General features: G+C 43.2%; 1 protein-coding gene and 1 pseudogene across 2 annotated transcripts; one reads left to right on the forward strand and one right to left on the reverse strand.

Moving 5' to 3' along the window:
• Positions 1 to 10,655: 10,655 nt before the first annotated feature.
• On the reverse strand, positions 10,656 to 50,229 carry SLC35F2 (solute carrier family 35 member F2). The gene is made up of 8 exons (XM_084895153.1): positions 49,834 to 50,229; positions 27,830 to 28,005; positions 25,581 to 25,708; positions 20,470 to 20,629; positions 19,489 to 19,645; positions 18,347 to 18,399; positions 17,505 to 17,659; positions 10,656 to 11,650 (listed from the first exon to the last, which is right to left on the reverse strand). Exons 1-8 carry the CDS (start codon positions 49,959 to 49,961, stop codon positions 11,465 to 11,467), a joined length of 1,143 nt encoding a protein of 380 aa, XP_084751279.1. The 5' UTR covers positions 49,962 to 50,229; the 3' UTR covers positions 10,656 to 11,464.
• A 17,815-nt stretch (positions 50,230 to 68,044) lies between these two features.
• Positions 68,045 to 69,059, forward strand: LOC311627614 (zinc transporter ZIP1-like; annotated as a pseudogene). The gene is made up of 2 exons: positions 68,045 to 68,222; positions 68,331 to 69,059. The product of its transcript is annotated as a zinc transporter ZIP1-like (transcript).
• The last annotated feature ends 3,030 nt before the right edge of the window (positions 69,060 to 72,089 follow it).

The following is a 72,089-nucleotide window of genomic DNA, read 5'->3' on the forward strand; positions in this document are numbered from 1 at the left end:
TTTAATTTTTTTAGGTCCCTCCACACTTTTTCTTAGTATTGTAGCTATACCAATCTGCATTCCCACCAGCAGTGAACAAGGGTTCTCTTTTTTCTACATTCTTGCCAACATTTGTTGTTTGTGAATTTGATGATAGCCATTCTGACAAGTGTGAGGTGACATCTCATTGTGGTTATAATTTGCATTTCTCTTATGAGCATCTTTTCATATGTCTATTGGCCACTGTTCCTTGGAGAAGTGTCTATTCAGGTCTTCTGCCCATTTTTTAATTGGATTGTTTGTTTGATTTTTTTTTGGGGGGGGAGGGCATTGAGTTGTCTGAATACTTTATAAATGTTGGATATTAACCCCTTCTCAGATGTATCATTGGTGAATATCTTCTTGCATGCAGTAGGTTATCTTTTTGTTTTGTTGGTGGTTTCTATTGCTGTGCAAAGACCTTTTAGCTTGATGTAGTCCCATTTGTTTATTTTTTCTTTTGTTTCCCTTGCCTGAAAAAAATATATTATTGCTAAGAGAAATGTCAGAGATTTTACTGCCTATGTTTTCTCTATGACCTTCACTCCCCCCATCAAAAATTCTACCCATCCCTCAAAACTCTGCTCAAATCCTTCCTTTAGCAGTCTTTCTTTTTCCTTTTAATTGGCACTGAAACATCACTCTTTATCTCTTTGTAAGTACAATAGTTTCCATGTTCTGCCTGGCCTGGATAATACATATATTCATATATAATAATATGTAATCACATGTATATTCATCCGAAAACAATAATTAGCTTCTACTATAGCACAGGGCAATACTAAGTCTCTGAGCTTACTGAGCTACCAGAGAGAAGAGACTTGAGTATATGTTTGTCTTTTCTAGATTATACCTCCTAAAGGCAGGGACGAAGTCAGTTTCACTTCATCTTTTACCTGTTCTAGCCACCGTAGGCACACAAAAGCTGTTAATTGAATTGAAATATATTTGAAGTCAATAAAATGTTATCAAACTGATAATGCTTCTTTTGGGTTACTAGTTCAATTCTCACTTTGGTTGCTCATGACCAGGAAAAGGGCTAGATTGCCTTTAAATCTTCAATAATGGCCTTTCCCAAATCATTTCTCCAAGCTTTTCCTATTTGGGCTCTGAATTAAGACATATTTTCTTCAGTAAAAGCCAGGAAGTTCAGTGTGCAGAGCAAGTGCCTCTTGTGGCTTTCCACAGAGTCTGTGTGAACAAAATCACTTCTCATCAGACGGAATTTGTGTCCATCGCTATAACAGACCCACGGGGTTACTGCAAGTGAGTGTGACACAGCTGAGCTCTGACTCTGAAAACACCCTCATGTCCTGAATCACAGAGCATTTTGACGGTGGTAAGCCTTAGAGTAGTTTAGGAAATCAGTGCAGTGAAAGATAAAAACAAAGTCATAAGATAAATGTAAAGAAACTCATAAAGTTCTGATTTTTCCCAAGTCAGCTGTTTTAAAAAATAGGAATTACCAAATTCAGAATATTTTTCTCATTTTTATGGGTGTAGCTGGGAAAGACCTAAGCACATATACAGTCTACATATAAAACGCCCCAGAATGGGCTCAGTTGTAGTTATTACTCATATGTAACAAAACTGAGATGGTTAGGGATTTAGCCAAGATCAGAAGGTCAATTAGTAGCAGAGCCAAAATTTCAGACATGCATCTTACACTTTTTCGAACAGAGCATTAAGCACAAATACCAAGCCAAATTCCAAAGAATGTATGCGTATGTCTGCATGCATTCATATATATGTGTGCATGTATATGCATGTGTGTGCATGCATGTGTGAGGAGTATGTCTTTGAATCAGAATTAAAAAGTATTTACAAAAAACACTGCCACAGCCAAAGACCTTGTATGCATGTATGCATAACGCATGGACTCAGACAATAGGGTAGTAAAGGCCTGGAGCGGAAAACACCGTGCCCTAACTGGTTTGGCTCAGTGGATAGAGCACCAGCCTGAAGACTGAAGGGCCCCGGCTTCAGTTCTAGTTGGGTAGGGTTGGGTTGCAGGCTGGATCCCAGTAGGGGGTGTCCTGGAGGCAGCCGATCAATGATTCTCTCATCATTCATGTTTCTATCTCTCTATCCTTTCCCTTCCTCTCTGAAATCAATAAAGATCTATAATAATAAAAGCATAATATGCTAATTAGATTGGACATCCTTCTATACGACTTTCTGGGGCTAAGGCAGAGGCAGCTGCTGCAGTGGGCAAGGGCCGAACCCCTTGCACGAATTTTGTGCATCAGTCTTCTAGTATATATGTATTTAATAAATTTAATGAATAAAAACAAAAACACCCTGAAGCCTGGGATTCTGAAGGTCTGGGTTGACCTGCTATCTCTCCGTGCATGCAGTTGCTATAGGGAGTATTAATTCTCAGGAGATATGGAACAGAGTGAAGCACCACCCTGAGACTGTGAGCCAGACAGAGAACCAGTTCTAACTGGCTTCTCCTGCTGCCTTGGATGGTGTGTGTTGTTGTTGTTGTTGTTTTTGGTGGAGGGGGGTGGGGGCGGGCTGGGGGGGAGAGCAGCAAGGGCGTCAGTCCATCTGCTGTATCTGGTATGGGAGCTGAGGAGAGAATGTGAAAGAGATGGCAAGTAATTATTCCTTCCGTAGAGGGCAAATTTTCACTTTCACAGATGGATGATGAAACAAATCTGAGTGCAGCCTTACATATCTTTGTCTTAGGAGCTTGAGGTTTGCAGCCCAAGCTAGGGGGATATGGAGCCTCCAAAGTGATAGAATCTTAATCAGATAAATGCCTTTTCACCAGTTATTAATGATCAGAATGCCAATAATAGGATTCAGCTGGGGGGGGGGGGGGAGGGGAAGGGCCCAGAGGGCTCTTGTTTCTGTGTAAATTCCATTACTATTTATTTTCCAAATTTTTTTATTTCAACACTGCCATCTAGTGTCCAGTTCTGTGATTTAATATGTCTCAGGTTATCCATTCAAGAAAAGCTGTTAAGCTCTTAAACAGGAAGATGAATATTCTCTGCTTTGGAAAGATATCTAAGACACTTTGTTGAATGAAAAAAAGAACATTTAAAAATAGTATGTACTATGTAGTTCCATGCATGTAGATTTTGTGTATATGTATGTGTGCAAACTTTATATGTGCATACATAAAAATCTGGAAAAATATTTTCTAAATTATTGATGGTATCTCTGGTTGGTAGAATTTGAGGTAATTCTTGCTACTTCGTTATTCTTATCTGTAGTTCTTCCATTTTTCATAACAATAATTGAACATTTGTATAAATAGAAAGAATGCACAATTTTTTTTATTTTTTTTAATAAATATATTTATTGATTTTTTTACAGAGAGGAAGGGAGAGAGATAGAGAGCTAGAAACATCGATGAGAGAGAAACATCAACCAGCTGCCTCTTGCACACCCCCTACTGGGGATGTGCCCGCAGCCAAGGTACATGCCCTTGACCGGAATCGAACCCGGGACCCTTCAGTCCCCAGACCGACGCTCTACCACTGAGCCAAACCAGTTTCGGCAGAATGCACAATTTTTAAAAAGACCAAATGAGCCCGGCTGGCATGATTCAGTGGTTGAGTGTCAATCTATGAACCAGAAGGTCACAGTTCAATTCCCAGTCATGGCATATGCCCAGGTTGTGGGTTCAATCTCCAGTGTGGGGCATGCAGGAGGCAGCCGATCAATGATTCTCTTTCAATTATATTCCTCTCTCTCTTTCTCTCTCTCTCTCTCTCTCTCTCTCTCTCTCTCTCTCTCTCTCTCTCTCTCTTTCCCTTCCTCCCTGAAATTAATAAAAATCTGTATATATAATAGACTAATGTGGAAAGTGTCCCCTAAGGGAGTTGGACCAACTGGGAGTTCAATTGCTCGTTATGAAATGTGCTGACCACCTGGGGGCGACATGGAATGAAGTAAAGCTCTGGTTGGCATCGGGCAGCTGCTAGGGACCCTACCCATGCACAAAGTTCATGCACTGGGCCTCTAGTGTATTTATAAATAAACAAACAAAAACAAGTTGGGTGAAGATCAAAATGGTAGCATAGGTAAATGCAGTATCACCTCCCCCCACAACTACCTCGGAATTACAACTAAAGGATGACCATCATTTAGAAATCTGGCTGAATCTAGTTAAGTTCCATAACTAGAGATTTAAAGAAGAAGCCACATTCAGACTAGTAGGAGGGGTGGTGGCACAGAATGGGCTGTTCTGACACCCACATGGGATTTTTTTTTTATTTTTTTATTTGGAGGGATATATTCACTGTAGAGATTTGTCCATGAGGAGAAAAGGGTTCCATATCCTCCACCCAGGGTTCCACTGCCAGGAAGAGAAGTCCCCATAACTTTGGGCTATAGAAACTAGGGGAAATTGTGGCTGAGTGACAGAGGTTTACTGGAGTCCCAGACAGTTCCTCCTAAAGGGCCAGTGCATGGATTTATTCAGACTCACTCCCTTTGAGCTCCAGAACTGGATCAGCAGCTTGAAAGAATCCAGGAACATATGGAATGAACTAACTTTTCTGGCATCAGGGCAAGAACTGGGGTGCAGCTTTCTCCCAGACAAAAGTGTTCTCAGAGGTCATTGTTCCTTTTCTGAGCCCTCCCCACCATAGTGCCTATAGACAGTTACTATATCTGAGTCTCCATCAAACTGTCCCACACTGTTCACCCTGCTCTGGTGATTCCCTGAGGCCCTGCTCCACCCCACTTGCAGGCTCATCTAAGCCATTACCAGTTACTTTCCCATATAAATGGAGTGTCCTAGCTCATGCTTCAGACTTTCCTAAAATCTCTCAAACAAGCAGCAGCTGGCTTCAGTGTGTCCCATTCCTCTCAATAAGTGGACCTAGGCCCAGCACCAGCATCAGCCTGCCTTGGTTCACAGCTTAGCCTCTCCAGGGCAACTCTGAGCACAACACAAGTAGCTTCCACATACAACTGTCATACACATTCTGAATAGTATAATAGTTGCTAGATCGTTCCCTAGTGTTGTGCAGAGGTAGTAAATTGTATAATTGGACTGCAGTAACACTAAGAAGAGAGGGTTTTGCTGCTACCATTTTCACTACTTGCATTTTGAAGCTAGGCTCTCTTTTGTGGGCAGGTAGCTCACATTTCTCACCGTTCCAGATACCAGCAAATCAGAGAATTGGTATGTATCATCAGTGGTGTTTCCAGCAGGTTGCATATTCTGAGGAAAGCAGTATGTTCATGCTACAGGATGACAGATGTATCAACGAGTAGAAGAAAAGAGGAAGTGTAATGGGAACTCTGAAGAGAGAAGGGATCTTGTGGACTCCATCAATGGGAAGGTGGGGATGGACTTGAGCTGAACCTTGGAGAGTGAAGTAAAAGCATTGGGTATACAAAGGCGAAGTGGAAGGAGGAGTTGTCGCTAAGGAGAACTGCCTGTAAAGCATGTGGAGGCAGAACCCACAGGCTGTGAGCTGATCGGGGAGGGTGCTTGTTGGCTGAATTCATGTGAACAAACAGTAACAGGTAACCATATTAGGATTGGTGAAAACAGAGTGAGTTGGGTTCAGCTTGGACTTTATTCTAAGAAAAATCAGGAGCCATTGAAGGTTTCTGAGGCAACTGAGGATATTTTAGAAAGGTTCCACGGGCAGGAGCTTGCTGGATTGCAACAACTTTCGGAATATTTAGAGAATAAAAGAAACCATTGACAGAGACTTGAGATTGTTAGGTGGCTATAGGGCTGGTCCAAGCAAAAGTAACAAGACTTTATTTAAGCTGATGTGAAAACAAAACAAAACAAAAAAATGTGAGAGACAGACAGACATCCATGAGAGAAGTCACCAAAAATCTAGCAGACAGCTGAAGCCGGTTTGGCTCAGCGGTAGAGCATCGGACTGCGGACTGAAAGGTCCCAGGTTCGATTCCAGTCAAGGGCATGTACATTGGTTGCGGGTACATCCCCGGTAGGGGGTGTGCAAGAGGCAGCTGGTCAATGTTTCTTTCTCATCGATGTTTTTTACTCCATGCCTCTCTCTTCCTCTCTGTAAAAAAATCAATAAAATATATATATATTTTTTAAAATCTAGCAGATATTTGTGCCCTGCTGGATGTGAAGGGTGAGGAATAAACCCCCTATAACATTCAGTGTTTGTACTGAGCAGCACAACAACAATGTCACTAATAAAATATGAAAATCAGAAATGAAAAGATCTCCAGTGTGGGGCATGCAGGAGGCAGCTGATCATTGATTCCCCTTTCTGTCATATGGGATGTGCCATTTTGACTCAGAGGTGAGAGCAGATGATGAAGGCCATGAAGGGGAGAGAAACCATGACGGGCTTCAGTTCAGCTTACTGAACTTGAGGCAATGGAGGGACAGAGTTGGAGAAATGTCCACTTTAGGTTAAAGAACATTCAGAGGGTTCAGGCATCTTGTTGGAGGCTAAATGGAGTTCTTTCTTTGGTGCTCCTAGTTACCTTTCTTGAGCTCATCGCAGTACCAAGGGCCTAGGACTCTCACCTTCCCTTTTCTTCTCCCTGCCCCATGCATCCCCATCTAGAAGATCTATTTGAGTGTCCTCCCTCACAGACTTCCTCCTAGATTAGCATGAAGTCACTGAGCTCCAGGCAATTAGAGTGCCCTGCTGTCTATCATCTCCCAGTGTCTCCTGGTCTGGCCTTGAATCCTCCGCCCTGCTCCCCACAATGAGATAGGGCAGGAGCCATATCCCTACATCATGACTGAACAGTTCTCAAGACAGTACACCGTGCTGACCAGCCAAGTTTGGCTCCCAACTGAGCCACATGTCCCTGCTCTGGAATGTCTCACACTAGTTAGCAGATCAGGGATTAAGCCTTGGCCCTCCCACTGCTATCTAACCCTCCAAATTGACAGGAGAGAGAATCAAATAAATGTTGTACATCAATTATGTCCGACTAAAGGTATCACATACACCAACCCAGTGGATGCACTGGGGAAATGAAGTTCTGCAGGAATGCTTCTAGTTTTTCGTCAGGGCTGGGGGCAGATTTCCTGACACTGCTGCCATCAGTCTTATCAACAACAGCAGTTTCTGGAGAAATAAGATGTTGGGGGCAGAGAGGAGGGAATGATGGTGACAATGGTGTGTGTGTGTGAGTGAGTGTGTGTGTCCGTGTAAAGGTACAAGCACTGAACTGGAAGGCTTTTCATGACAACTGAGGTGGATAAGGACCCACATGGGATCACAAGACTAGAGTCAGAACAGGAATATGAAAGAATGTGAAACACTCGGGCAAAAATGGGAAAACATAGTCACCAGCTGGAAAGAAACATCTAAGATCAGGGAAGGTGGGATTCCACATGGAAACTCTAGCTACCAGCACTGCGAGTTCTGTACATTGCGCCTTGTGTGTGCAATCTGGCCTCCCACTGAGCAGGCCTTGAACACAAACAGTTGAATGAATGGTGATGAAATGGCACCATCTGAAGGCTTGTCGTGCTCAGCTGAAGCCAAGAATTGCTCACATGGTTTATGGTTCTTATTGACATCACTGCTCTCCCCTTTTCAATCTAAATTTCCTTCTCCAAAGGTATTTACACTTTAAATTACAACTGCTAGAAGAGGGCGATATTTAAACCAAGGAATGAAGTGCATGATGAAAGCATTGGGAGAACAAATTTGGGGGCATTCAATCCTAAAAGTAAACTTGTGGTGTTCTGAAAAGGCTTCATCTCCCTGGATATACCACGTATCCGTCACCAGGCTTCTCAAGACTCCCTGTCTCAGACTGTGGGAGAGCTGCATGTTCAGCATTACCTAATTTCCTCATCAATCTCCTGCCTTTTAATCAGCTAAGTGGCTATCTGCCGCATTTCCCTGATTTACTGACATCTTATGAGGGCTGAGGATATGTCCAGATACTAAGTGATTAAATGTGGATGAAAACGGCACATCCCATAATGACGGAACGGGGAATCGTGACTTGGCATATATAAGACCTCACAGAGATGGATGTGGGCAGCTTCTTAAAAGGGCAGGCTCCAGAGCTGCAGAGAAAACGGCACCATCAAGCCAGTTTTTACACGAAAATCTACCCAATTCCTCTCACGAAAGATGCACTCACATTCGCGGGCTCAGCAGTCCCACAAGAACCACCGTTTCCGAGAAGCAGGGGTGTGCTGCTAGCCACGCTGAGAGGAACCCTGGATTCCGTTTTCACCTTACCCAGCAGCCATGCGGCCCGCAAGGATGTTTCTACTTCTCTGGAGATTTCCTTCTTCATTGTTCATCAAGGGTGATCCCTGCCCAGGGCAGTCATCCGAACACCCTCCTTTAAACCGGAACCCTTTGGTTTAACAGGACATTATGTTGGCTCCATAAAATGGGTCTTTGATATATTTGTTAAAGGGCAACCTGCTGAGAACACCACGGATAAGACACCAAATTCTGTGAGATGCTGGTATCCGAAAGGTGAGAAATGTGAGCTACCTGCCCACTAAAGAGAACCTAGCTTCAAAATGTGAGTAGTGAGAATGGCAGCAGCAAAGCCCTCCCTTCTTAGTGTTCCTGCAGTCCAATTATACAATTTACCACCTCTATACAGCACTAGGGAGCAATCTACCGTGTTTCCCTGAAAATAAGACATCCTCCGAAAATAAGACCTAGCGCATGGAAAGATAAGACATCCCCTGAAAATAAGACCTAGCGCAACTTTGGGAGAAAAAATTAATATAAGACACTGTCTTATTTTTGGGGAAACAGGGTAGCAACCATTCTACTATTCAGCAGGCTTCTTTAATGGCATAAATAGCTACAAAATTATTAAAAGCTGAATACTGTTCTAATGGGCTGAAAAAGAACGTACAGGCCCTAAACAGTTTGGCTCAGTGGATAGAGCACATGTGTCAAACACAAGGCCCGCGGGCCAAATCCAGCCCGCCAGGCCTTGCAATGTGGCCCGCACCGCGCTGTCATCACTGCACTCCGCTGTCAGTTTATGACATTGTCAGTTTATGACTGTTCAGTAAACCATTCGGCCCGCGATTTCGGCTGGATTTTAGATTTTGGCCCCTTCTCTGATTGAGTTCGACACCCCTAGGATAGAGCATCAGCCTGTGAATTGAAGGTCCCAGGTTCGATTCCAGTCAAGGACATGTACCTTGGTTGTGGGCAGGAGGCAGCTGATCAATATTTCTCCCTCATCGATGTTTCTAACTCTCTATCCCTCTCCCCTCCTCTCTGTAAAAAATCAATAAAATGCATTAAAAAAAAAAAAAAAAAAAAAAAAAAAAAAAAAAAGGAACGTATAGGAGGTTCTCCACTTAAAAATGTGCTGAGTTTCAAAAACTTGTGTATAAGCCCAGATGTTGAAGACCACGTTGCCCAGGCTGGCTCGGCCAACCCCGAGTCGCTACACACTTATGTAAACAGGATGCCCAGGCTTGCAGTCCTTGTAGTTTAGCTGCTGGATGTGATTTGCAGTGTTGCTGCTCTGGTACACGCAGTTCTGAGTTTTAACTCAGGACGCAGGAGTGGAACTACTTTGCTCACCTCCGGAGGGAGCGGGCGAGGGGCGACACTAGAATGAAGGGGGAGGATGGAAAGAGCAGAGCGGGGTAGAATAACTTACTACCGACATGTACCTGCGCATAAGGCCTTACGTTAGGTCCGTTTCCCTTGAAGTGTTCTGTACTGGGACCAGAGACAAAGTTCATTTCATAAACACAGAACAAATGAGGCAACCGTAGGACCAGAAAGATGAAAAAAGTCTGTTGTTGACCTGGAAGAGCTCAACCTGTGGTGAGGAGGGGCAGGTACCCAGCATGCACTTCAACAGGAGCCACAAGGAGGATCTGAACAAGCGCCCAGGTGCCCCCACCCGGCTGGCCTGGGAGAGGCTCCATAGAAGAGATGACATTTGAGCTCAGCCTGGCAGACCGCTGGGATGCTGTCACCTGAGAGGCCCTGAGTCATCACCATCCCTTTATATACACAGGTTTATTCTTAAGGAAGGCATTTTAAGAGATAATCAGTGTGTACGAACTGAAAGTGTTCCCCAAAATGCCAAACATTTTAACATAACTTTTTTTCTCCCCACTTTTTGACAGTTGTGATTGGTAGGAGGTGAAAACCAGACATCAGTGTTAACAGGCTTCAGAGAATGAGGGGGATTTCACTCTAAAAGGGAAATTAAAATAATTTTAAAGTATGTATTCCAGCAAATCATCTGTGAGCTCACTCTGAATTCCCTTTCATCCCAGCAGAGCCACAAAGAGATAGGTTTATTTTACCTTACAGAAGACATGATTCTGAAAAGTTGGATGTGAAGAAATCTGAGTATATTAAGTCATTTAAAATCAACGATGGAGCTCGGCCGGTGTGGCTCAGTGGTTGAGCATCAACCAGGAACCAAGAGGTCACGGTTCGATGAGGTCAGGGCACATGCCCGGGTTGTGGGCTCAATCCCCAGTGTGGGATGTGCAGGAGGCAACCGATCAATGATTCTCCCTCATCATTGATGTTTCTATCTCTCCCTTCCTCTCTGAAATCAATAAAAATATATTTTAAAAAATAAAATAAACCAACAAGGGAAACTGGTTAACCAAAAAAACCACAGTGGGTGTATTTCCATAAAATCAGAAATCGTTTAATAATGTGAACACTTACTCTCAGGTTCTTTTATTATATTTTTATTTGAGAAAAAAAAAAAAAAAGCTTACATGCAGTTTTTGTAAAGTTGCACACTGGTCGCAGGTATCATAATGATGCTGCCTATGAACACATTCATTGAAGGAGTATCGTAAAAATCTCACGGAGCGTAGGTGGTTGTAAGAAATGGGGCGGCATCCTCTTTAACCATGAAGAGAGGATTCCTAGGTTTGCAGCACTCCCCTTCAAAGTTCTACGGCGCTCACGATTGTGTCTCAATCGTGATCACGGTTCCCCGGCTCTGTCCCCCCCACCCCCCACCCCACCCCCACGTTCCTGCTGTGTGCCATCAGTCCCCAGGCCTCAGCTGTGGCTTGTGGCAACGGCTGCCTCAGAAGGACAAAACCGAGAAGCCCCCAGCAGAGGAAACCTACTCTAAAACTGCCCTGGACTGCCCCTCCTCCTGACCACAGCCCCTCCTAGCCAGCCCTGTGCTGAGGCTGGCTCAGTGGTGGGCTCTGCCCCATCCTGCTCGCCCACCTGTGCCTCCGAGGCCCCAGAATGGGGCCCACCCCCTGTCTCCTGACACTCACAGTACTGGTCCTCACACACCCAGAAGCCCAGTCCTCCTCGCCGTGGCTTCTGCTTCATCTCGGCATTTCCACTGGGGAGACAGCCCTTTGTAGCATCTCACCGATGGGCCCCATTTGATGCCACGAGTGTTTGCTCTCAGTCGGGTAACTCTCCGGGTTTCCACCCAGCAGGCAGACGCTCTGCTTGGTCCCTGCGGCAGCTCCCCGCTTCCCAGGAGGCCCCAGGAGGGCGGGCCCCTTCTTCTCCAGCTACAGGAACGCGGAGTGGGCCTCCGGGAGGCTCTCCTCCAGCTTCAGGCCCAGGTTGTCGATGCCAATGCTGGGGGCCGGGGGCACGCTGCTCTCCGCCGGCTCCGCCGTGCGCGTGGGGGTGGAGCAGTACAGAATGAAGCCCACCATGATGACGGTGAAGGACAGGATGTAGAGCCCCGAAAACTAGGAGGAGAGAAGGACAGCTGAGGAGGATGCGCCCACACGCACACACAGCTTTGCAGCTGCCTCTTGCCAAAACCCTCCTGTGTACGTGTAAACGCCTGGTCTCCGGCCACGTGCCCCGCACATCAGCCGACTGGCTACCTTCAGCTCCAGGAAATGGAACTTGCCTTTTTCTGTGACAACCTAGCGGCACCCCACCACACAACCAGCCCCACTTAATTAAGAGAATGAAAGGTGAGTGGATTCCAAGTAGAGATCCCAATTCAGACCCAAGGCACAGCTTCCAAGATTGGTGTGAAACAGGAGCACAGAATCTAAGATAAAATGTGGGTGCACAGCCCTGGCCAGGTGACTAAGGTGGTTGAAGCATCATCCTGTACACCCAAAAAGGTCGTGGGTTCGATTCTCGGTCACGGGCACGTACCTAGGTTGCAGGTTCGATCCCTGGTCCTGGTGGGGCGCATGTGGGAGGCAACGAATTGATGTGTCTCTCGCACATCGATGTTTCTCTCTCTCCTTCTCTTTCTCTCTCTCCCCACCTCCCTACCTCCTTTCCACTCTCTCTAAAAATTAAATGGGAAAATTATCCTTGGGTGAGGATGAATAAAATTAAGTAAATTAATAATAAGTACTCTGCATATTTGAATTAAGGGTCCATACAAAAGTTCAAATTTAAGGAAATTAGTATTTGTTTTTAACAAATAAAACACAGAAAAATATGAAAAATAAAACACAGAAAGAGAATAAGGAAAGACTGACCAAGAAGGATGTAATAAAACTTAGGGAAACTATGCAGCATAATGAGTGTGTAATTAAATACCCAGAATCATGTAGGTTTTTTTCTTTGGAACAAACAAGCACAATTTATAAGTGGCCCTGATAACCTGATTGCAAATTAAAAATAGGGGGGGTGCTACTTAATTCAAGCCAATAAATATTTTTAATTAGCTTAGATTTCATAGCATGCCCAATAAAAACAGTTCTAATCAGGGGATAACAAAGAAAAACAATAACAAAACAGAATGGGTTGGGAAAAGAGAGAGAAGGATGAGAGACACAGAGAGAGAAGAAAAAGCAAGATACACTCTCCATGGTAAAAGAAAAAGCTAAGTAGGTTTTAGAATGAGTATTGGGTAGATTTCTATATATATATATATCTTTTATTATTGTTGATTTTTTACAGAGAGGAAGGGAGAGGGATAGAGAGTTAGAAACATCGATGAGAGAGAAACATCAATCAGCTGCCTCCTGCACAGCTCCTACTGGGGACGTGCCCACATACAAGATACATGCCCTTCACCAAAATCGAACCTGGTACCTTTCAGTCTGCAGGCCAATGCTCTAACCACTGAGCCAAACCAGTTAGGGCATTAGGTAGATTTCTGGTCATCTCCAGCTGGGGGCTTCTGCGGGTCACCATTGGCTCAAGGGTGACGCTCAATTACTTCTTACCCTTGAGCCTTTAGAGCTGCTTAAGTATGGGAAGGGCCACAGCCCTCCCCAAGGCAGAGAAGCCTTCACTGGATCCAGTGGTGACACAAAGCCAGTGTAAATGTCAAGTTACCATTGCCTTTAATTCTTGGATCTAATATGCTGCACGGTACCCTATGCATAGCTGGTGTTTAATAATGTTTATTGGGGTAGTGGCGGGGGGGGGGGGGGGGGATTCAGAGAATATTAGAGGTAGAAAAAGTTAAAGCTATTTAGAGTAGGTACCCTGAACTTTTTAGGTTGGTATTATGAAAGTTAACCATGCTCTCTTATAAAATATTCAGTAATTGAGGGAGAACCTACGTAACTTATTCAAACATGTCCTGTTTGGTTTGATGGTTCTAAATATTTAGAAGAAAAAGCATCCTGTCCCTCTTAAGAAGACAGGTGATTAAATCGAGGCACCTGTATTAGAAGAGAGAGACGGATAGGGAGTGCGGTAAATCTCCTAAATTAGACACTCTAACTTTTTTCCTCTTTTTAAAATTCTGCCCTTGTGTCTGGATCTATACAGGAAGCTTCTGTGGATACTCTGTTCAATGGGTATTTACTCAAGATCAGTTCCAAAGGAGGCAGACTCTGACACAGATGAGTGTAGAAAATTTTAATTCTCTTTTTCAACTGTGTTTCAAAAAATCAGAGCCAGTTTGTTTAGATACTACAATTTTAATAATTGGAGGTACACTGGGCTTATGATTCTGTCTTTTAAAACTATTTTTACCAGAGAGGGTCGAACCTGCATTGCCACCATCTGTCCATCATCCAGATATCATTGATGACATGTATACATAAGGAACTATTTGACATTGAAACTGGGTCTCAGAACTGTTGGACATTGAAATTGGGACTCAAACGGTTTTTGTTATTATATGTTTATTTCTAGTCTGCAGTTGCAAGATTTTTCAAAGAAAAGAAATAGGGAAAATATAGTTATAGAGATAAAGAACCATTAAACAGACTATCAAACTATAGCGGGAAGGCAAGGGAGGCTGGGGGTGGGGGGCTGTAAGAGATCAATCGAAGGACTTGTACGCATGCATATAAACATAACCAATGGATACAAGACACAGGGGGGGGGGCAGGTGAGGGCATATGTGGGGGGGTAGAGGAGGCTGGGGGGAGGTCAAGGGGGAGAAAAAAGGAGACATATATACTACTATTTGTAATGCTTCAAACAATAAAAGAAAAAAGAAAAAAAATGCTAGGTATCTTCTTTATTCTTCTTTATGCTTCATATTTGGTTTCCCACGTCTGTAACTGACTCTGAAAATCACAGAAGACCCGCTCTTTGCTCTGTCTTGAAATGACCTTTGACCAAGAGCAGCGAAATCTGATCTGATACAAGAGTGAACTGCTAGGCATGCAGAGTCAAGGAAACAAAAATCAAAACAGCTAGAAAGGAATTTACAGTTTGTAGTCTCCAATTTGGAGAATAATTTAAAGTCATGTGGCCGGGAAAACGGCACACAGAAGGGTGTTCACATAGTACAGTTAGAGCAGTTAAGGAGCAAATATTTACATTAAGGGAGCTTCCAGCAGTTTGGTAGTGACAAGGGTACTTTTACCTCTAAGCTTTTATTTCTTTAACCTTACTTCCTCCTGGGACATTACTTTACTTATGAGGGACAGTTAAAGTTAAACTACTAAAGCTAAATCAGTAGGTTCAGTTAAAAAAAAAAAAAAAAAAAAAAAAGCACAGGTGAGCAGGGCCATTAGTCACACTGTTGGACTCGGGCTTTCTTTGGGCTCTGGTAGCTATCAACTGGCCTTGAACTGCAGAATAGAAACACCATCATCTTCTAGTGGTGGCTCTGTGAAATGCAAGCTCAGCACCACAGAACAACTCACTCTCATAGGAAAAGAAATCTAAGCCTGTCAGGGTCACTCTGATTCACTTTGACAATTTTTTACTGTTTAATGCTGCTAAAAAAATAAAAAATAAAAAAATGGGCAGTTAGGGGCAACCAGGATGGCAGGGGAGGGCAGTTGTGGGCAATCTTAGTTCAGGAATTACTACATGTAACAAGAGCAATTCCAGCAGTTAGGGGTGACCAGGCCTGCAGGGGAAGGCAGTTGGGGGCAACCAGGCCTGCAGGGGAGGGCAGTTGGGGGCAATCAGCCCAGCAGGGGAGGGCAGCTGTGGGCAATCTTAGTTCAGGAATACCTTAACCAGCAAGTTTGCAAAGATAACTAACAGCTGATTCTTGTCACGTGTACCTGGCAAGGCAAAATAGTTTCCACTCCTTACGTAGAAATGTCTGAGAATCCACTGAACGAGGCAGTGTGAGTTCATAGCCAATTCCTGGGCACAGTGTAAAACCAGTGCCAAAGATTTCTGCCTGGATACAAAATTGTTCAAAAACCAAGAAATATGGTTGCTATTCCCTGCTGAAACTAAAATTACCAAGTGACAGCCACCATCCCAACTATGTGTTCACCCTAACTATTTGTTGCAAAGAGAGCAAACAGGTCCAGAAGCATTCACTGCAGGTATGCTAAGGAAAGACGAATCTCTAAGGCAGCAGTTCTCAAAATGTGGCCTAAAGACTCTTGAAGGTCAAAGTTTGTAAGGTCAAAACTCTTTTTATAATTACACCAACATGCAATTTGCCTTTTTCACCTTCATTCTCGTAGAAGCGCACAATGGAAGATTCCAGAGACTACATGATGTGTGATATCACAAAGCAGAATGAAGAACCAGATGCGGAATTTCAGCTATTTTCCATTAAGCCAAACATTAAAGAGATTTTTTTTTAATTGTGAATCAATACCATTTTTACTATGTTTTTTTTTAATTTTTGGAAATATATGTTTTTTTAAAAAAATGTTTTATGCTAACATATGTTTTTCATTTTCTTTATGAGTTAATAAATATTGTTTAAGTATCTCAGTTTTAAATTCTGATATGATAAATCATAGAAATAAGTGAACTGCATTTAAATTTTTAATTTTTAAGCATTTAAAGGGGTCCTGATATCAAAAAGTATGAGAACTGCTGTCCAAAGAGTTTTTAAATTAGCTGTGAAGTATAGAAGAAAAAAAAAATCTCCCTATTTGGTTCTTTCTAATGCATGAGACTTTACCTTGATAAATAAGCTTGAGATTCACATCTTATTCATGACAACAAGAAAAAACATGCAGTGCATAGAAGACTACACTGTAAGACTGATAAGCCTTTGTTTCCTCACTTCTAAAATGAGATCATTCATTCTGTAATTTTCGAGGGAAGGTGAAGCAGACTCTCTGGAGACACTATCTTTGCTCTCCTGTTTCCCTTGAAGACACTGATCCATTCCCTCCCACCCACTCTCCTTGAGAATTACTACATGTAACAAGAGCAGTTCCTAATGGGAGCAGGCTATTCTTTGGAATGCTGTGAGGTTTCGGAGACAGAAAAAGTCTGAAAAACCACTAGATTGAATTACCTTTAAGGTCCCTTCTAGATATAAAATTACCATCACTACATGCATGATAATACAATGATCTCCTTCCTTTCCACCGGGTACCACAGACTCTATCTGTGTAGTAGGATTCGCAGCATGCAAGTGTATCAAACCAACATGTTGTAAACCTTAAATTTATACACTTCTCAATTATCCTATATAATAAAGAGGTAATATGCAAATTGACCCTCTTGTCCTCACACAAGATAGAGTCCCCCTGGGGGCAAAGATGGTCACCACAAGATGGCCAGAAGGGGAGGGATAGTTGTAGGTGATCAGGCCAGCAGGGAAGGGCAGTTGGGGGCAACCAGGCCTGCAGGGGAGGGCAGTTGGGGGCAAATGGGCTGGAAAGGGAGTAGTTAGGCACTGATCAGGCTAGCAGGGGAGTAGTTTGGAGGTGATCAGGCTGGCAGGCAAAAGAGCGGTTGGGAGCCAGCAGTCCCAGATTGTGAGAGGGATGTCCGAGGGTCCCAGATTAAAGAGGGTGCAGGCTGGGCTGAGGGACACCACCCAGTGCACAAATTTTGTGCACTGGGCCTCTAGTATCTCAATAAATCTGGAGGGGGGAAAGCTCAGGATGCCCAACCTGAGATGGTCTCTCAAAGTCAACAGTAGCTCTGGGGTTTCTTGTTTATCACCAGGCAGCATGCATTAGCATTTCCAATGCAATGGTGTTATGGGCCATACCAAAGAGGAAATCCACTGCATTTCACCTTTTAGAAAAACCTAGAAAAACAAGTCTTATTTGGGCCAATTTTCCAACTTGGAAGCAATAACAAAGGGAATGAGGACTGTGCAATAAAATTTTTGCCAAGAGGATAAGAAGGTTTTACTTTTGGGTCTAAAGTCTTAAAGAAACCTACTCCTTCTTTTGGACGAACCAAAGTGTTCTTATTTGAACATGGATTCTATTTACTTACCTGATAGCCAAAGAGAAAGAGTCCAAAGAAAAGACTGTAGAGATCAGCTGTCAGGATGCCCAGGTTCACTGAGGTGGCACTGGTAACTTTAATCACCAGTGGCATGAAGCTGTACAGACAGAACATACAGAGGGCAAATGCCACGAACAGCAGGGCTGTGAAAACATGGAAGAAATCAGAAGGCAACGTGCTAAAAAAAAAAAAAAAAAAAAAAAAAAAAATGCTGCCATTTAAAACTGCTGGTCCTTTAACATACAATCTACAAAGCCCCTTGTTAGTATCAGCATTGCAAATGATACACACCACACCCACACAGAAAGAGAAAAAAATAGAAGAAGAAGAAGAAGAAGGAGAACAACAACAACAACAACAACAACAACAACAGCAAGATGTGATGTAGGTAAAAGACTTCAAAAATTCAACAGGGTGTTGAATAATCAAGCAAACAACCTTCACAAAAAGTCTGCACACTGAAGATACAGTTCTAGTAATTGAAAGCTAATGTGACAAAGGTCTTTCTTGTTCAGAATTCCTGGTAAAGAAAGGCTATTCCTGAAGGCAAAGATTAAAAATTAACTTCTATGGAGGTTCATTTACAAGTTCTCGGAAAAAACGCAATGCAAACCACTATAGTGTGTCTTGAATTACTCTGTGATTTTACAAAAATGCCTAAGTATGAATTACTCTGTGATTTTACAAAAATGCCTAAGTATGAATTACTCTGTGATTTTATAAAAATGCCTATTATTAAAATGAAGTATTTATCTCTTGATGTGTGTCTTAGTCATAGGAAAGGATACTGACTAAAACTGTCTAAAAAGAATGATCATTCATGTACATACCAATTTTCCAGTTCCAATGAATGCTGGCAATATCCGTATATTCCACAAGCAATCTAAGGTTAAAGCAAGAGGTCACAGAGAGGCCCGCACACCAGTTTTCACCATTGTATAAGCACTTAGTTGCTATACTTCAAATAAGGTAAGGAATTATGTTGACTTTTGAATTTTTCTTAGAGTATAAAAATAACTATTTTTTTAAAAAAATGACAAAGAAGAGCCCAGCTTGTCTGGCTCTGTGGTTGAGCGAGGATTCGACCTATGAACCTGAGGACATGGTCTGATTCCCGGTCAGGGCATGTGTCCTAGTTGCAGGCTTGATCCCCAGTGTGAGGCGTGCAGGAGACAGCTGATCAATATTTCTCTCTCATTATAGATGTATCTCCCCCCCCCCTCTCTCTCTCTCTCTCTCTCTCTCTCTCTCTCTCCTTCTCCCTCTCCCTCTCCCTCTCCCTCTACCTTTCTCTCTGAAATCAATAAAAATATTATTTTAAATGACAAAGAATAAAACCAAAAAGACCCATAAACATATTTGACTGTCTTAAAGCACATATTTTACTGTCTTAAAGCACTCTTCAATAGCAGTCAGCTATAGGAGAAAAATATGATATTGTGTTTTCCCTTTGGATAGGAAGTTAATATTTTTTGGAAATAATTGATAGACTCTTTACTGGTACTGCCTCTACCACAGGTATAAGAAAATGAGACATAATTCTTAACATTTCAAAAATCCTCTAATATACAGGTAGCAAGTTACTGATTTTTTTTTTTTTTTCAATTTAAATTCTTTATTATCTAAAGTATTACATGAGTCTCCCTTTTCCTCCCATTGACCTCTCCCTGGCTGCTCCCATCCCCAAGCACATGCCCCGTACTGCCTGTGTCCATTGGTTATGCTCCTATGCATGCATACAAGCCTTTGGTTGATCTCCTACCCCCTCAGCCCCCACCTTCCCTCATAGGTTGTACAGTCTGCTTGATGTCTCTGGTTCTATTTTTGTTCATATGTTTACGTTGTTCATTAGAGCAAGTTACTGATTTTAAATGTGAGTCTGGGCTAAATAAATAAGGAATATTAGTAGTTGGAGAGTAATAACCTATGACATACTTGCTAATTTTGTTTTTAAGGAAAAATTTAGACTTACAGCTGTATGCCACTGATGATTGTTCCGAAGAAGCCCAGCATTCCTAAAAACTCCCGTCTGCTCAGCTTCTTCACAATGTACTCTTCACACACATTAGAAATGGCATAGAGGGAAGCCCCGACAAGAACCAAGACGTCACCAATCAGAACATTACTGCCTACAAGAAGACAAGCCACAAAAAGGAACAATCATCAATAGGAAAACCTCTTTAGCTTGCTCCGAGGAGTTTATGTGGCTAGTGTTCACTTAAGATTAAGATTTTAAGGAAGAAGAAACCCTGATTTCTAGAAGTTTAAAGACTCTTGATCTTCTTACTTTCTGGCACAATTCTGCTGTGATTTTTCATATTTTGACGGTTCAAGAGACTAATAGACTGTGGTATATGCCTTAATATGAGGTCTCAGAAAATTATTCTATGGCATGAGAAATAATGGAATTTATTGAAGGGAATTAATTTATAATGATAAGGAAGGTAGGTAAGCAAGGTCATTTCTCTCTTAATGGAGATATTTAAGTCACTGGTAGATTAGGTGAACTCATAGACCTTATTGAGATTTACACCATCAATTGCCTGAACCTTGACCCAAAGAATATCAAAGTATTTTCATCAATAGAGTCGACACAAAGTCTCTATTTGATTTAAAAAGAAAAAAAGAAAAAGAATCTACATTATATTTTCTAATAACTAATCCAAATGTATGGACCAGAAGAAGATTGCAAATATATAAAGAAATTTATTTCGTGAAAAGAAACAAAACCAGTGTGAAAAAAGGAACAAGAATTGTGGGCAGGTAGAACATAAAGAGTGCTTTGTGGAAATGGTTACTATACCCAGAAGCAAGTAAATCTGAAAATAAAATTGAAAAGATAGTTAACCAGGACATGTTTCCTGCATTGTACTGTATATTTAAAAAATAAAAGTGAAAACCTAAGCAACATTTTTCTCTGGGACTGAACCAGAAAGAAGTCACACAGTCTTACCTGAATTGTCTTCCCTCCCTGATAATATGTCTGCACCAACCATAGTTCCGACGCCCAGCAGACAGACAGCCACGGCAACAAAATGGATCACTCTGTACCTCGCATAAAGAATGAACCAGGAGAGAGCCATCAACACAGGAATTCCAAAGCAATCCAAAAGCTGCATGGAAGGAGAAACAGACAGCTTAGAACACCTCTCATTAGCTAAAGATAAGTGATTAAGTAATAATAAAAGTTAGCAATTATGCCTGGCCAGCATGGCTCAGTGGTTGAGCATTGACTATGAACCAGGAGATCATGGTTTGGTTCCCAGTCAGGGCACATACCCATGTTGCATGTTCAATCCCCAGTGTGGAGTGTGCAGGAGGCTGCCAATCGATGATTTTTTCTCATCTTTGATGTCTCCATCTCTCTCTCTCTCTCTCTTCCTCTCTGAAATCAATAAAAATATATTTACAAAAAAAAAAAGAGAGAAAAAGCAAAATATAGTGCCCTTTGAGTGCTGCCTGTCATAATACCATTAAAATAATAATAATAATAATCCTATATAATGAAGAGGAAATATGCAAATTGACCATCACTCCAACACACAAGATGGCCGCCCCTATATGGTCAAAGATGGCAACCCCCATGTGGACACAAGATGGCCACCACAAGATGGCTGGCAGGAGAGAGCAGTTGGAAGGGATCAGGCCTGCAGGGAAGGGCAGTTGGGGGCGACCAGGCTGGTACAGGTGACCAGATCGTCCCACTTTTGGCGGGACAGTCCCGATTTTTAACAATTTTTCCCACGTCCCATGGCATTTTGAAAAAGTCCCGATTTTTGGGAAGAGTCTTTCCAATCTTTCTAAAAAATCAGGACTTTTTTAAAATGCCGTGGGACGTGGGAAAAATTGTTGAAAATCGGGACTGTCCCGCCAAAAGCGGGATGATCTGGTCACCTTAAGTTAGGGACAACAAGGCTGGCAAGGGAAGGAAGTTAGGGTGACCAGGCCAGGAGGGGAGGGCAGTTGGGGGTGACCAGGCCGGCAAGGAAGGGCAGTTAGGGGCAATCAGGCCAGCAGGGGAGCAGTTAGGTGTCTATCAGGCTGGCAGGGGAGTGGTTAGGGGATGATCAGGCTGGCAGGCAGATGAGTGGTTGGGAGCCAGCAATTCCTCTAGGCGTCCCAGATTGGAGAGGGTGCAGGCTGGGCTAAGGGAAACCCCACCCCATGCATGCACGAATTTTGTGCACCGGGCCTCTAGTAATAAATAAAATAAAAATCAAAGAGATATAGCCCTGGCCAGCTCTGTGATTACAGTGTCGGCCTACGGACCATAGGGTTGCAGGTTCAATTCCCAGCCTGTGTTGAGGGTTCAATCCTTGGTCCCTGGTGGGTTGGTTGGGGCACATATGGGAGGCAACCAATCAATGTGTTTCTCTCAGATTGATGTTTTTCTGTATTTATATCTCCCCTCCCTCCTTTTCCTCCCCTCTACTCGCTCTAAAAACCAATGGAAAAAACACCCTCATTCGAGGATTAACAAACAAACAAAAGTCTGAGAGATAGTTGCTCAACCCAGGAATTCTGCCCAAGGGCCTATGCAAATAATCTCCACGTTCCCTCCTGTGTGTTATCCTTAAGCTCAATAAGCAAACTTTCCTTCCTGCTTGTACCCATTCCCTCGGACAACAAATATTTCAGAATGGAAAACACGGAAAGAAGCTGGAATGTAGAGAAAAAGAGCCCCCAGCCCTGTCCTCAGTAGCTCACACAGGGCTAGACAGACGTGGCATACATAATCACACAGCCAGATATTTAGCTGCCATTGGGGTAAGAGCTACAAAAAAAAAAACAACTCCTGGTTATTATGAGAAAGCAAGAAGACACCATCTCCCTGCCAGAGTCCAACCTCACTTTATCAGACAAACACCTGCTCAGAGCAAATACTCTGGCTTGTCATCACCTGTAGATCCTGGGTCCAGAAAATATTTGCTACACCCTACTATTGCCAGTCTGAAAAGCAGGGGGATTAAGAGTGACAAAATTATAGCAAATCCAAAATCACTTGTAAGATAAAGGAAAAACAGAGATTTCATTAGCTCAGTTCCTCACAAATTTTGAAAATTCAAGGATAAAAGATAGTCCTTATAATATTCTTCAATCTGCTGATTTGGTTTTTGTTTGTTTGTTTGTTTTTGTTTTTTGCATATCTTCTTGTTTTTAACCTTGTCCTGGATTCTCTCTATGTCTGTCTAATCTTGGACAGGGCAGGCCCCTGAATCTCCAGCGGCAGCCTGTTAGATCCTGCCCACTGCTGCTGGCTAACCGTCTTTCACTGCAGTCATTCCTGGAGTCAGATGCCTGTGAAAGAATGGGCACCTTGCCTTGTTATTTATTGCAGCTGCAGAACTCTAATCTCCTAAATGCTTCATCCAGCCTGCCTGGATAACAAAGCCTTGAACGATGCAAATGATAATAGCCTGTCCCAGGAGACACGCAGAATCTGGCCCTAATGACTTAAAGTCTCAACTACATTCCTTAAGCAAAAAGGAAAGAGTCTCTTGAAAACTCTCACGGGAGACTCCTTGTCCTTGAATTGTATCTTAAAATCAAACTTAAATTTGCTCTACTTTTAACAATTTTAGTGGGCAGTGAGTGGCCATATAAAGGAAACTGCCTAGACCAGTGGTTGGCAAACTCATTAAGCAACAGAGCCAAATAGCAACAGGATAATGATTGAAATTTCTTTTGAGAGCCAAATTTTTTAAACTTAAACTTCTTCTAATGCCACTTCTTCAAAATAGACTCACCCAGGCTGTGGAATTTTGTGGAAGAGCCACACTCAAGGGACCAAAGAGCTGCATGTGGCTCATGAGCCACCGTTTGCTGACCACTGGCCTAGGTCATGGTAAGAGTTCCAGACTCCCCCGGCCCCCCACCAACTGTGTGAGTTACCACCAGTCACCCTCTAAGCCAAAATACGACATCAAGAGGTCAAACCAAATTATCTCCTCACACGTCTCTTCCAACTCCCAAACTCCAGGACTTCTTATCTTATATCTAGCACATCCAGCCATTTATCTACATGGAACCTCCTTTTCAAAATGTATTGTTTGTGACTCTGATGCTTTCAGTTCCAGGAGTCCCCCTATTTTAATTTGATCTTTATAAATTATTGTGCAGGCATAGAAAGCACGGTACTAAGTAAGACCCTGAGGGGACAGGGAAAGCATAAGTATAGCATTGAGTTAGCCCAGCCAGTGTGGTTCAGTGGTTGATCATCAGTCTATGAACCAGAAGGTCACGGTTCAATTCCCAGTCAGGGCACATGCGGGGGTTGCAGGCTCAATCCCCAGTCGGGAGCATGCAGGAGGCAGCCAATCAATGATTCTCTTTCATCATTGATGTTTCTATCTCTCCTTTTCCCTTCCTCTCTGAAATCAATAAAGATATTTTTAAATAAAAATAAATAAATGGTGATGGGGGGGGAAATAAATTAAAAAAATAAAAATATACCCCTTGCTAGAGCCCTAAGAACATAACTTTTGACAACCAAATGCTTAGGTTTTTCTAAGAGGCTACAAGACATTTTGGGTAGTATAAGGCATGAACTTCAGTCACAAAAATCCCAGTCCAAGTGTTTTAACACACCTTTGTGTTTAGACCTTGCACCAATTCAAATCTTCTAATTATTATTAGTCAGAGATCAAAGTTTCTGGAAATTATAGTCAAGTAATTGAATTATGTGTGAGGTTATGAGGGTAGATGTGACTAGAAAATGCTATTTGTTTAAAGTACAGTGAATACTATCTGTGATGAACTTCATCCTCTAAGAAACTAACTTCTGGTTTTAATTTTTATGAAGTTCTGGGTTTTTCCATGTCCCTCCTATAATGTCTGACAACAAATAGTTTCTATCAGGGATTTGAAACTCATGCCAGTCAAAACCCAAAAGGTCTGCTATGGACCATGCTTAGCACCATGTGACAGAAAAGAAGGCATTTAATAAAATGCATTCTGGTAATACCAGCACTTAATGTATATGCACACTGGGAAAATACTGAGTTTCCAATCTATCCTTATGTTTTCCAAATGAAGTAAGTCTCATCTCACTTCAATTTTTTCTACATTCCTAAAATTTGGAGATCAAATAAAACATCTCTGTTTTACATAATGAGAAAAGCAAAGCATCCGAAAGTTATAAATTCATTAAACAGTGAAGTCTAAACCTGGCAATGGCATCTATCTCACTTTCACCTCCATTTATAAAACATCTTGTTGTTAGTACTGGTGACTCAGCGTTGCGATACATCCCACAGTTTCCTAACGTTACAACTGCATCACGCACCCATCACCCAAAGCAAAGTCCCTTTCCATCCCCATGTATGCCCCCTTTGCTCACCTCTACGGCCCCACCCCCTTCCCATATGTTCTTTGCTTAATCTCTTCACCTTCTTTCATCCAGCCCCCCATCCTCCTCCTCTCGGACAGCAGTCAGTCTGTTCCATGCATCCATGTCTCCTTTGTTTATTAGATTCACACACACCCAACAAATTCCATTTTAAAAAGGCAACTGAATGGGTCTAACTCAACTCCACCGGCTAAAAAATCCTGTTGCATAGGAACAGATGTCTTTCAATCAAGCAAAAACTAATAAACAAATAAGGATACAAGCTTTGCCTTTGGCTACCATCTCTACCCAAGAGATCTAGCAGGTTCCGTCCAATCGCTCCTGTTTGAATACCCACTTGCAAACCTCCCACTTTTCTGTAGCACAAATGTGCAGCCACTTTCTATGCCATGTCTGAGCAACGTATAAAGCAGAGCTCTCGTCAACATCGCAGCATCGGTTGCCAACTAAATATTTATGCTTATTTGGGAAGACACGGTTCTAATATGCTACAGCATTTGCAGTTTGGGAACTCATTAACTCGTGTGCAAGTTCCCTAATCCCCAGGTGCTTACTCATCAGCGCATATGCTCCTCTGAAAACAGATAGCATCCACCTGTGCTTGGGTTTTCTTTGAGCGAACAGGTTTGCCACAAAATTAGGTTAGCACATGTGGGTTCGGATTCTTCTCTTAAAACTATATACTAATCCAAACTGGTCAAGGGACTCCCTCGCACCTGGACGCTGGTGAGAGTCGTGTACTGGTACGCTCTGACAATCAGGTAATTTGCTTCCACGTCTGCTAGGCCCAGCAGAATGTACTTCCACCATTTTCTTTTCAAGATGTGGAAAAGGCTGTCGGGGCCTGGTGGAAAGAAATCTGGGTTAGTACATGTGACTTGGAAAATGAAGCTGTGCATGTTTATTTATATTTACTGTGTATTTTGGAAGTGGCCCCTCCTAATGCGTACAATAGCTTCTACAAATTCCTACAACAGGTCAGCAGAATCAAATTTTTCTAGTATGAGACCCAGCTAAGGTGTCATCACAGACCAATTGTTCAATGGAAACACCAGAGAGAAAGTAAGTAGAGAAACGTGGTTAAATTCCCTTCTTCCTTGTGACAGAAATATAGCATCTAAAACAGGTTTGGATGTTGCCATTCCTGACAAGCTACCAATTATCCTAAGAAATGCGACGTTTTCTTATTAATTCACTAGAGGCCCAGTGCACGAAATCCATGCATGGGCAGGGTCCCTAGCAACTGCTGGCTGCTGGCCAGGGCCTCCCTTCCCCAGCTTCCAGCTGCCGGCCCAGGGCCTTCCTTCATTCCATGCCACCCCTTGATGGTGAGCGCACACATCATAGCAAGAGACTGAACTCCCAGTCAGTCGATCTCCCAAAGGGGCACTTTGCATATTAGGCTTTTATATATGTAACCTCCATTCATGGGCTTCTTCAAAGGAAACTCTGCAATGATCATTACTTTAAAAGAGATGTGCTTTCAAAAAAATAAAATTTAAAAAAGAGATGTTCTTTCAAGAGAAAAGTACATCAGTTATAAATTTGGAAAAAAGACTTAGTAGCACCATTGAAGAAACACCTTTTATTCACCAAATTCTATTTATTCAAGTTAACTACGATTCACTTCTTTAGAGAATCTAGCATCACAGGACAGAAGAGTTTGAACATAGATTGGAATGCTTATTGTAAGATAACCTACAAGGAAATAAAGGTAGTGAGAACCACAGGCCATTCCCCCCTCAAACCATTCCCACCTTCCCAGTATCAGTGTCCATTGGGTATGCTCGTATGCATGCATACAAGTCCTTTGGTTGCTCTCTAATCACCCCTCCCCTGCCATTTGTCTCTGGATTTATTCTTGTTCATCAAATTATGTTGATCATTATATCTCACATATGAGTGAGATCATGTGATATTTATCTTTCTCCGATTGGCTTATTTCACTTAGCATAATGCTCTCCAGTTCCATCTATGCTATTGAAAATGGTAAAAGTTCCTTCTTTTTTTTTTTTTTTTAATATATATATTGTATTGATTTTTTTACAGAAAGGAAGGGAGAGAGATAGAGAGTTAGAAAGATTAATAAGAGAGAATCATTGATCAGCTGCCTCTTGCACACACCCTACTAGAGGCCCAGTGCACGAAATCCATGCATGGGCAAGGTACATGCCCTTGACCGGAATCAAACCTGGGACCCTTGAGTCCACAGGCCGATGCTCTATCCACTGAGCTAAACCAGTTAGGGCAGTTCCTTCTTTTTTATAGTGGTATAGTATTCCATTGTGTAGATGTACCACAGTTTTTAATCCACTCACCTACTGATGGGCACTTAGGTTGTTTCCAAATATTACCTAATGTAAATTGTGCTGCTATGAACATAGAGATGTATATATCCTTTCTGATTGGTATTTCTGATTTCTTGGGATATAGTACTAGAAGTGGAATTATTGGGTCAAATGAGAGTTCCATTTTTAACTTTTTGAGGAAACTCCATACTGTCTTCCACCAAGGCTGCACCAGTCTGCATTCCCACCAGCAGTGCACGAGGGTTCCTTTTTCTCCACTTCCTCACCAGCACTTATAGTTTATTGATTTATTGATGATAGCCATTCTGACAGGTATGAGATGATGTCTCATTGTTGAAGTGCTTTTAATATTGTCTCTTAATCTTATCAACCTAACTTGTAATAGCATTTACACTTTTAATTTTTCTGACAACTTCTACTGTTCCAGTTTGGTGCTACTTATTTTAATCAACAATGCTAGGGTTTATGCATGAATCTCTAATCCGTACTTTCACAGAATTCAGAGGTGTCATACTTTTCTAATGGCATTTATAAAGGCAGCAATAGTTTTTCCTGTTCTTACTTTTGCCTCATGTTTCATTTTTTAAATGCCTAAAAACCACATTTTTAAATGAAGATAGGTCATTGAAAAAAGTTAATTCCCAGACTCAGCATACCTGATTGAAATGCCAGCATCACTGTATAAATGAGAAACAGCAAGCAATAGTTGATAAAGCTCTGAAGCATGGGAGTGTTCACTTTGTATTTTTCTGCCAAATACTGGCTGGTAATGGCTGTTCCACATATACACAAAGACAATATCTGACCCAGGGCAATTGTTTTCAAAATATTCCTAGAAAACAAAGAAGGAAATCTGAAAAACATGCAAGTAAGTTATACCTCTGACACAAACACAAACATGCACAACACACACATACAACATACACTTGAGTGCTCAACGAAAAGGGAAATGCCAGTTATTCCTGTTTTGTCATTATTCCATTTTTTTGCTTACTTCTTATGTTCAAAAATTAAAGTGTTGGATTATTTCCTCATCACCATTTATCCCCTCTATGCCCTTTTCTATCTCTACCGACTCCTCTCCCCCACCGCACTGTTGTCCACGGCCATGAGTAAAAGTGTTGCATTTTGAGATTTTATTCTCTTTTACATTTGATCACAAAAATACGTATTTCTCCATTTTACTGTCCACCCATTTAGAAATCATTTTGACTACTTAGCTATGTGATACACTATTTGAAGTGGGTTTGTGTGATTTTTAAAAACTCAGTTTTAACTTGTTTTAAGGCCTTTCTGTTTATTAAATGTTTAGCAGAGTCTCGTCCTTTCCTTCTCCTCGTCTTGATTTCTTCAACTAGAAGTAGGGGTTTTCAATGTTACCTACATGTTAGATTCACAGCGCCTTTTTTGTTTGTTTTTTATCTCTATTGTTGAAAGTATTGCATAGGTCCTCCTTTTTCCCCCTCACCCCCACCCCCCTACCCAACCCCGACTCAGGAAGAGGAGATCCCTAGGAACAACAACACGAGGAAGCACAGATTCACTGGGCAGGCCTTAGAGGCCACCTGTCCCAAGCCTCACATTGTCCCCCACCCTTCCCGAAAGGTCCCAGGCACCTCAATTTCTACTGCTCTCAAATGGAACTCACTACTCGCCCCTTGCCCCAAACCTGTTTCTCATCCTGTCTTCCTGTCCTGCTCAGTAGCCTCACAGCCATCCATGTAGTCTAGAAACCCAGACATCATGTCAGCACCTCCTCCCGAGAGCTAACGGGTGTGCTGGGCTTTGTGGAGTCTTTCATGTCATTCTCTACTTCCCGTTCACGCTGACATGGCTTTCAGCCAGGTCTCACTTTGGTCGGGGCCATTGTATTGGTTTTCTAACTGCTTCTCTGCCTTGTTCCCTTCTCATCAATCCTTCTTTTCCTAACCACCAGAGTCACTGTCAAAAATCCCTCTGGGTAAGTTTTTGCAAACTGGTGCAAATGGGTCACTGATGTGCTAAGGTAAAGAGTCGTGAGGACTCAGGATGGCCTGCTGGGGACTACCAGAGGCATCTATCCTCTGCAAGCAGTGTACTTGGAGCACCTACAATTATAATGACTTTCTATTTGTGCCACGAAGCCTAAAGGGACTGTTTGCTTTGAAGATACATCAAAGAGTGGAATTGTTAGTCTTAGGGCATAAGCATCTTCAAATTTCCTTATTTTGCCAGATAGCTCTTCAAAAGTTATATTCCTTCATGTTGTTTGCTCTTTGATCTCAAAAAGAAGGAGCTGAAAAGCCCCACCCTTCCCGGGGAGGAACAATAGCAGGAACTGGCCAGGGGCAGACATTTTATTAGGCTAGGGAAGCACATTTTATGCCCAGGTGAAGAAAAGGTTGAGATCTTGGTCCCACAGAGGCAGTAGTGTTCTCAGAGATGCTCTACCTATCCCTGGCAGGGTCCTCTGTGCTCACTTCCTCCTGAACGAGGCCCTGGTTCTGGATTTTAGGCTGCCCTATCCTAGACAAAAGAAAGTCTCCACATGGTCTTGTGGGGCCAAAGCCAGGAGTGGAAAAGTACATTTTGGGAGACAAGTGTCATGGTCCCCAGTCACATACTTCCCCAAGAAACCTGTGGTGAAGGGAACCTTGCCAAGGACATGGTTCCGGTTTTCCTGTATTTCATGGTTCAGTTGGCATCATCAGAGCACACATTCCCAACCTAATTCTCATCACCACCCTGAGGACAGTAGTCTTCCTCCACTCCTATTACCGAGGGGAGCGTGAGGCTCAGAGTGGCTCCAAACTCACCCACAGTCCCACAGATAGGGAAAGGCAGAGGAAGTCAGGACCCTTTGCTGTTAAAGGACTAGATGAGGGAGTTCAAAATTATTTCAAGAATCAGATCTAGGGAAATATCTCCTCTCCTGAAAGCAAGTCTCAGAACTGCAGAACTTCGGTGCTGTGGCCCATTTTTTTAGGTGAAGATACTGTGGCCCAGAAGAGGGAAGCGTTTTGCCTAAGATCACACAGGAGCAGAGCTGATGCCCAAATTTTCTGATTATTAAACATCTGCTGCCCCCACTACAGCTCATGGTCTTAGGATAAGTGAGGTCATCCCTTAGAGTTGACATCTTCTTACCTTCTGTATCACTTTCTCCTTCCCCCAATACCCTTCTTATATTATATTCAATACAGAGCTTATATTAGTAAACTCTTTCTTCAAGAGATCTTGCATCGCTCCTCGCTTTTGGGAAAGGAGTCTGGGCTGATTTCTCTCCCACCAGTTTTACACTGCTTCCGGGGACATCAGGGGATGAGTTGGCTGTCCAAAGTACAGGTCGTTGAAAAGCCTATCAAGAATCAAACTTAGACCGTTATTCATATCCCATAATGGACGTGGAAACCATTATAAATTTGAAATAAGTGAGAATAATAAGTGTGTCCTGTTCACAAATGGACAAAATTCCTCCAGCAAGCTCATATTTGCATTCTAAAACAGCCCAATTAAGCAAGCTGTCCTCCAACTATAAAGTATAGCCAACTATAAAGCATAGCCAAAGAGAGTCACAAATTGAGTATGGCGATTTAAGGTTACAGAATGCACTTCTCTTGGCTCCAAATCATAATGACCTCATCCATAATGGAAGAGCGGGAGCAAGAGGGAGGGGGAAGGCAGACAGAAGGGGTGGAGAGGGTGGAGGCCGAACAAAAGGAGAAAGAAGAGAAAAACACTCTGGTAGAGAGATATACCAAAGGCTTCAAAACAATTTTTATTACTTATAGCTTCACATTTAAGCATTCCACCACGAAGTCCCATTCATATGAACTGGGAACTGAACCCAGGGGCTCTTTATACCTTAACAAAACCAGTCCCTCTCTAAAGGAGGCTGCCAGAAACAATGTGCATCTAACCATGGGATATATCCTGTCCCAGGGCTTCAAACGAACCTCCACTGACGTGAACTTCAAAGGCAGGATATGGTCCGACTCCAGGACATGTTTCCCAAGGCGACTTCACACTGGGGGAGACCAGCCAGCAGAAAGCAGAGCAAACAGGAGCTATGGATCATTTGGGGCAGAGGTAGGCACACAGGTAGAAGGTAACCTCAGCAAGGTCCCTTCTGACTACATTACTATTTGGAGATATTGTATGAATTTAAGGATTGAAAAAAAGAAAAAAATGAAGGCATTTTATTTTCCCTCTGCCTTTCTTACAGAAAACCTAAGAACCCCTGATCACAGGCCAGAATTGTGAAAACAATTTCCAGATAGATTCAGCAATGAAGGAAGGCTGTAACACCGGTTTCTGCCTCATTCAAACACATCGGTTTACATAAAATGATGGGATTGATGCATTTCGTTAGCTCTTGTTCATTTGCAATGTCAGGTTAGACCAGGAGCCCTTCAGCTGGGTGTGCATTAAATCATCATTGAAGGCTTAAAAAGAAAAACTGGTGCCATTAAGACTAGCCCAAACCAACTGAATCAGGTTCTCAGGAAATGAGGTCCAAATATCAGCCTATTTTTTTTTTAATATTTTATTGATTTTTCACAGAGAGGAAGGGAGAGGGATAGAGAGTTAGAAACATCGATGAGAGAGAAATGATGACCAGCTGCCTCTTGCACACCCCCCACTGGGGATGTGCCCACAACCAAGATACATACCCTTGACTGGAATCGAACCTGGGACTTCTCAATCCACAGGCCAATGCTCTAAACATTGAGCCAAACCAGTCAGGGCTATCAGCCTATTTTTAAAAGCCCTTTCAACAAGTCTACTAGGCAATAGGATGGCAAACCACTGAATTATTCTCTCCCTTTTATTTGAAGAAAGAGTTCCAAGTGACTGATAAAATGAATTGTTTGAATGCAAATCATATTATTTTTCTTCACGTTATGTCTCCATAAATCTGTGCTGCTAGATTGCACCTTGTCCGCTAGAGGCAGGATCAAGTAGTAGACTTCCACAGAGCATAGCTTCTTTGGGGAGATTTTTAAATGCATTACATCTGCCACCTGTAAACACTGGGAACAGAATAACTTCCAGCACTTCTATAAAAATCCTAGTACAAGTCTGAAAATAAATATTCATTTAGAGAAAAATCCTCATATTTAGCACATAGATTACCTAGTGTCTATTCCTGGAGCATTTTAAATCATATTAGAAGCAAGCTGGAAACCTCGAAAGCAAATGGTAGCTTTTCTTCACACAGTGAGTAGCAGCCTGGCTGACCTTTATATTCTTTCCATATCTACATTTCTGTGGTTCAAAAATTTAGCCATCAGTGTATCGCCTAATTCTAACGGCTAGCAGTTTTGAAGAACGCACATTCTGATGTATTGGGACATTTTCAAAACTCAAAGTGGCCAAGAAAGCCAAATTTCAAACGGTAGAAAATGTAGGTATGTGTAAATATTACCTTAAAAGGAAGGCATCTAAGGAAAGAAAATTTGTGTTTTCTTTTTTCCCCACTGCATTATATCTTATGCACAGTAGGTGCTCAGTAAATGTTTACTGAATTAATGAATAAGCGCTGCGGTCAATTATTGAGATGCCATAATGTTAAAATGCAAGATAGGGGACCCTTAGCGAGGACACCATAAGATGTGAACTCAAGGCATTTAGAGCAAAACGAATATGAGCTTGGGAGTTAGATAAAAATGAGAGTCTAAATTTAAGATGGAAGCATGAGAGAGAGAAGAGAAACAGGTGCAGGCAAGTGGAAACAGGGGTTTGCATTACTTCTGGTTTGTTTTGTAAAAGGCGGGTGGAGATTGCACCCCAGAGGTAGCCTTTGGGAAAGGAGTGTTCCTTCCAAACACAGTGGGAAGTGCATTAAACTTTGAACCAGAATAACTTCATCTCTTATTAAAGTTAGGAAGTTGAATACATTAGTCAACTCCTCAGAAACTCTGTTTTGTTTTGTTTTGTTTTGTTTTGTTTTGTTTTAATGGGCTTAAGGGACCACCTTAAGCAGCCAACGAATCTTCCCTCCCTTCCGTTTCACCCCGCCTTTTGGGAAGACCAGAGCTGTCCAATGGAACCTGCCGCGATGGTGGGAATGCTCAATATGGGCACCAACACAGTAGCTTCTAGTTATGTAGCAAATAAGCACTGAAATAGGGCTAATAGGAATCAAAATGTTAATTTTTAGTGTTTTCAATTTAAAGTAAAATAGTGGACCTGACTGGCGTGGCATGTACCTTGGTTGTGGGCACACCCCCAGTAGGGAGTGTGCAGGAGGCAGCTGATGGATGTTTTTCTCTCATTGAAGTTTCTAACTCTTTATCCCTCTCCCTTCCTCTCTGTAAAAAAGCAATTTTATATATATATATGCTAAGTTAAAAAATAAACTATAATTCTGAGCATTCATGAAAGAATGAACTCATAATACATTTTATATACTTTTAAGTACATTTCCTATCTGTTCACTGCAAAGCCCCAAAAACCATGACCTATCAATACCCGTGAACACTCCTGTGCCTAGAAAATAGCAACTAAATAATACTTCCTACTGAAAAGAACGAGGCCTCCTTAGAGAGTGATTGCAGACCTGGGTAAGGAACGCACAAAATAAGCCTGAAACACCTGTCACACCTAGTGGCAAGAAAACTACCAAAGAGCAGTGGAGTCGTGACAAAAAGACATCCTGACATCAATAAGAACAATTGCAATGGATTGAAATACCTCCACTGTGGTTAAATCCATGAGTTAATCACAATACTTAAAGTTTAAAATAAAAAAAATAAAAACCTCATTGGTCATCTTTGGAGGATGTCAGAGAACCAACAGATTGTTTTGAAAACTGGCAAATAAAGGGGGGTGGGGGGGAGCAAACATTTATTCTGCCCTTCCTACTCAAATTACATTACAGCGCAATGAGTTAATGGGCGTAATGAGTTAATGACAGGGAGTTTGTCTTTATAGAAGTGATGTGGATAATAAATAAAAATAAAATGACAGAAACAGAATATCATTTTATAACCCCTCATAAAATAATGAATCTAGGCAATAAACCTCAATAGCTTCTCATATAACAAAAAGAGAGACAAGCAAACCCTAGTACCTTGTGATGGCAGTACACAATATTTATGCAAAAGAGGATCATGGGATTTTTAACAGATGTTCATGGACTAGGTCCATGAAAATATTCTGGGGAATCTATGAACTTGGATGGGGGAAGCAACATATCTTGATTTTCAGCAGCAATTAACTAGAATGTAATATTCCCTTCAATTATAAATGGAAGCAACAAACTATACTAGTACTAGCAGTACCCTTGAGTTTGCTGCCAAAGAACTCACAGACATTTTCCCATCATATAACCGCTGTTGTTGAAATTTCAAAACATCATTTACACCCATCACTACTCCAAAATCATGGTAGTTAAAGACCCATTGTGAGATCTTGTTTAAGTGTGTGTGTTTTTTAGAGAAGAAGTACATATATTAACATATCACAAAGAGTTTCCAATAGTTTTAATAAATGGATGCAATTGATTTCCATTATAAGGCTCTGTGTCTTACTTTATGCATTTAGACACATTATTCTGAGAAAGAAATACTGAAAACCCACCAGAAAGATACAATCAGCAAAACCCAGAATGTGGAAAAGTTTACATAACAAATGAACTATTTCTTCAAAAATAAACTCCAAGAATAAGGGGCAGCCTATAGGAAAAACGAGATCTAGATATGACAAACTTCAAATGCCTGGGCCTCATGTGCATTTTGATTTTGTCAATGAAAGAAAATCCAAACCTATAGAAAAAAAAACAACTTTATAAGAGTTTATTTGCACCAATAACTGAGGTCATGCCCGGAAGCAAGATCTGAATGGAATGAGAAAATGTTCCTGAGAATGGCAATATGGCAGTTACTTACTTTTACACATTTAGAGTCAAAGGAGAGAAGCTAAATTACATGAAATCCACTGGTGGTAGATTAAAGAGATGGGAGAAAGCAAAGCGGGGAGAACTCTAACATTGGATAAAAAGTAAAATGGAAAGATACAAACTTATTTTACATTGGTGAGCATAGAACAGTTAACATTTAACATTTATAGTAAATAGAGACGATATGCCGAAACTGGTTTGGCTCAGTGGATAAAGCGTCAGCCTGCAGACTGAAAGGTCCCAGGTTCGATTCCTGTCAAGAGCATGTACCTTGGTTGCGGGCACATCCCCAATAGGGGGTGTGCAGGAGGCAGCTGATCCATGTTTCTATCTCACTATCTCTGTCTCTCTTCCTCTCTGTAAAGAATCAATAAAATATATTTTTAAAAATAAGATATATAATATTTTTTTAAAAATAGAAATACTATTCAGGCAACAAGATAACGAGAAGCTTCAAACTAAGGAAGCTATAGGCCTGGGATGTGACTACCCACCAAGGCCTACCCAATTTACAACTTACGATCAGATCACCCTGTGAGTGACTTTCAGTCACTGACTTTGTCAGGCCTGCCCTCTAGCCCCTTGAGCTTGAGCTTGTCAGGTCTGCTATGTGGCCCCTTTTTGTTTTTTATTCATTTATTTTTCTGTAATCCTCACCGGAGGATATTTTTTTCCATTGGTTGTTAGAATGAGAGGGAGGAAGAGAGAGAGAGAGAGAGAGAGAGAGAGAGAGAGAGAGAGAGAGAGAGAGAGACAGAGAGAGAGAGAGAGAGATTAGCATGAGAGACACATCAATTGGTTGCCTCCTGCACAAGCCCCAACTATGTTCACAAACTGAATAAACTACTTAGAAAATTATGTGACAATTGGAGAAATTTGAACATGGACTAGATATATATGATATTGAGGAATATCATATTTTGGTGAAATAATAGTACTTGGTTATTTTTAAGTCCTTATCTTTTAGAGATGAATACTGAAAGTTATTTGTGAAAGTATAAGATGCCTTAGATTGACTTTAAGATATTCCAGAAGGGATGAAGTGGAAAGGTATAAATGAAATAAAATGAGTTGATAATTATTGAAACTGGGTGACACTACATCCAATAGGTAATAGTCGCCAATTTTACTTGAACATTCCCATAATTAAAAGTTGGTTTTGAAGGGGAAAAACAAAAAAACAAAAAAACAGAAATCCTACATTTACCCATGATAAGACTGTAAAGACAGACCAAAGCATCACCTATATATGCCTCCAGCTATAATTATACCAATCAAGTGTATTAACACACTTTCTCTTGCTAATCAGAAGCTTCAGTTTAGAGACAGAAAATAAGTTATTACTTAACTGCAACTTAAAGGAGTTTCAAATTTTTTCAAAATATATAATTCTGGCAGAAAACTAATTAAAGGCGTTCATAATGGAATAAAACCCTGAGTGTTACTGACCTAGTAAAAATGTCTCACAGTGTATTCTATGTGGCATATGTTTAAGGCGCTCCAGGTAGGTTGTAGGCTCCTAAAAGGCAGAATCAATGTAAATTTTCATCTTTGTTTACCTAGCTGAATTGCTGCAAAAATAAAAAAATGCCTCCAGGGCCCTAACTGGTTTGGCTCAGTGGATAGAGAGTTGGCCTGCAAACTGAAAGGTCCCAGGTTCGATTCCGGGTAAGGGCACATTCTCCGTAAGGGCACATTCCCTGTAGGAGGTATGCAGGAGTTGTGCAGGAGGCAGCATTCAACTTCAAAATGAAAATGCAAAATAAGTTGTCATGCATATTGAAACAGGACTGGGTGATAGGGGTCTGGTCTGCTGGGCAATGTAGATTTTAGATAAAGGAAGCCTGCCCAGTTCTCCAGCCTGTACAGCAGCAAGCGGCAGGGATCCATTAACAACTCAGTCTTACCTGCACCAACTCAGTCTGAACCGCTTGGAAGGCAGCTACCAGGCATATGGGGGTGTCCTGAAGGAGGTGGGAACATGTCACTTCTTTTGTCCTTGCTCTAGCTTCACCAAGCGGCTTCAGATCTTGTATTGCCTAAGTAGATGTTTCGCTTGGAATGGCCTTTGTAGTCATTCACCACTCTAAGACTTCTACCTAGAGATCAGAATTTTTGGGATTTCTCCTTCCCTGCTTAGTGGAAATAGTGCAAACTGGCAGGCAACTTCAGCAACCCACAGTGAGCCTTATTACCATCATCTTAATGGTACCCAGTCTAAGGGTACCATCTTACTGGTACCTAGTCAGCAAATATTTTTTAGTGCCTAGTTGATTCCTGACACTGTGTCCGGCTCTGTGAATACAGAGAAATACAGAGCCCCTGCTCTCATGGAATTCACAGCACAGAAGTGAAGAAAAACAGTAAAGAAACAATTAGGATGGGGCCTAACCTAAGCTGAGATTTCATGGAAGGCTTTACTCATGAGGTGATACTGCATCTGAGACTTGAAGAACAGAGACAAGTTGCTCAGGTTAAGAGAAAGGGAACAGGAATGCCTGTCCCAGCAGGGGACCAGTGTTGTGAATTCTCCGGCATGGCTGAGCTTGAACAGGCAAGGTCTTCAAAGGAATTGGCAGCTACCAAATCTCGTCCAACCTGTGCTACAGCTGGAAAAGAGTCCAGCGATCACTGGCTGATTATTTCAAACAGTGGCCACGGGTTAAAGGTTGTGGGTTGGGTGAGGTGAGAAAAGATTTCCTTGGCATTTTATGAATTCTTGCTTACATTTTTATCAGTATCCAGGTGGTCTCTGTGCTCCAAAGCTATTTTTTTTTATTGGAGCCATTTTTAGATTGTATCACTAATGTAGTAGGCAGAATGGTTCTCCAAAAATGTCCATGTCCTAGTCCGCTAGAACTTTACCTGGTGTGATATTGTGATCTAATAAGATACACACACACACACACACACACACACACACATTGAGTGGCCAGATTATTATGCATTCAGACACACACACACACATTGGTCTTGACTCCTGAATGATCAGAAGTACAAGATGACAACCTGGGACTTGAAGCTGGTGTCTAAAAAGGCGGTTGGGGGAGTAGGAGGGTAATCTGTGGGACTGAGCCCTCACCCTGTGGGGGCTGTGCTAACTCCTTTGAAGGACTCGTGTTTAGATTAGTGTCATTAGTGTCATAAGTGAATCATAAGATATCCAGTTAGTGTCTGGAGAGCTGAAGAATTGGTTGATGTGAGGAAAAAGAAAAAACCCACACATTTGTTATCAGAAGTATTGAGTATAGGAAAACTGCTTTTTCCTTTTACATGGCAAAAAGGGGCTTTGCCGATGCGATTACGGTTCAGTACGTTGAGATGGGGAGATTATCCTGGATTATCCAGGTAAACCCAATCCAAACACGAGTCCTTAAAAGGAAAACCGTTCCAAACCGCTGTCAGAGGAAGATGTGACAGAAAAAGAGAGAGGTTACAGGCTTTGAAGGTGGAGGAAGGGACCATGAGCCAAGAAGCGCAGGTAGACACTGGAAACTGGACAAGCAAGGAAATCCCATCCACCCACAGTCTCCAGAAAAGAAAACCACCCTGCTGACAACTTCATTTTAGCCCAGTGAGATCTTGTCAGATCTCTGCCCTACAGAACTGTAACATAATAAGCTGGTGTTTCAAGTTTCTACACTTTCATCAGTTTGTTATGACAGCAATAGAAACTAATAAACTAATTATGCTGATGATACTTTAAAGCAATACTTGAATCATAAAGCTATAACTATTTGCATTCATCTAAATGAATTGCCTTCGTAATGAGATTATCATATCAAATGAGCAGAATCTATTAAAATTACTGCAGACAAAGCTAATCAGGACCCATTCTAAATTAAAACAGTTCCTTCACTTCCCAAGGAGGAAAATAAAACCATGCATCAAGCCACAAATAAAAGAACTAATTTTAAGTAAACCAACAGAAATGAAAATTGTTTGTATTTTCTTCTTATATACGATGTCCTGCATGACTCTTAAATAGTCAAAAATATAGGGAAAACATTAATACTCGCACTCTATACCATAAAAGAGAGGCAAGGACCAGTCACAGAACTAAGCTCTTACACATATTCATTTACTGGTTTTTCATACAACACTTAAATGTAGGTATCATTTTGCCAAAGTTCAAGACTTTTAACCAAACTCATGTGGTAAATAAATAGCGGCACTGTATTAAAATCCAAATGAAACTCTAAGCTATTCTTTCTAAAGAAACAGAAAATTAAACAATTGTAGGAAGGAAAATAGTAAGAAAGGTAGTTAGTTCCAGGATGATGACCTCTCGATTCCTATGGCATTTGGGTTGCACCCTCTTTCTCCACTTTCCACATCCTGCCTGTAGTGTTTCACGTCTGTTGTATTTGCTTTACTAGATTATAAATGCAGAAACTGTGACACGGCTATTTTTGTGTCCCTTTCCCTATATACATACCCATACAATATCTAGTACTGTTATTATTATTGTTATCGTCACTATACTATTCCTATTATTAGTTATTATCATTATGAATAATAATACCTACATTTATTTCATAGTCTTAATCTATTCAATCCTCCCAACCACTCTATGATGTAGGTACTATGATTATTGCTGTTTATAGATAAAGAAACTTGAGGCACAGAGATGTTAGACAACTTGTCCAATATCACACAGGTAGCAAATAATCGGACTTGGAGCGCAAATCAAGCAGTGTGGTTCATACGTACACTGCTTACATCCATTAGGGACTCAAAACACCTTTCTTTTTTTTTTTTTTTTTTTCTTTTTTTTAATATATTTTATTGATTTTGTACAGAGAGAAAGGGAGAGAGATACAGAGTTAGAAACATCGATGAGAGAGAGTCATCGATCAGCTGCCTCTTGCACACCCCCTACTGGGGATATGCCCGCAACCAAGGTACATGCCCTTGACCGGAATCGAACCCGGGACCCTTCAGTCCCCAAGCCGACGCTCTATCCACTGAGCCAAACCGGTCCCGGCCAAAACACCTTTCTTATTATCCTAACAAGAGTGAGGTGGTTAAATAAAAACAGCTGTGTCAGGGGCCATATTAAATGCTTATACACAGTGTGGGGCAAAAGTAGATTTATAATTGTTCACATGGAAAAGAATATAATAATAAATAAATAATAATATAAGAATTAACTCCCATATTCACAACTGTAAACCTACTTTTCCCCAAGCTGTATGTTATTTCATTTAAAACTCACAAAAATTCTGTGAGACAGAGATTATAAAGACCTGTGAGAAACCGAGTTTCAGTTGTTTGGAGAAGTTAAAGAACTTGTCTAAGGTCAGAAAATTAGTAAGTATATTTTTCCCATTCTACACATTGCCTCACTGATAACAATGTATATATAAATTATTGAGGGTTATGGTACTATGCAGGGAGATCAATTGATACAAATTATCCTGCATCTCTAACAATAGGCATTAATTACAACAACCCACTAGGTTATATATCCTACAGTTTAATGTTCTAATGAACGTTCTAATGAAATTAAGAGAGAGGACATAAAATCTACTTATGACATTCTCTGTCCTCTGATTTTTAGATATATACTAGAGGCCCAGTGCATGAAATTCCTTCCCGGGGGGGGGGGGCGGGGTGTCCCTCAGTCCAGCCTGCACCCCCTCCAATCTAGAACCCTTCAAGGGATGTCCTACTGCCTGTTTAGGCCCAATCTCACAATCCAGGACTGCTGGCTCCAAACCGCTCACCTGCCTGCCAGCCTGATCACCCCCTAACCACTCCCCTGCCAGCCTGACCAATACCTAACTGCTTCCCTGCTAGCCCTATTGCTCCTAACTGCCCTCCCCTGCAGGCCTGGTTGCCCCCAACTGCCCTCCCCTGCTGGCCTGGTAACTCCTAACTGACCTCCCTTGCCAGCCTGGTCCCTCCCAACTGCCTTCCTCTGCTGGCCATCTTGTGTCCACATGGGGGAAGCCATCTTGTGTGTTGGAGTGACAGTCAATGTGCATATTATTCTTTTATTAGATAGGATTACTAATAACAAACTACAACATTCGCTAATGACTGATTACTATAATCATGTTGCATTCATTTCCCATACTCGCCTTACACACAGGGGCACCATTTCTCTCCACTAAAACTACCAGCGAATATTTTAGCAGCCAATTGCCACGTCATTAGTCTTGGACTGACCTATTTGGTTTGTGCAACAGTAAATACTTCACTTTTGGAGAACAAGAAAAATAGGTTTATATGCCTTACACTTATTTGTGCAGTTATTCAGTGTCTGGTAAGTTAATGTTCAAGAAAAAATATTAATTTTTATTAAAATGTTCTATTATTTTATGTTAGTGATGACTCATCTATTTCACCCCTTTGTATTCAGTATGTCTCTATGGAAATAAACCTTTGTTTCTAGGAAAATTGAAGTTTTTGGTTTTCTTTGCGGCCCACACTTAGACCTTGTTTATTTGGCCCATGTTGGTTATGCTGCGGGAAATTATTGTAAAGATTACGTGAGTCAGTCCACCCTGAGGTCCTCTAGGTACACTAAGTAAGCTGTACTCAAGAAAGATTGGCTTATTATCATTTTTATCTCTGGCTTGACACCAGAGATAGTGAAAAGCTTAGGAAATGTTCTTCTAAACACTTCTGGGCAAGCTTCTCCCAGTTCTGCTTTTAGGAAGCTCTAAATCAGGGGTCTTCAAACTACGGCCCGCGGGCCACATGCGGCCCGCAGAGGAGTCTGATCCGGCCCGCCAGGTTTTTTGGGTAGTGAGCCCAGCCGAGGTGTTATAGTAGGAATTAGTAGTTCATATAGTCCGGCCCTCCAGCTCTCTGAGGGACCGTGATCTGGCCCCCACTTTAAAAAGTTTGAGGACCCCTGCTCTAAATCATAGCAAAACACTAGCCTCCAGCTCTCGGTAAGGATTTGATCCTTAAACGCTCTGGTTTATGAGGAATGATTAGAAAGTTCGGGACTTACCTGTGGTTTTTCATGGAATCTATCTCCCTCATTAACATAAATAACCAGGTGTCTCTGGAGAGTCACTTTATCTGAGGACTCATTAACATGGACTCCTGTAACCATCCATAAAAAAAAAAGTCCCCACATCTGTGGACTAAATGTTGCTATAGCTTATTAAAATGAAAACCATTTGAATATTTATACAGGGGCTTCTTATATTTTCAGAATAGCAATTCTAAGGAACTGGGTTAGTTGGTGTTTACAGTGTTAACAGGTTAAAAGTCATAATTTAGAAAGAACACAGGCTTCCAGATATATGCTTAGTAAAGGAAAACATCATAACTAACAACCATCAGAAAAAGTAATTCACTTCAATGCCCCCAAGCATATTACTGCCACTCAGCAGAATAAATTTCCTAATGATGAAACTGAATCGTGAAGAAAAGATGATATGTTGTTTGATATGTTGTTTATTAAAAGGCAAGTAGTCCCATATATTTGTTTTAAATGCACCATGAAGACTTTTAAATAATGTTGTTGTTTTTTTCTTGGTAAAATCTCCAGGATTAGTTGCAAATGGACCTACTAAATAAGTCCATAGGTTGCCCTATACTATAAAGTTGTTTGATGTAAACCAATTAAATGTTGAAGAACTGCTACCCAAAATTACGAATAAATGAATTAATGCCAGTATAACACTCCTCCCTACCCTCCATCCCCCAACCTCTCCCCTCTGCACTGTGACAATTCAAAATCTCTCCAGACATTCAGATGTCTCTTTAGGGGACAGAAGTCACCCCTGGTTGAGAACCACTGATCTGGCCTATTGTGTCTAACTGACTGCCGCAGACAATTCTGTGCTTCCATGATATTCCAGTGATGGACACCCAGGAGGTTTTCAGCTCCCAGCCTCCACGGACAACACTGGGGTGAGCATTCTCATCGCCGTCCCCTCAAGTACCGGAAAGAACCAATGCTGAGGCCGGGTTCTGAGTCCCTCTAGGTGACTGTAAGTAGAAGGGAGGGGCGAACCCCTGGATGGAGGATCCCTGGGTGCCTCAGGACCCCTGACAATTGCTGTTGTCCAGCGCCTCTTCCTCAGGCTATTCTGTGGCCATGGGTTTGCCCTCAGCTGCTCTGGAGGAGGAAAGCAGAGGCTGGACAGAGATGAACCTTTTTGTTAGCTTCTCAGAGCAGCAAGGAGTTGTTAAAGGGACATCTGGTAACTGTCCCCATGGAATACAGCGGAAAGGTAAGGGCGGACTTTAAACTCTTTTTTTATACGTGCCCTGGCTGTTCTCTGCCCCAGACTATAGTCCTCTCCCCTCTACCAACAAGATCAGTTCTAGACAGCCTTTGGGTTATTCCTGCTTTTCTCTGCTCCTTTCTTTCTTTTCTTTAAAATATATTTTATTGATTTTTCACAGAGAGGGATAGAGAGTTAGAAACATCAATGAGAGAGAATCATCAATCAGCTGCCTCTTGCACAGGCCCTACTGGGAATGTGCCCACAACCAAGGTACATGCCCTTAACCGGAATGAAACCTGGATCTTTCAGTCTGCAGGCCGATGCTCTATCCACTGAGCCAAAGCGGTTTCGGCTCTCTGCTCCTTTCTTATGGCTGATTTGGAAGAAGATGAGACGGCTGCCAGTGCTTATTCATTCCCCATCTCTACAGCACTTCCAGAATTTTCTGGGGTTCACCTGCTCCTCCAATCCCCTTCAGTTCAGGCTTTACGATCTCTCATTGGACTCTGGTCATGCCTTCCATGCGTGCCCCCAAATCATCTCACTACACAGGAACCAGCATGATGGCAAATATTAGGTCTAGTAATAATGAATGTCGTTTTCTAATACTTTTCTAAATCGAATTTATTTAAACAATACAACAAAATTTAATCAACAATATAGTTGCTGTTGTTTTCTACTACTTGTGCCCAACGTTCAGGAAGCATTTTAATCCCTCTGTTGTAAAATTCTTGTGATTTTGATGCAAAAAGTTCAGTCAATGCATTTTTGAGGCATTCTTCATTATTAAATTTTTTTCCAAGAAGAAAGTTTTGCAAAGAACGAAACAAATGGTAATCGGAAGGGGCAATATCAGGAGAATATGCAGGTTGAGGGAGAACTTCCCATTCCAACTGGCGCAGTTTTTCAGCAGTGATTCTTGCAGTATGGGGTCGTGCGTTATCGTGGTGAAGAATTACGCCCTTCCGATTAATCAGCGCGGGTTCTTTTTCTCTTAAAGCTTGGGCTAACCTTTCCAATTGGGCACTATACACTGCACTTGTAATGGTTTGGTTAGATGGTAAAAGTTCATAATGAAGAATTCCTTTAAAATTCCACCAAACACACAACACCACTTTTTTCGCATGCAAGTCAGGTTTTGGCGTGGGCTGCGGAGCCTCATTTTTGTCCAACCATTGAGGCTGCCTTTTCAAATTAACATACAGCACCCATTTTTCTTCTCCAGTAACAATTTGCTCTAAAAACAGCAAACGGTTTTGACGAGAGAGGAGCGAACTGCAAATTGTGACTCTTTGATTACGGTTGTTGTCAGTCAACTCATGAGGAACCCATTTTCCAAACTTTTGGACTTTGCCAAGTGCACGCAATTGATTGGAAATTGTTTTTTGTGAACAATTTAAAGTTGTCGCAAGCTCTTGTTGGGTAATTTGAGGATTTTGCACCAAAAGAGCTTGAAGAGCTTCTTGATCAAAATTGGACAGACGGCCTCGACCACTTTTGTCATCTAACGAAAAATTTCCCTCGCGAAATTTCTCAAACCAACGCTGGCATTTTCTGGCGCTAACTGCATCTTGACCAAGAGCACTACAGATGTTTTTTGCAGCCTCACTTGCTTTTCTTCCTAATTGGAACTCGTAAAGCATGCAGTGCCGAATATGCTCTTCATCCGCCATCTTCTTAGCCCTAGTTTTGCAACAAAAACCAAACCAAACACAAACTTTTTCAAGCAAAACTTGTTAATTGCACTTCACACGTTCTGTAGATACCACGTGTTTGAAGGTTATGTCAATACAAGTCAACGCCAAGCAAGATTTTAAACGAATGTTTAAAAACGACATTAATTATTACTAGACCCGATAAAAGCAAAGGGCTCCACAGCTGCCACCAAATGAGAATTCACCCTGTGGTGGGCATTCCACTCATATTTCATCAGTCCTTAGACAATCGTATGAAAATAGTGTTCTCAGTCCCTTGGGCAGCAGATAGGTCACTTGCCCTAGGGCACATGGCTGGCCAGAGGCAGCGCTGAGATGGCTTATTTGACTCTGAAGACCAGGCCCGCTTTACTATTTCAGAAATCTCACTGCTCCTTGTTCAGGCCGAAGCATTTCCGCTCCTCCCGTCACCTGCACCAGTGGGCTGCAGACTGGGGAGCTCTTTGGATTCTCTGGAGGTTCCTCGGGTTCGTTATGGGGGCAAAGTGGGGAGTAGTTGCTGGTGGGCTTCTGGCGGCTTTGGGCACTCACTGGGTCTGTTACTTTGCCCATTTTATAGTTGGACTTTTATGCAAGAATTTTTTTAATTGATTTTACAGAGTAGAGAGGGCCAGGCCCTTTGCTAAACAATAACAAGGAGTGCCTGTGAAGATTCACCGACAACTATTGTTCATTCCTCCTCAGGCTCATGCCCCCTCGCCCCCAAGCTCCTTGCAGCCCCTTGAGAAAAACTCTAGCACCTCCAAGCCCGGAGTGCCCTTCCTCACCTAGTCCACCTGGAAACCTCTTTTTTGTGCTTCAAATTCTGATCACCTTCCCTGTTGAGCTCCTCTGCTTTTGTTTGTGCTCTCTGTATTTTGTGCTCACCTCTAAAGCACAGATCATAACTTCTTACCATAATTGGAGTATGAGCTTTTGGGAACAGGAACCAAATCCTCCTCATCTCTGTAGCCCAGAGACTAGTCTAGAACCATAATAGATACTCAAGGTTTGGTGAATGAAAGAATGAAGGAATGAATGAATAAATGAATGAATGAACACATGTTCAGTACTGTGCCACAAAAAGAACAGGGTAAAAAAAAAGCTTACCATTCATTCAATGGGGAAGGATAAATATATCAAGTAATAATTAAAGATTTTTGCTAGAAATATAAATTTTATAGTCATTATAAGGAATATACTTTTTTTATGTAAGAATTGGAATAAGGTATTAGAATGTAAACTGCTAGATGGCATACAATTAAATAAATCTTTAGGTACTCCTAGAAACCTATATCCTCTTATTAGAATATTTGTCATTTGAGTTCATAACACTAAATAACAAAAAGCAAAATTATGGGTATAGTCCACTTGGAAACTTATAACTGTTCTTATTATGAACTAGAGGCCCGGTGCATAGCACTGTGGGGTCCCTCGGCCTGGCCTGCGGGGATCAGGCTGAAACCGGCTCTCCGACATCCCCCGAGGGGTCCCATATTGTGAGAGGGCACAGGCCAGACTGAAGGACCTCACTGGTACACAATTAGGGCCAGGAAGGGACCGTGGGAGGGCTCCAGAGCGTGTCTGACCTGTCTGGCCCAGTCCTGATCAGGGCAATCGGGGCCATCTTGCCTAGTCCCTACTGGGGCTGATTGGGGCTGATAGGGGCCAGCTGGCTGGGGAGGGACCACAGGGGTTGGCCAGCCAGGGAGAGACTGCAGAAGGGCTTCAAGGCATGTCTAGCCATTCAAGGCATGTCTACCCAATCCTGATCAGCCAGACCCCAGCAGCAAGCCAACCTACCGGTCAGAGCATCTGCCCCCTGGTGATCAGTGCATATCATAGTGACTGGTCAAACGGTCAGACACTTAGCATATTAGGCTTTTATTATATAGGATGCCTGACACACAGTAATTATTCATAAACTTTTATTGAATGAGTAATCTGATGTTCTTTTGTTTGTTAATTCTCACCCGAGGATATTTTTCCCATTGATTTTTAGAGAGAGTACAAGGGAGGGAGGGAGAGGTAGCAAGAGAGAAAAAACACACAACATCAATTGGTTGTCTACTGCATGTAGGGGTGGGAGATTAAACCTGAAACCCAGGTGTGTGTCCTTGATTGGGAGTTGAACCCACGACTTTTCTGTGGACAGGCCAACACCCTAACCACTGAGAAACACTGGCCAGGGCAGTAATCTTTTTTTATTATTATTGATTTTGGAAAGAGATAGAAACATCAGTATCAAACCAGCAACCTACTGGTGCATGGGACAATGCTCAATTGAGCCACACCAGCCAGGCCTGATATTCTTAATCGTAGAGAAAGTTTCTGTAATGCTAGTAAGGCAGGCATATCAGTAGATGGGGTTACCTAAAATATATAACTCCCATAATGAAAACGGAACCAGCTCTAGGCCCCAAACTTTTCCCCTGTATTTAGGACCATTTCCAAGCTACTCTTATCCCACTTTGGTGTAAGAGTGGAAAAGGGTTGTGTGGTCACAAACTATCCATCTTAGCCTGTTCATCTGATGATAACACATCTAACTCACCAACCCCTCTCCACCCCTCATGAGCTCCTGGCCACAGTTAGTGATTCATGCAGCTAAACTCAAACTTGGGAGTTTAAATACTGAGAGTTTAAAATATTGAATATAAGGAGTGCTGATATCTGGCAAACAGCACTTTTCTGATTGCTGGCTAAGGCAAGGAGAAACTACAAACCAGAATCGAGTGTCTGGTTGACACAGGTAAGACTGAAACCAGTGCCCTAGCTGGTTTGGCTCAGTGGACAGAGCATCAGCCTGCAGATTGAAGGGTCTCAGGTTGAATTCCAGCCAAGGGCACATGCCTGGGTTGCAGGCTCCATCCCCAGTGTGGGGCATGCAGGAGGTGGTCGATCAATTATTCTCTCTCATCATTGATGTTTCTATCTCTCTCTCCCTCTTCCTTCCTCTCTGGGATCAATGAAATATATATTAAAAAAAAAAAAAAAAAAAAAAAAAAAAAAAAAAGAATGAAACCCGTAATGAACTGAACAGCTCTGCCAACCCAAGAAAGGCTCCTGCCCAAGACCCTCAGCATAAATAGGACCAACAGAGGGAAGAGGACAGGGTGTGTGGCAGAATGGTATCTCTCATCCCTTCACTCACGTCTGTGCTAAGGCTTGTGGGAAATACCGAAATGAAAAAAGACTTGATTCTGCTGTTAAGGACTTTGCCCATCAGCTATCACATAAGGAAGAAAGTAAAGACCCACAAGAGAGATACAAAAGCAGGGTGTTCAAAGGCAGAAGAAATCTCATAGTTAGGAAGCTAGTAGGTATTCCTGACTGTAAAGCATACCGGGATTTTTTAAATATTAGACCATTAAGAGAAAAGACATTGCTAAACCTTGTTACTGTGTGCCCCCACATCCAGGCTGCTGGCGTCTCCGAGGATGGATGGAGAGCTGGTGGTGCGGGGCGAGTGGCAGCAGGAGCCAGCTGTCTGCCCACGTCAGTCAGCCACGCCATGCTCACAACATCCCCGAGCAGGTACTGTCACTGTCTCCATTTCACAAAGACAACCGGGCAGAGGAGTTGAGCAACTTGCCCAAAGTCACCCCACTGGTAAGCGGCACAGACAGGATGTGAGTCCGGCATGAATCTGTGGCCTTCGCCATGCCAGTGCTCTGCCTCCCAGCTGAGCGTTTGTGGTTACGTTTATCAGGACACATACAGCTGCCTGGTACCAGGTAATTTTTGGCCAACTTTCCCCTCAAAACCCATCCATTATAGATCTAGTTTTTAGAAGTGGTATGACTTTCCAGGACGTCGTGTTCACGATCTTTGTTCATGTGCTTCCAAAGCGAGCGCTGAAATTCTCTTCGTTAACCTGGCAGGGGAAGGGAGATGGTGTGTGTGTGCAGGGTGGGGGGCAAATGCCAGTTCATGGCAGGAGTGGCTGAGGCTGCAGTGAGGACTGGAGCTCCCGGGCACCATGCCTTGGAGTCCATCTCATGGCCTGGGGCAGATTGCCTGTCCTTCTGTATTCCTTCTCCATCTGCACAGTGGGTCTAACAACAGTGCCCTCCTCTGAAGTCCTGGGGATGAGTCGATATGATCCACTTAAATTGCTAAGCACGGTACTGGATCCAGAGAAGGCTCAATAATCGCTGTCTTTCATTATTTAGATCCTGGGCTGTTTCTATTTCCAGATCCAAGCCCTCCGGCAGCCACAGAAAATGCTTTCTGGGTCCCAGAGCCTCCCTAGGTCCCTCAGCACACCTCTGTGTCCCACAGAGAGAGCAGACGCAGGCATTCCTGGCCCCCGCCCCGGAGGAGGAGGAGGCCGTGCCGCCTCGCTCAGGCCGGGGGAGGAGGCAGGCTCCAGACTCGGTCCGTCCGGGCGGCACCACCTCACTTCACCCCGATTTCTCACTTGGGGGCACCCCTGGCAGGGCGGGCGCCCGGCCCGTCGGACGGCTCGGCTGCAGCAGCTGTGCGCGCGCCGGCGCCGGCGCCGGGAGCTCAGCCACTTGCCAAGCCGCGGGGTGGGCACCCCTCCTGCACGGCATCCCCGGGGACTTCGCCCCTCCGGCTGGGAGGGACCCGGGACCGACCTAGCGGTGCCAACGGGGCGAATTCCTCCTCCTTCTCTTCCCCCCACCCCCCCTCCACTATCCAACCTCCCCCCAATCCTCTGAAATGCATTCCCGCGGTTCCTAGGAAGGGACGAGGGAGCAGCACCAAGCGCTGCACAAAGCCAGGTGAAGGAAGCGCTGCATCCCCGTGCACGTGTGGAGTCTCCCCTGAACCAGCTCCCAAGTCCCCGCCGGGCGCTCCGCCGCCACCTGCGAGCCGGTCCCGGCCCCGGCCCCGCGCCCCCGCGCCCGTCCACTCACCAGGTGAAGAGTTTGGCCCGCAGCCTGGGCAGCAGGGCAGCGACGGGGTCCGCGGGTCCCTGCGCCTGTGGCTGCGGCTGCGGCTGGGATGGCGGGGCGCCGGGCCCCGCCGGCGGGGCTGCCTCCATCGGGGCGCCCGCGGTCTCTGCGCCTGGAACCCCCAGATGCGCCCGGAACCCCCCGATGTGCCCGGGCCCGGAAGACGGGAGGCGGCGCCTGGGAGGCCGGCGGGGCTCAGCGCGCCCGCCCGCCCGGTCCCCGCCGCCCGCGCCGGCCCCTCCCGCGGCCAATGATTAACTGTCCGCCGGGCCCGGCGGGAGCTGTTGGCAGATCGCAGCCCGGCCGGGGCGGCGGCGGGAAAGGGCGCTCTTTCCCGCCCGGGCAGCGGGGCCGCGGGGACGTGGTCGGTGGAGCCACGTGTCCTCGCTTAGGAAGCCGCGGTTCAGCGACTGCCTGAACTTTGCAAACTGGAGAGACCCGGCTGGCCCCTCCCTCTGACTAATTAGGAAGCATGTTTTCCACCTAGAGCAACTGAAGGCGCTTTCACTTCGGTTTCTTTTTCTAAAAAAAAAAAAAAAAAAAAAAAAAAAAAAAAAAAAAAAAAAACATGGGTAACGTCTTGCAAGGATCCCGGAACGTGTCTTTGTGGTGTGCCTCCTTCCTCCCCTGGGGTGTGTTGGGCTGGCCTTTCGGTGATCAGTTGTCTGGGAGCTGCCAGCCCAGGGGACCGTGCCAAGTGCCAACCCTGGCGCGCGGCCAGGATGCCCGGGCCTGACCACGCCTTCCCTCCGAGGCTTCGGCGGACCCGGGGGAGCAGGAGCCGGGCCCACGCGCGTTCCTGATCCCACTGGCAGGACCTCAGGGGGCACCTGCTGCTTGGAGAAAGGGGAGCAGGAAGACAAAAGCAAGGTTCCCCCCACCGCTTCCTCCCTGGGGCCAGGCAGGAGGAGGTGGAAGTGAGAGAGGAGCCAAATAAATCTAAAGTCAAACAGGTGGACGGTTCTGCGAGGAGATTCTAAGAAAGAAAATAGATTTGGGGGGGGGGGGGGGAATGAAATGCAACTTTAGGAGCCCCGAGTGTAGCAGCTCCAGGAACCCCGGAGTCTAAGTGACATGATTTTATTCTGATTGTTGCAGTGAGATGGGGGGAAATGAAAATGAGGAACATGGTCACCCAGAGAGAGATGACTGAGTAATATGGTACAACTGTGGTAGCCCTTAGACAGCCAGGAGCAGAGCGAGGACCACGGGCCAGCTGCAGAAGGTCACCAGGTGCACAGCCCCGGGGGCCTAGCAAAGGGCAGCTGTAGGGCGGGACTCGCCCCCAGGGTGACCTTTCCTCCCTAGCATATGGCTGGTCATGGGGTTTGGACCCTCTGCCTTTTCCTCCCTAGAGATAGCATCTAGGCCTCAATTGTACTTCAGCTCCAGGCCCAGAAACAGACCAGTCACCCCAAGGCTGGCCTCAGGACCTGCTGCATTGGACAATGACCCCCTGCCCTGGAGCTGATGGATTGAATCAGTGGAGACCTAGACCCTGAAAGGACACACCTGGAAAGCTGCTGAATATTCTAGTAAGACCTTCCCCGGGACCTCTCCTGACTCCACCCTGAAACCTTTAGGACGAGGACCCAGTGAGCCCAGGAGCACATAAGGCCTTTCCTCTTCCCTCCCCCTTCCTCCTCCCACCGGCAAAGGTTTCTCACTCCCAAGCTCCAAGGCCCCTTTCTTCACTCCTCTAACTTGTTTTCTAGGCACATTTCTTCTACAAATTACTTATTCTACCTCTGTGGTTTTATTTTATTTTACTAATACACTTGTATTGATTTCAAAGAGGAAGGGAAAGGGGGAAAGAGATAGAAGCATCAATGATGAGAGAGAATCACTGATTGGCTGCCTCCTGCACACCCGCTCCTCCCCCAACCTGGGACCCAGCCTGCAACCCGGGCATGTGCCCTTGACCAGACTCGAACCCTGCACCCTTCAGTCTGCAGGCAGATACTCTGTCCATTGAGCCAAACCGGCAAGGGCCTGCCTACCTCTGTGGTTTTACAAATAAATGTTATTTTATAGTGGGAGTCTTGGCTCTGAATTCTTTCCTAGCCAGAATTCACGTACCAAGGTTGCGGGGCCCAGGATCGGTGTGACCCTATTGGTCTGACCTCTGGTGCTGGTTCACAGCCACATCGTGAAACATTATGAGGACATTTAAAGAATGGAGAAGAGCTGCGCCAGACCTTGAAAGGATTTTCTCTAGCTGTTTTTGAGTGAAAAGGGTAAGATACAGGGAAGTGTTAGGAGGGGGAGAGGGAAAGGCAAGGAGGCACCAGGTGTAAGACAGAGGGGTCAGACCAGACTTGGGGGGACACACCTGGTTTATCCCCCCGGACCTTCCTCCCCTGGCATGTTGCCCTCCCTACAGCAAACCCTTAGAGGAGGTATAAATGGGACTGGAGAACAGCTTCATACGATGCCCACACAAGCCCTTGCAGGACCATTCCCTTAAGTGTTAAGCTCTAGAGATCGCATGTAGGCCTCCGTTGTGTTTCTGCTGCAGGCCCAGAGAAGCAGCAAGGTCAGGTACCGCAGCGGTCGGCAAACTCATTAGTCAACAGAGCTACATATCAACAGTACAACGATTGACATTTCTTTGGAGAGCCGAATTTTTTAAACGTAAACTTCTTCTAATGCCACTTCTCCAAAATGGACTCCCCCCAGGCCGTGGTATTTTGTGGAAGAGCCACACTCAAGGGGCCAAAGAGCCGCGTGTGGCTCGCGAGCCGCGGTTTGCCGACCACGAAGGCAGGGCAACGCCATGGCTGACATCGGGACCAGTTCCCATTACTAATGACCATCTGCCCTGGTCATGACCAGTCAGTGAAGACCAGAACCCTGAGGGGACACACCTGGAAAGCTGATGAATGTCCTACTGAGGTAGAGGCCTCCAGATAAAAGCCCTCAGGAGAAGGACCACGCCCACCAGGGCCTCTCTCCACTCTCCTCTCCCCAGCCATGTGTAAGCTTCTTTCTTTCTCCTAAGCTCCACGGGTCCTTCTTTTGCCTCTAACTCGTTTCCTGAGCCCACACAGTCCAACTGGCTCACTTCTCCCATGGCTCACTTCTACCTCTCTTTCTAAATAAACTTTTGCTTGTAGTTGAGTCTTGGCTCTTAGCCAAGGACCAAGGTTGCTGAACCCAGTCTAACTCCGCCAGTAATACCTGATGCCATTTCTCCGCTCACACTTCTACATTTTTGTGTTCTTGGAAGTGGCATACTGCAAAGTACAGCATTCCCCGTGCGTCTTAGATAAGACCCAGAGGTGCTCTTTGTCACCAGAACAAAGCCAGACACTGACCCTCCAAGTCTATGTCCTTTGCCTTATAAATAATTAGCTGAACTGCCTGTAGCCCCTGACCTTAATCAAACTGGTTAGATTCCTCTTCTCCCTCCAGGCCTGAGCCAGCATGTAACCCCTTCTTATAAGGCCTGTCCTGAGAACATGTTTGCCTCGGGGTAAGACATTCTCTGATCTACTGTCCAATCAAGAACCCTTTCATTCCACTCCCTCCTGTCAGAGAAGAGTCTCCTTCCTATTATACTATTGCAGTGCCCCCCACACCTTGCAATAATCCTTTCAGATAAACACTCTCCTCACCTAAATCAGATTTGTTTTTTTATTTGGCAATATGAATATTGTTAGTGAGCATGGAGAATAGGGTAGGATACATGTCAACAGAAGTAATCTTTAAAAAGTTAAGGGATACAGAAAGAAAAAGAGGCTGGTCCGAGTGCAGAGGTGTCTGAAAACTAATTGATCACAGCCAGTTACAGAAAGAAAAAGAAAAAGAAAACTACTACACTTAAAACACTCCAGCATGCCTGATCCAGTCCCTTTTATGTAAAAACTAAGGCCCGGTGCACAACCTTCGTGCACTGGAGGGGTCTCTCAGCCCAGCCTGCACCCTCTCAGGCGATATCCGACTGCCAACTTAGTCCCACTTCAACCACCGGTGCAACTGTAAGCCAGCTCTGGCTGAGCAGCATTCCCCCTGTGGGAGCCTACTGTCCACCAGGAGGCAGCTCCTGCATTGAGTGAATGCCCCCTGGTGGTCAGTAAGTATCATAGCAACCAGTCATTCTGCCATTTGGTTGATTTGCATATTAGGGTTTTATTATATAGAACTAGAGGCCCGGTGCATAAAATTTGTGCATGGTGGGGGGGGGGGGAGATCCTCTCAGCCCAGCCTGGACCCTCTCCAATCTGGGACCCCTTGGGGTAGTTGGACATCCCTCTCATAATCCAGGACAGCTGGTTTCTAACTGCTCACCTGCCTGCCAGTCTGATAACCCCTAACCGCCTCTGCCTGACAACTTGATCACTCCTAACTGTACCCCCCCCCCCACCCGCCGCCAGCCTGGTTGTCCCTTAGTGCCCCCTCTGCCAACCTGGTCACCCCTAACTGCCCCACACCCACCAGCTTGGTCACCCCCATCTGCCCCCCACACTAGTGTGGTCACTCCTCACTGCCCCCCTCTGCTGGCCTGGTCACCCCTTACTGCACCCCTGCTGACCTGGTTGCCCCATGCAGCTTACTGGTCAGTTGTTTGGTCATCCCTCACTAACCCCCCTGCTAGCCTGGTCGCCCCACGCAGCCTGCTGTTTGGTTGTTACTGTGAGGGTGTATTGTGACCAATTTGCATATTACCCTTTTATAGATGTGTGTTTTGTATAAACACATGAGATTAAAAGATGGACTTAGATGTTGTGGCAGGCTGAATAATGTCACCCAAAAAATACCCATTCCATCCCTAGAACCTGAGAATGCTGCTTTATACAGTAGTCCCTCCCTTTTTCATGATTTCACTTTCCCCAGTTTCAGCTACCCATGGTCACCCATGGTCCAAAAATATTAAATGGAAAATTCCAGATGTGAACAATTCATGAATTTTAAATTATGAATCATCCCTTTGATCAGCATATCAATGCTGTATACAATATCTGTTCATTGCTTAGTTCTCCGTTATCACATCAACTCTTGCTGTATCGCAGTGCTTGTGTTCTAGTGACCCTTATTTTACTCAATATTGGCCACAAATACAAGAATAATGATGCTGGCAATTCAGATATTCCAAAAGTGCTTTCTTTAAGTAAAAAAAAAACAAAACTATGTACGTATAGGAAAAAAACATAGTATGTATAGGAGTTGGTACCATCCATGGTTTCAGGTATCCACTAGGATCTTAAAACATATCCTCATGGGTGAGGGGAGCTACTGGATAGCAAAAGAGGCTTTGGAGAGAGATGGAGAAAGCATCACAAGCCAAGGAATAAAAGCAGTCACTAGCAGCTCAGAGGGTCAAAAATAAGGTAGCCCTGCCAACTTTAGCCTTACCTGTAGCCCAGTAAAACTGACCTCAGACCTCTGACCTCCAGAACTGTAAGAGAATAAATTTGTGTTGCCATCATGCTGGTTGTAATTTGTTGTAGCAGCCATAGGAAACCAAAGCAAATGCACATATACTATCATGATATACTGTCAAGTGGGGCGGGGGGGGGGGGGGGGGGGGAGTTGCAGAGTTGCAGAATAACTGTATAACAACATGATTTCATTTTAGTAAAACCACCAATTAAGTAACTAAGTATCTTTATATGTACATATATATCTACACACATATCTCTATATTTTCCGTGTCCAGGCTACTGATATTAGTTTAGGTCATGGGAGTGGTGGTGGAAAAAGTGAGGAGAGGAATAAGGGAGGAGAAATGGCCTTACCCATCTTCATTTCATGTTCTTACTATGGGAAAATTCTACTTCTGCAATTTGAAAAATAGTCAGTAAAGACATTATTCAAGAGGAGAATCCAAGATGGCTGCACAGGTAAACACCTAACCGCAGCCACACATAACAATTTCAATAAAATACAACTAAAATATAAAATGCACATTACCCAGAACTACAGGAAAGTCGATTGACTGGAAATTCTACAATGAGAAGCAAGGAGAAAACCAGAACGAAGAGCAGAGGAGCTATAAAAGCTTAAGGTACAGAGACACGCGACGCGCGTGGAGAGGATGGAGCCGGAGAGGAGGGGGAGCCTGAGTGCCTGGCTGGCGTTCCCTAGCGGGAAGGAGATAAAAGCTTTGACTGTGCTGAACCCCAGACCCGACTGCTCTGAACCCCAGTTCTAGGCCAGACCCTGGGGACCCAGGCTCAAACAGAGGGAGCTGGGGCTGTGAGGCGGAATCCCAGGGGAGCGGAGAAAGGAGGTCCCGGAGGCGCGCACATTGCATGCAGAGGAGGGATGGCTGGCTGTGCGGCAGGATTGCCCTGGCAGGAAGGAGACAAATGCTCCAGACTGCTCTGAACGCCACCTCCAACTCCACTTCCAAATGAACTGAACCCCAGTTCCAGGCTCATTGGGGGAGAGACTAGACTATTTGGTAGCAGGCGAAAATCGAGGGCACCTTTCTCTCAGAGGTGCTTGCAACGAGTACCAAAGGACCCTAAGGAATACTGAGACTCAGGAGCCGCATAGGGTGGGGCTGAGGGAAGCCAAGGCTGTAGGCTCCACCCTGAAACTACATCCAAGCAGAACACAGAGACTTTTAAGGCTACCAACTCAGGGAAGCTGTGAAAATGTAGAGACAAGGAAAAAGATCACAAACGAAAGAAATGGAGGACAAAAAGCTACTGGATATAGAGTTCAAATCTACGCTTATAAGGTTTTTCAAGAATTTCCTAGAAAAGGTCGATAAGACCTATGAGGATATGAAAAGGGATCAACTAGAATTAATAAGGAATCAACAAGAAATAATAAGGGATCAACAAGAAATAAAGAATACATTGTCTGAAATAAAACTTATTATACAGAGTCCTAAAAACAGAATGGAAGATCGCAAGAATCAAGTCAAAGATTTGGAACATAAAGAGCCAGAAGACACTCCTCCACAGAAGCAAGAAGGCAAGAGAATCCAGAAAGTTGAAGATAATGTAAGAAACCTCTGGGACAACTTCAAGCGAACCAACATCAGAATTATGGGGGTCCCAGAAGATGAGAGAGAGCAAGGTATCGAAAACATACTGAAAGAAATAGTGACAGAAAACTTCCCCCACCTGGTGAAAGAATTAGACTTACAAGTCCAGGAAGCGCACAGAACTCCAAACAAAGGGAATCCAAAGAAGACCACACCAAGACAAATCATAATTAAGATTCCAAGAGCAAAAGACAAAGAGAGAATATTAAAAGCAGCAAGAGCAAGGTAGGTAGTTACCTATAAAGGAGCACCTATACCATTGTCAGCTGATTTCTCAACAGAAACCATGCAGGCCAGACGGGAATGGCAAGAAATATTCAAGGTGATAAATACAGCCAAGAACCTACAGACAAAGATAATCTACCCAGCAAAGCTATCACTCGGAATCGAAGGCCAGATAAAGAGCTTCACTAATAAAAAAAAAAAGTAAAAGGAGTTCATCACCACCAAACCAGAATTATATGAATTGCTGAAGGGGGTTCTTTCAGAAGAGAAAGTAAATAAAGATAAAAACTATGAACAACAAATACGTAACTATTAGAACAAGTGAATCTAAAAGCCAAGGAAATTAAAAAAAAAAAATCTGATGAACAATATTAACTGTTGAATATAATAGAATCAGAGGTATGGAAGGGCAGTGAACTGATGATTCTTGGGGAAAAGAGGAAAGGGGGGTGTGGGAAGAGACTGAACATAAACTGTGCACCTATGGATAAGGACAATGGGGGGTGGGGAAAGGGCAGAGGGTGGGGTGGGAACCTGGTGGAGGAGAGCAACGGGAGGGGGTGGGGAAGAGGAACATTTGTAATAATGTGAACAATAAAGATTTATTAAAAAGAAAAAAAAGAAAAAAGAAATTTAAAAAAAGACATTCAATAAATCACATTAATCCTCATTCAAAACATGATAGACTCAACATATCACCCCACAGGAAAACGGGATTGGGAAATATAGCCTACCACTGATAGGGACTCTAAAGTTCTAAACTAACATATAGGTAGTATTTTCTAAACAGAAAACCCTTGTCAAAAAGCAGTAATGATAGTAATGCTCTAGCATTGATCTAAAATAAATTCATCCCCTTACTGAGGATTATTGATCAGTCTACATTATTTTAGTATCTGGATTAAAATAAATTGAGTGGATCCATGGCACCAATGTTTTTTGTTGTTGTTGTTGTTGTTAAAGAAAATTAACTGGAAAAGAATTTACTTGGGTGTTGGAGATTTTGTACATAACAACCTTCTACTTACAAATTCCAAAAGATACCGCTTATTGAGCACCTACTGTGTGCCAGATATGTTATAAACATTTTCGTATTTTTAAAATATGTCTTTATTGATTTTAGAGAGAAAGGAAGGGAGAGGTATAGAGATATAGAAACATTAATAATGAGATAGAATCATGGATCAACTGCCTCTTACCTACCCCCTACTGGGGATTGGAGCCCAAAACCCAAGCACGTGCTCTGACCTGGAATAGAACCAGCATGGGTCAACACTCAACCACTGAGCCACACCAGAGGGCTAAACATTTTCAACCCTGTTCCAGTTATCAATTAATGTACCAAATCACCCAAAATGTTAGTGGTTTCAAACAACTATCATTTTATTATCTCTGTGGTTTCTGTGGGCCAGAAATTTAGGAAGGTCTGGGCCAGAATATCTGGCTCAAGTCTTCCATGCAGTTCCAGTCAGAAAGTAGCTGAAGCCAGAAGTCCCACAGTGGGGAGAGATGGGGGACAGAGAGGTGGGGTGATAGGGCTGGAGCAGCTAAGGGCCTGATCAGCATATCTCTCTCCTCTTAGTCCTCACAACCTGGTGACTTCAGGGTAATTGGCTGCTTACTTGGCACCTGGTTTCCCTCCCCACCCTGCTTCTGCCCCCAAGCAAGTGTCCTAAGAGAGAAAACAAAACAAAACAAAACAAAAACATGTAGTTGATATACTCCAGTCAAAGACCATCATGAATATACATGTATTATAGTTAAACAAATTCATTACTCCCAGCAGTAAGGGAGAAAAAACCCCATGGGAGAACTACAGATGTCTCAGTAAGAGGATGTGAGAGCCTAGTCTGCATGGCTCAGTGGTTGAGCATCAACCTATGAACCAGGAGGTTACAATTTGATACCCAGTCAGGGCACATGCCCAGGTTGTGGGGCATGTGGGAGGCAGCCAATCAATTATTCTTTCTCATCATTTGTGTTTCCATCTCTCTTCTTCTCCCTTCCTCTCTGAATCAATAAAAATATATATTTTTTAAAAGAGGACGTTAACCAGGGGAAAAAGGAGACATATGTAAAATTTTAGACAATAAAAAAAAAGAGGATGTTAGAAAGAACCTATTAAAGGATTTGGGCTTTGCTTGGGTTATTTGAGGGAAGGTCTGAGGAAGGAGGAATTGATTCTCTCTGGATTGAATGCTGTCTGATTGGATGCAATTCTGATTGGTATCTCAATTATCCTACTAAAGAGCAGACTAAGGTAAGGATAAAACTGCACTTGGTGAAGAAGTTGCCTCACTCATTTTGAACAAGAGAAGGAGAGTTGGTATTTCGTGAGTGGCACAGTGACCTTGTTTTTGTGCTCAGATAAATTTATGAGCTGGCCTTGCTTTGACTCATTTTATCATGGTCTCAGAACAACCATGTCTGAGAATGATACTCTTAAGATTGTTTGTGCTCAATAAGAGGAAAAATATGGCCGGCTTCCAAATGTTAAAGACTGATTTTTCCCCCCTCAGTATTGCCTTTCATGACCTAGCTTCAGAAGTCACAGAGCACCATCAATACCATAATCACAAACCCAGATACAAGGGAAAACACTCTTATGAACTGAATGTTTGTGACCCTCCAAAATTCATGCTTTGAAATCTAATTCCCAATGCGACGGCATTTGGAGGTGGGGATCAGGGGAGGCTGTGGAGCAGGAGAGTTGAGCCCTGTGAGAGGCCAGAGAGCCAGCTGGCTTTGCTCCAGCACGTGAGGATTCTATGGGAAGCTGGCAGTCTACAACCCAGGAGAGGGCTCTCACCAGAACCCGGCCATGCTGCTACCCAGACCTCAGATTTCCCTCTTCCTGACCGTGAGAAATAAAGGTTTGTTGTTTACGGCACCCAGTCTACGTTAATTTGTTAAAACAGTCCCAACAAAATAAGACAACCCCCTACATCGTGATAGGAGCTATGAGAGGTCATGAGGTTTAGGAAATATTGCTGCAGCCACCATTGGAAAATGGAGTCTGCCACACACGCTTTCTAAAAATGCTAGGCTTATTAGCATTTATTAACTTGTTAGCACTATTTTTAACAGGCTTGTTCACTCTGTTTTTTCAGGTGCTCAGAAAGATTAAGTAGCATGCTCAAGGTCTTCAGAATAGTAACTGACTCGTATCAAGGTCACCAGGCTGCCTCTCTGGTTTAACTGACAAGCATTCCTGAGCTCCTTTCACAACATCTCTATCACTCTGTTTTTCAAAAGTAATTGTAAATAAACAGGCTTCCAAATCTCAGAGTTAAACTCTGTGAAGAAAGGGAATAGAATGGTGGTTACCAGACAATGGGTGAAATGGGGAGGAATTGGTCAAAGAGTACAAGCTTTCAGTTATAAGATGAACTAGAGGCCCGGTGCATGAATTTGTGCATGGGTGGGGTCTCTCAGGGTGGCCTGCAAAGATTGGGTCCCAGCTTGTCACCCCAGCCTCGCAGCCCCTCAGCCCTGCCTGGCATCCCACCTTGGCGTGGTGCCGCCCCCCTCACCTGTTTCAACATCCTGCCTGCAGGACAATTGATCGAGGCCGGGGTCCTCCCTCTCCCCCCCACCCAGCTCCCTCAGCACCTGGGAGCCGGGTGGCAGACTGTGGGGGAAGTCTTGTGAGGCTGAACCCTGACCCTGTGGGATCTATGCTAACTCCAGGTAGTTAGTATCAGACTTGGATTGAATTGCAGGCCACCCAGTGAGTATCTAGAGAGTGGCAGAACTGGTCATTGATATGGAAAATCTACAGGTCTGGTGTCAGAAGTGTTCTATGGGTAAAAACAGATTCTAGTAACCTCCAAACTGAAAAACATTAAGTGTCTATCGACAGTGTAGCATATAAATATCTACAATGAAGTACCATATTGTGTAGTGGGAAAGTATGGGATGAATCTCACAGATATATATATGGAGTGAGAAAAGCCAGAACTACTCAATGCTTTCACTTACATGTATTTCAATAAGTTCAAAAAAGTAAAACTACTCTATTATGATTGGAATCGGGATAGTGGTTACTTTTAGTGTTATGGGTTGAATTGTGACTCCTCCAAAAAATACGTTGAAATCCTAAATCAGGTACCTGAAAATGTGACTTTATTTGGGAAATAAGGTCCTTGATGATCAGGTAAGATAAGGTTCTACTGAATTAGGATGAACCCTAATCTAATACTGATGTTCTTACAAGAAGAGGGAAATTTGGACACAGAGATGTGGAGGGAGAATGCCAGCCGATGAGGGAGGCAGATTTTGGAGGGATACGGTTACAGGAAGAGGAATTCCAAGGATTGCTGGCAACTCCAGCAGCTAGAAGAGAGACATGGAACAGATTCTTCCCAGAGCCTCCAGAAGGAACCAGGTTTGCCAGTACCTTGATTATGAACTTTTAGCCTCCAGAACTGCAAAAGAATAAATTTCTGTCATTTAAGACACCCAGTTTGTGGTAATCTTCTTGGCAGTCCCACAAAACTATTACATTGTAGGGAGCTATGAAGTGGGAGAGAACATGAAGGAGTCTTCTGAGGTACTAAAGAATGTTTGTATCTTGGCTCAAGTAGTGGTAACATGGTATACACATATTTAAAAAGTCATAGAGCTACACTTTTATGTGCACTTTAAGTTATACCAAATTTTTAAAAGTAGATAAAAAGGAAACCAAACGGAAAAAAAAAACCATAGTACATATTGTACAATAAAGTAAAGCAAAATGAGGCTGCTGAAAAAGATTATCTCTTACATGCCTCAAAACCTAAAGACTCTCTTTTTTTATTGATTGATGAGAGAGATCCATTTGTTGTTCCACTTATTTATGCATTCATTAGTTGATTATATGTGCCTGACTGGGAATTGAACTCATAACCTTGGCATATCAGAATGACACTCTAACCAACTGAGCTACCTGGCCAGGGCCCTAAAGATTCTTCATAAGAGCTTCTGTTTTAGTAGAAAAACAATGGAATCCCCACAGGTGAGGATTAACTTAAAAAAAAAAAAAAAAAAAAGAGTCGTTCAGGTCTAAACTCTGCTGATCCAAAGCTCAGTCTGATAATAAACCCTGAGGTGATACTGCACAGAGACAGGTCTTATTCTAATTTTTTCAGTCAGGGTCCAGTTATAACTGGGAACCATTTTAAACATAAAGGATCTAAGAGAATTAGGTGCTTACAAAAGAAAACCTTTTGAGTGCCTGGAGAAGCAGACACTAGTCCCATTTCCAGGGATGACTTGTAGAAAGAACAGCACCGTAGAACTAGCTGGCCCGGGACTCGGCCTCTAAGCAGTCTGGGACACAGCATGGAGACCGTGATGGATCACGAAGTCTCTGCCACACACGTGGTAGTTGTCAGCTCACTCCATGCCTGTCAGATGTCCAATGCCTTGCCTCTTGCTACCAGCAAAGCTATGAATTGAAGGAAAAAAAAACCAACACCCCACCCCCATACTTGGTAGTGGAAAATACTAGAAGTGCTACCACATAGCCTTTGTCTCACTCCCACCTTTAAAAGCATACAAAATGCATCTAATTTGTGGAAATGGTATCACAACTACAAGGGAGTCTTAAAAGTGCAGTTTGTAACTTTTCAGACTCTGAGTATAAGAAGGGAAAATGGAAGGCATTGGAAATGGGGGTTGAATCATGAATTACATTCTGTATAATTCAGCTCTTTGGCTACTCAATAGCCATACTTAACCTTCTAAACAACAGAAAGAGCAAAAACAATCTGCTCCTACCTAACAGGATGCAATTACCCTTCCTAATAAAAGGACAGGAAATCTCTCATAAGAAGGGTAGGTTCAAGTTCTCAGGAATCACTGCCTCCATCTCAGGGTGCTGCTCATTCCTCATCTTGTTTAGTCCCAATCCTACCATCAGATTCTGTAAGCAGGGGGCTAAACTATGCAAATAAGGAGAAAGGAAGAAGAAAAATGGTGGAAATTGGTTCTTGTGTAGAAATATTATACCTGAGACAGGACATGAGTGCATCTATTTATTTGGAAGGGGATCCTACAAAGTGGGAATAAAAGAATGGGGTGTATGAGACAGGAAAGGTGGAAATACAATAAAGTATGTGCCCTGGCTGGTGTGACATGGGTTGGAGTATCAATGGTCCTGAGTTCAATTCCCGGTTAGGGCACATAGGAGGCAACCAATTGATGTTTCTCTCACATCCATGTTTCTCTCTCTCCCTCTCTCCCTTGCTCCCTCTTTTCCTCACTCTTCCTCTCTCTCTGGAAGCAATTTTTAAAAATCTTCCAGTGAGAATGATAGATAATAGATAGATAGATGATAGATAGATAGATAGATAGATAGATGATAGATAGATAGAAGATGATAGATAGATAGATAGATAGATAGATAGATAGATAGATAGATAGATAGATATAGATAGATATAGAATCCATATTGAACTGGTTACCATTGGGGGTAACTGAGCTCATTCCACTGGGAATCCCCTGAGGCACAGATCAAATGCAACTCCCAGTTCTCCCTCTAAAGAACAGAGATGGGCACTTATCCAACAATTCCAACCCCCCGGGGTAGAGAGTTACCCTGGGCATTAATGCCTCTCCCGTTCTGGGCTGCCCTGTGCATGGTTCTAACAACTGCAGAGGAAGCCCTAAGCAGAAAAACAGAAACACTCGCAGTGAGGCACTGCCTGCGAGCAAAGGCATCGTCTGCCAGGGGGACTGTGTGCAGTGACTGCAGATGGAATCAAAGAGCACCAATGTAACGTGCAGAAAGGAAAAATACCTGGGTTGCTACTCCAGGTCCTATTTTCGCTCCAGGGCCTAAAACCACAGCTGACGTTTATGGTTTGCTTCTTCGTTACTCGTTCGGTGTTCCCTTTGCCAACAACCGGTTTGGTTCTTACCTGGTAGGATGCTCCAAACTGATAACTAGTAAAATGCAGGTTTTAGGCGCCTGGCTCCGGAGTTCTATTTTCTGGGTTTAAACCCCAGCTCTGCCACTTATGAATTCTGTGACCTTGGTCATGTTATTGAATCTCTCTCTGTGCCTCGATGCTCGCCTGTAGAACAAAGATAATGAAAGTGTCTCCAGCATAGGGTTATTGTGAGAATTCGGTGAGTTGATAATATGTGAGATGCTTAGAAGAGTAAATGACACATAGTCGATGCCATGTAAGCTGTTGTTTACTTCCTGAGAAGTCCTGCCTGTATCAGGTAGCTTAGCTTTCCATTAACTTTTATCACTGGCATGGCACGTAAGAGTCAATCAGAGGCCTCCCTAGATCCCAGAAAAACTTTTTTTTTCTTTGTCCCCTGTATTGCTAGCGACAACACTATATATCCTGATGATAAAGAGCAATCATCTAGTAAGTGCAGTGACCCTTTGTTAGCCAGTAGTGAACAATCAGACACTGGACTGCTATTGCAAAAACACCCAAAAGTCTTCACCACCCATGCTCAGCAGTAGAAGTTACAGACAGATGACCTCTCTCTCACCTCTAACTTTCAAATCTTGATCATACACATCTTGCAAGAACCTAGCTGCTGTCAATATTTTCAATGTACTTACCGTTAGATGTGCCTTCTGAAATATTTATAGGTACAAAGAAATGACATCTTAAGTTTGTTTTTTAAAATTCCAACACTAAAAAAGTGGAGAGGAATAGATGGAACAATAGTGGCAAACTATTGGTAATTGTTGAAGCTGGATGTGGGATCCAAAATATTAGCCTTCCGACTTTAGTAGATGTTTGTAATGTCCATCCTGAAGGTATGCACTTTTTTTTTAAGCCACAAAAAAGTCTGGAAATCTAATTTTTACCTTTCCAGACCTGGCTAACCAGGAAAGCTCACTGGAAGGAAATCAAGGGCTAGGAAGGATGGAGATCAAGTGCTAAGTCATAATGTGACCACCTACACAAAACACAAAAAAGTCGATACATAGATTAGAAAGCCTTTGTCCCATGATAGAGTCCATCTCTCCAGTAAGTACTTATTTCTGCATTTCACAGACATAAACAAAAGTCTTGGATAGTGCTGAAGGTTACAAATTTTGGGGTTTTATTTACCAACACGAAGATTAGTCTAAGCACAGTGTTTATTAGCAAAAAACACAGGTGATGTCCACTGTGGGAGTTAAATAACTCGTGCATTGATTCTTCTTGGGATTTTGTGTTGTTGCTGTTTTAAAATATGTTTTATTGATTTCTTTAGAGAGAGAGAGGAAGGTAGAAGAAAGAGAGGGAGAAAAATCAATCAGCTGCCTCCTGCACACTCCCCACCGGACTGAGCGGGCAACCGGGAATTGAAGCGGTGACCACTTGGCATCTGGGATAAACAACTGAGCCACACCGGCCAGGGATGATTCTTCTCAAAGTCAACAGACTTTTAGCCCTCTTTCTATTTATCTTTATTTTAACTAGGTCACCTCTATTGGAAATGTCAAAGGGAAAGAAATTACGGAGAAAAAAGCGTAAGAAGTTAGGTTCATTACATAGAGTTGTTCCGCATAAAATTTATATTGTACACTATTGCCTTATTGTTCAAATACTGAAGTGCTTTTGAAAAAGTTTCCAAGCAGGAGTTAAAAAAAAAGAAAAAGAGAAAAAAAAAGGAGAAGAGGTTTGAACATTTAGGAGGTAATGGAACATCATTTAAAGTACTGCTTTTGAAAAGTAAGGAGGTAAGCACTTGAGAAATTTGTGCATATAGCATTGAGTGCATGTAAAGATGATATTTTAAGATCAGGAAAGAACTAAAGGTCTTATTGAACTGCTGACAGTTTTTAAAAGTATTGAAAAGCTATAGTAGCAGAAAGAATTGAAAAGGCAACTACAGTGCCATCCTGTCTCAATTATATAGGGACTGTCCCCTGATGTTTCTTATGATTATCCTCACAAGCTCAACCCACTTGTCAGCAAAAATTAAATGGCAAAGTTATAGTGCTATTATTACTAAGATGCTGCCCACTTTTACAAAACACTTTTCAAGACATTCACTAATGCATTACAGTGTATTGTGATAAATAATTAAAATAAAATAAATTCAGAACAGCTAAATAATTTAAACACTTGTCAAAATAAATCAGCTATGAATATTTTTAGATTTAATATATTTTATTTTCGTGCTTCGATTTACTTGTTTTCTCATTATCAGATAAAGTAAAATTAATAAAACAGTTGAACTTGTCCTGGCCAGTGTGGCTCAGTTGGGTGAGCATCATCCCATGCACAGAGAGATTGCCAGTTCAATTCCCAGTCAGGGCATATGCACAGGTTTCAGGCTTGATCTCCTGTATGGAGGCAGCAGGAGGCAGCTGAATGATGTTTATCTGTCATTAATATTTCTCTCTCTCTCTCTCTCTCCCTCACTCTCTCTCTCTCTCCCTTCCTTTCTCTCTCTAAAATCAATAAAAACATTTTTTAAAGTTAAACTTTTAACTTATATATGCCAAATAACATCACATTGACTGTCCTGCAAAACTCAATTGTTAGAAAACAAACTTAAATGCATCAACAAAAGACTTATAAAGTTTGCAATTTGAATGGATTTCTACAAGTTATGAGAGTCCAGAATTCAAATAGCAGTATTCTCTCTATATAAGTATACATTTTCAAAGACGATATGTCCCAATTTTTGGTTTAATGTATGCAGTGCTTAGGCTAAAGACATTAGTGTGCATATATCCTATATAATAAAAGGCTAATATGCAAATCAACTGAACAGCAGAATGGCTGGTCACTATAATGTGCACTGGCCACCAGGGGAAAGGTGCTCAATGCAGGAGCTGCCCCCTAGTGGTCAGTGTGCTCCCCCAGGGAAAGCATCGCTCAGCCAGAAGCCGGGCTCACGTTGGCAAGTGCAGCAGGGCTAAGGATGTCCAATAAGCCGTCAGTTGGACATCCCCCAGGGATCCCGAACTGCAAGAAGGCACAGGCCAGGCTGAGGAGCTCCCCTCCCGCCAACTTCCCCCCCCCCACTGCTGAGTGCACAAATGTATATGTATATATGTATATATGTATATATGTATATATGTATATATGTATATATGTATATATGTATATATGTATATATGTATATATGTATATATGTATATATGTATATATGTATATATGTATATATGTATATATGTGTATATATGTATATATGTATGTATGTATATATGTATATATGTGTATGTATATATGTATATATGTATATATGTATATGTGTATATGTGTATATGTGTATATGTGTATATGTGTATATGTATATATGTGTATATATGTATATATATAACTTACGACTTTATTGGCAAAATATAACATGTATAATGAAAGTTGACTAACAAAGTAAAATAGTATTATATCAAGCACCATAATTCTACAGAGATTCAGAATTAGGTGAAATGATCCCAGCCTCAGAGAAGACTTCCTGAGGGGAAAATACCCTTTTTCTTGCCCTGAGCTTTAAAGTATAGTTAGGATCTTGAACAGGTGAGAAGTACGAGAGCATTTGGAAGCAAGGTAAAAAGTAGAATATTGTGTGTGCCCACGGAAGAATAAGCAAAAGAGCCTGGCTATAACAAGCAGAATACCTAGTTACCTCAATCAAAGAGGTCTTCTCTAAGGCGTATGGTATTAAGACCATCAAAAACTAATGACCAGGGGAGGCTGGGGCAAGGTTAATGGGTGGGGGGTGGGGAGAGAAGGATACATATGTACTACTATTTGTAATATTTTAAACAGTAAAAAAAATAATGAACAAGAAAAAATTCTCAAGGCAGCCAAGGAAAAGAAGAAAGTAATCTATAAAGGAAAGCCCATTTGGTTACATTGGACTTCTCAGTAGAAACTCTACAAGCCAAATATTCAAACTATTGAGGGAAGTTACCAGCCAAGGATGATCTGTCCAGCAAAGTAATCCTTTAAAAAGGAAAGTGAGGCCCGACTGGAGGCTGGAACCGAGCGGATGCCATGCAGTGAGACCCTTGTGAGGTCCGAGAGTCACTGGAGCACCCACAGCCACCATGGGGCCCTGGGAGAACTGGAGCTCCTGGTGTGGCGCCCAGAGGCCGTGGGCCTGGAGGTGAAGGTGGAGGCCTTGATGCTCCTGCTGGTGCTCCTGCTGGTGCTCCCACTCATCTGCAGTCTGGTGCCCATCCGTGTCCCTCACCAGCCTGAGCTAACCCGGAAGCCTGAGCCTTTCGCCAGAAAGCCCTGACTGAGCCTTGTAAGCTGCTTCGCTTGGGGCGGAGGGGTCGGGGGGGCGGGTCTGGCTACCTGTCTCCCGAACCTGTTGCCTGAGTACTTATCTGCCATAGATGGGCCCTGGCAGCCCTGCACATGATGCTCCAGTTCCCCTACAAGAGTTTACCCTGGTCGTGGGCTTCATCCTGGTCCTGGTGATGGAGCAGATCACGCTGTCTCACAAGGAGCAGTCAGTGCCACCAAGGGTGCTGCTGGGAACAGCACTGGCAGGTGCAAAGCCTCCCACAGACAAGCAGAGCTCTGGCAGCTCCCTCAGCCCTGCGTGCCCATGTACTGGCTTCCTCCCTGGCTCTGCCCTCAGAGTTCGAGGGGCTGGCAGTGGGACTGCAGCGACCGGGCTGGGGCCATGGAGCTGTGTCTGGCTTTGCTGCTCCATGAGGGTATGTGGCCGTCAGCTTGTCTGTCCCTGAGGCTGCTGCAGAGTCACCTGTGCGCAAAGGTGGTGACTGGCTGTGGAGTTCTCTTCTCATGCACGACACCCCTGGGCACTGGGCTAGGTGTAGCTCTGGCAGAGTCAGCTGGCCCACAGCACCAGCTGGCCCAGTCTGTGCTGGAGGGCAGGGCAGCTGGCACCTTTCTCTGTATCGCCTTCTTGAAATTCCTGTCCCAGGAGCTGGCCACTTCCGAGCAGAGGATCCTCAAGGTCATTCTGCTCCTATCAGGCTTTGCCCTACTGACGGGCCTACTCTTCATCCAAGTCTAGGGGGCTCCAAGAGGGGCAGAGAAGATTGGGGACCAGGTGCCCTTGACCCACCTCCCCTCCTCAGGAATTGAGGACCAAAGAGTTCTCTGAGAGGTGGGATGGAGCCTTTGGGACAATTTGGCCAACAGGAAAGAAGTGGGTAGACAAGAGCCTGATCTTCAGGCTTAGGGGACAAGGCATTAGTGTTAGGGAAGACACTCCACGGGCACAAGCTGACACTGGGGAGGCTAAAGTTGGGTACGGTACCCAGATGCTTTGGGATGGAAGTAGAGAGGACACAGGCCCAGAGTCAACAGTTCTCTTGTTTCTAGCCCATCTCATCCCTCTGTCATTTGGAGTGGATCCCTCCTAATTTTCTTGGCTCCTGCTCTCATATCTATCTCCCTCTTCCCTTCTCCCAAGACACGAGTGCCAAGTGGCCTCTTTCTGCCAGTTTTGGTACCTTTTCTGTCTTCTCTAGTTCTGCTTACTCTTAAGTATATTTTATTGATTTTTACAGAGAGGAAGGAAAAGGGATAGAGAGTTAGAAGCATCGATGAGAGAGAATCATCGATCAGCTGTCTCCTGCACACCCCGACTGGAGATGTGCCTGCAACCAAGGTACATGCTCCTGACCAGAATGGAACCTGGGACCCTTTAATCTGCAAGCCAACGCTCTATACACTGAGCCAAACCGGTCAGGGCTGCTCACTCTATTGTTAAAGTGCCAAATAAGATGCCTCCCTCATTCTTAAAGCACAGTGAGGTGCTGAGCAGTGAAGGGGTCCTCTTACTCCTTATTTTAGCCCCAGATTCTAGGGTGGGACAGAAATGTTTGCTGAGTTGGAGTAAAGGGAGGGTTGGCAGATCCACGGGCCCTCCGATTGCTGCACTCTAGGAACAGTGTCATGGATATGGTGCCCCAAACCCAGATGATACACATTGAGCTGCCAAAATATTTTAGATCATAGAAGTCCAAGGAGGGAAGGGCAATGTTCAACCCCAGGGTTATTTTTGGGAGGGTAGAGCTGTGCACAGGGCTGAAATCTATTTTACTTACTGATCTGTTTTGGGATATGTTTCCCAAATAAAAAATGTTTCTCTAAAAAAAAAAAAGAAAGTGAAATAAATACTTTTGCAGACATATTGAAGCTGAGAGACTTTATCACCAGAAGCCTTCCATTGCAGGAAGTACTCAAAGGGGTTATTCTACCAGAAACAAAGAACAAAAGGTCACAGAACTACTACAGGTATGATCACCAACAGACCTACAGCATAAATGGATAATTTGTGACAACAACATAAAGGTGGAGGGAGTAAAGGTCTGAATTTGCAAAGGAGGATGAATATCAGATGCATACAAAAGAAAAAGGACTAGTGTATATATGAAACTTTCTTTTTTTCTGGCCTAATGGTAACCACACATGACAAACCCAAAATGGAGACACATAGTTTTAAAAAAAGAGGAAACAGAGGAAAGAAGTATGAATACTACCAAACAAAAACACGAGACAGCAACACAAAGAAAAAGAACCACTGGAGGCAACAGAGCTACCAGAAAACAAAAGATAAAATGGCTATAGAAAATTCTTATATGTCAATTATTACCTTAGATGTAAATGGACCGAATTCACCAGTAAAGAGGCACAGAGTAGCAGATTGGATCAAAAAACAAAACCCAACCATAAGCTGCCTTCAGGGGACACATCTAAGCTGCAAAGACAAAGTCAGACTCCAAGTGAAAGGGTAGAAAATGAATCTCCACGCAAATAAGATCCATAGAAAAGCAGGTGTAGCCATACTTATATCTGACAAAGTAGATTTCAAGATAACGGTAAGAGGAGACAAAGATGAACATTTCATAATTATGAAGGGGACACCACATCAAGAAGACATAACACATCTTAATATATATGCACCCAACAGGGAGCCCCAAAATATATAAAGAACTAAAGGAAGAAACTGATAGAAGCACAATCATTGAGGACCTTAATACTCCATTGACAGCTCTACATAGATCATCCAAATAGGAAATCAATAAAGAAACATCTGCCTTAATGACTCACTAGACCAAATGGACATCATTGATATTTACAGAGCCTTTCATCCCAGAACATAAAAGTATACATCCTTCTCCGGTGCACCTGGAACATTCTCAAGGATAGACTACATGTTGGGTCACAAAACTAGCCTCAAAAAAAATTAAAGAAGATTGAAATTTATACCAAGCATATTATCTGACCATGATGCCTTAAAATTAAAAAACACAACTGCAAAAATAGGAAGTAAAACACACACACACACACACCACAAATATGTGGAGATTAAACAACATATTACTGAAAAATAACTGGGTCAAAGAAGAAATAAAAGGTGAGATCAAAATATAGAGAGAGCCCTAGCCAGTTAGAGCATCGGCCTGAGGACGCAAGGGTCATGGGTTCGATTCAGGTCAAGGGCACATGCCCAGGTTGTGAGCTCGGTCCCCAGTAGGGGGCATCCAGGAGGCAGCCAATCAATATTCCCTCTCATCATTGATGTTTCTATCTGTCTCTTCCTCTCCCTTCCTCTCTGAAATCAATAAAAATATATTCTAAAACAAACAAACAAAAAAAAAACAAAACAGAGAGACAAATGAGAATGACAATATGACATATCAAAACTTCAGAGAAGGAGAGGTTGGAAGACAGTGGCAGAATAAGAGGATCTTCCTGCCATCTTCTCCTGGAATCTAACTGGAAATAGAATAAAACTGGGGAGTATTCACCCTGAAATGCCAGCTGTGGATTGACTGAAGAAGAAACTTTTACCTCCTTCTCTCCCCCCACCCCAAAGAAGGGACTTTTAAACAAGGAAGGACAGAAACCACATGGAGACTGGTAAGAAGGATGGGATCCCAAGAGGCACTGGCCAAGCTCTCAGGACCTATGGGCCAAGGGTAAGGAGGGTTCCCCCAGAGAGAGAGGGCTGGAGCCCCAGGAAGGGCACCCCAGCTGGGACAGCCAGCGTGGACTACAGCTGCCAGGAGGCGACCAGCGGCAGGCTTTCTGCTGGACAGAGAGCG

This window comes from Pipistrellus hanaki (genome assembly GCF_964339955.1).
Source record: "Pipistrellus hanaki genome assembly, chromosome: 9".
Lineage (NCBI taxonomy): Eukaryota > Metazoa > Chordata > Mammalia > Chiroptera > Vespertilionidae > Pipistrellus > Pipistrellus hanaki.

Excerpts from the sequence above, each read along its gene's own strand:
- SLC35F2 (XM_084895153.1), bottom strand. The coding sequence starts at position 49,961 with ATGGAGGCAGCCCCGCCGGCGGGGCCCGGCGCCCCGCCATCCCAGCCG. Across the intron at positions 18,400-19,488 it reads ATCATCAGTGGCATACAGCT|ATTGCTTGTGGAATATACGG; the intron begins GTAAGTCTAAAT and ends CTTTAACCTTAG. Across the intron at positions 17,660-18,346 it reads TCATTGGAACTGGAAAATTG|CCCTGCTGTTCGTGGCATTT; the intron begins GTATGTACATGA and ends ATGTTTTCACAG.